The sequence below is a fragment of the Sander lucioperca genome, chromosome 13, assembly GCF_008315115.2.
Source record: "Sander lucioperca isolate FBNREF2018 chromosome 13, SLUC_FBN_1.2, whole genome shotgun sequence".
NCBI classification, from domain to species: Eukaryota; Metazoa; Chordata; class Actinopteri; order Perciformes; family Percidae; genus Sander; species Sander lucioperca.
The window spans coordinates 3,457,108-3,518,055 of record NC_050185.1 but is presented as its reverse complement, the minus strand read 5'-3'; the positions used below and the strand labels follow the sequence as shown (position 1 = coordinate 3,518,055).

General features: G+C 40.5%; 2 protein-coding genes and 1 long non-coding RNA gene across 6 annotated transcripts; 1 reads left to right on the top strand and 2 right to left on the bottom strand.

Annotated features, from left to right (window-relative positions):
- Nucleotides 1-300: 300 nt before the first annotated feature.
- slc8a2a (solute carrier family 8 member 2a) lies at nucleotides 301-36,533 on the bottom strand. 4 transcript variants are annotated; one of them, XM_031310967.2, is made up of 13 exons: nucleotides 36,339-36,533; nucleotides 13,771-14,176; nucleotides 13,285-13,422; nucleotides 12,225-12,452; nucleotides 11,859-12,137; nucleotides 10,596-11,030; nucleotides 9,610-9,971; nucleotides 8,535-8,638; nucleotides 7,650-7,667; nucleotides 5,522-5,634; nucleotides 3,368-3,467; nucleotides 1,352-1,624; nucleotides 301-1,144 (listed from the first exon to the last, which is right to left on the bottom strand). In XM_031310967.2, exons 2-13 carry the CDS (start codon nucleotides 14,110-14,112, stop codon nucleotides 768-770), a joined length of 2,769 nt encoding a protein of 922 aa, XP_031166827.1. In that variant the 5' UTR covers nucleotides 14,113-14,176; nucleotides 36,339-36,533; the 3' UTR covers nucleotides 301-767. The 4 variants fall into 4 exon arrangements, with proteins under 4 accessions (XP_031166827.1, XP_031166829.1, XP_035864910.1 ...); XM_031310969.2 differs by having other exon boundaries at nucleotides 1,352-1,450; XM_036009017.1 differs by lacking the exon at nucleotides 7,650-7,667 and having other exon boundaries at nucleotides 1,352-1,450.
- A 2,946-nt stretch (nucleotides 36,534-39,479) lies between these two features.
- Nucleotides 39,480-49,672, bottom strand: nccrp1 (P1, F-box associated domain containing). Its single transcript, XM_036009018.1, has 6 exons — nucleotides 49,399-49,672; nucleotides 47,389-47,469; nucleotides 46,850-46,946; nucleotides 46,216-46,311; nucleotides 44,449-44,587; nucleotides 39,480-39,850 (listed from the first exon to the last, which is right to left on the bottom strand). Exons 1-6 carry the CDS (start codon nucleotides 49,538-49,540, stop codon nucleotides 39,704-39,706), a joined length of 702 nt encoding a protein of 233 aa, XP_035864911.1. The 5' UTR covers nucleotides 49,541-49,672; the 3' UTR covers nucleotides 39,480-39,703.
- Nucleotides 49,673-56,447: 6,775 nt separating this feature from the next.
- LOC116058113 lies at nucleotides 56,448-56,658 on the top strand. Its single transcript, XR_004106957.1, has 2 exons — nucleotides 56,448-56,548; nucleotides 56,604-56,658. It is a non-coding gene; the product is annotated as an uncharacterized LOC116058113 (long non-coding RNA).
- The last annotated feature ends 4,290 nt before the right edge of the window (nucleotides 56,659-60,948 follow it).

Here is a 60,948-nt window from a genome sequence, read left to right as displayed (position 1 = left end):
TACGCGACGTGAACATCATCGAAAAGCTGCAAACCCCGCGATGAAGCCATGATGAAACCGCAGTTTTTGCAAGTTTCCGCAATTTCATTGCATAAATATCCCGCATATTACATTTTTTAAGAAAACGTGCCACATAATCAAGGATTTTTGCCCACAACAATCACAAAAAAACTCTGCATTTTTCTGGAAGGACTGTAATTATGGGGTAATGCTTACTAACAACAAACTTGGATGAAAGTTTCAACACAGCTTCTGTTTTTGCCTGGGACAAGCGGCCATGGTATAAGTGTGATGAAATATTCATTTAATTACAAGCTGAGGCAATCTAATCTGACCCAGCCTCTATCAGCTTGAGGAGAAATAAGACCAAACTTGAAATCCAGTTTATGAGCCATCAGGCATTAATCCAGTATCAATCAAAATCCAGTGACTTCACAGTGTACATGCTTTCCTGCTTTGCTCTCCTTTAACAAAAAACAGTCACTGCATGTTATTTAGTCCACTTAAGTGAAAAATATAATAATCAGTGCTGTCACAATAAATTGGGCTGACTGGAACTGTCCTGCAGTGGATGTAACGTACAGGTTTGCATGTGCGACGTCTGTAGTGTGTATACATTTTTTTTTTTATGAACCATGGCAGCAGTTGTGAAGTGATGATATGTCTTCCCAGTGGTAGTTACTGGAGCAGAACTGTACAGGTGAATGGTCCCAGGTTATGTGTGTTTGTTTGTTAGTGCAGTCGTTACTCTCCCCAGCTGTGCTCCCTCAGAAGCCCTGTATATGGCAATAGGCCTCCAAGCTGGAGAAGAGGATGTAGAGGAACCAGAGTCCACAGAGAAACAGTGAAGTGAGGACTCTGGGGATCCGCGGGCCACCCAGTTCGCCGCCTATGGACGGCCTCCGGCGTACCATCAGCACTCCCATGGCGATGAAGGCAAAAATGGTGAAGAGTGTGACGGAGAAGGCCAGCGAGCCGGGGTCAACACGGAACACCTTACCTTTGACTTGCCAATATACGGCAGCCACGGACCAGGCCACCCCAATGCCCAAAAACACATTAACTGCGTTGCTTCCTGTCACATTTCCCACACATGCATCCGCATACTGGTCCTGAGTGGCAGCCACTTTACTGGCAAAGGTATCTGTAAAAAAGTAAAAAAAGAAAAACAATAGTCAGTAGTTCAATAGTTCAATAGTTTAATCCAACACAAAATCCTTTCAGTACTTATAACCCTAAGACTACTGGATTACATGCACTGACTTAAACACTGACATTACTCTGTGCACCTCACAGTTAGAGATTCACTGCATATTGCAAAAACTTGAGACTCACTAGTAGGATCACTTACCAGGTAGTGAAGTCCCCAGTGCTACAAAGACCACCGCAGTGACAGTGTCTCTCAGGCCGACGGTGCAGCCAAAATGGGAAGCTAGGTCTCCAACAATGGCTGTTAAGAAACCAATGACAGAGATTGACACCATGAAGCACGCCCAGCCATTCCAGTACTCTGTGGGTGGGACGCAAGCAAACAGAATCTTCCAGAAAATGCACGTTATGTGCATAAAGTAGTCGAAGCAGTTCGGCATTCGCTGCTCCTGTCCCTCCTCCTCATCTCCATTACCTGTTTAAAGGAGACACAGTGAAGATAAATCAAAGCACACCCTCCTAGTCTCGCATTGCCAGCTCTATCTCCACAGCGCTGTGGAGTAAGGTCTGGCTACACCACACATACATTCTGGGATAGGAGATAAGAACACTCTGGGTTGTTTGCATTTCTTTAAACCAATCACAATCGTCTTGGGCGGCGCTAAGCTCTGGACGCAGTGACGGTGGCTCTGCTAAACAGTCTCAGGAAGGAACTTCTTTTGGTGGAACACTTGCACCCCGCAAAAGAAAATGCCACATACAATATTACATGAAGTTAACTGTTGACACAATACAGTAACGTGAGATATTTAAAGTGCTCATATTATGCTCATTTTCAGGTTCATAATTGTATTTAGAGGTTGGACCAGAATAGGTTTATGTGGTTTAATTTTCAGAAAACACCATATATTTGTTGTACTGCACATTGCTGCAGCTCCTCTTTTCACCCTGTGTGTTGAGCTCTCTGTTTTAGCTACAGAGTGAGACCTCTCACTTCTGTTCCATCTTTGTTGGGAGTCACACATGTGCAGTAAGTACTGCTAGCCAGTCAGAAGCAGAGTATGAGGGCGTGCCATGCTAGTAGCTAGGCGAGCATTGTAACATGTGTTCCAAAGTGACCACGTTTGTCTCTGAAGTAAAGGCTGGACTACAATAGAGCTGTTTGGAGCAGTTTGTGAACAGTGTTTTCTGTTGGAGATGGTAAGTCCCTTTGGGGTGGACTTTGGGCTTTTCCACTTTGTAAACCTATAACGTGCACAAAAAGATACAAAACACATTAAAGGAAAGGGGAAAGGCCAAAAAGCATAATATGAGCACTTTAAATTAGCTGATACATGGTTAAACCTCACTGGCTCTTACCAGTGTATCTCCGTGTGTACGTCCACAGCAATCCCACCAATCAGTCCCAAAATATCCCAGTTAGAGAGGAAATGCCTCAAACATATTCTTTGTAAATCTTTACAATCATTCACAGAAAGAACCAAGCAGGCCTGCCTTGTTGCACCATCCAAATGTTCTTCAAAACTTGACATTTTCAGCGTGTAGCTTGCTAGCTGGAAGTTTGTTGTTGTTTCCCGAAGCGAACGGAGTTTGAGAACGGCAACATACAGAGAGAGGAAGGTGAGGGACATCCAGCACGATGTCAGGCAATTATCCTGGAAATGTACTTCCGTTGATCTAGATCTAAACAACCTCCTAACACCTTCCTTTAAAGGAATAGTTCAACATTTTGGACGCAGCCAAGACTTAGTCCGGCACATAACCGAACATGAAAAAGAATGAGGGTATTTCCCAAAATGTTGAACTATTCTTTAAAATTGGCAAAGCAAATGCTTCTTGTGAATGTCAAGCTAACGTAGCTAGCTGAAATGTGGGAGAAATACGTAAGGTCATATTCCTTCTCTGCTCATTGTTAGTAACATCAGCCATAGTGTGAAAATGAGTTCTGTTCATGTCCGGTCTGACAGCTCACTTCAACATTTACAGACTGATGTGAAAGAACCACATGTCATCCCTGGCCAGCTAACTAAACAGAGGAAGCAAACCTATTCAATTATAAACATTTATTCAAACGTGAAACCCTTTAACTTAACATCTGAAATTGAGTAAATGTAAAACATAATCCACATGAATAAAAAATATAAGTACACAAAAAACAAACTATATATATATATATATATATATATATATATATAAAATGTAATATATAGCCACTGACCTGCACTGACTGTGACTGCTTCAATGAACTGCTCTCTCCACGAGTGAGTGCCGAGCACTACAGCCAGATTTGTGTGCTTCAGGAGTTTGTCCACTGTGTTCTGATACAACACATGAAATAAGTCAGTACTGAGGCAGAGGTAGTATACACTGAACAGATGGGTTTACATGTCTGTCCCTTCATACTTTCTGGATTGTTTTTCTAAACATCTCAAAAGGTTTAAACCTATCTTTACATTAGAAGAGATTTTTTTTGCGGGACTAACAGCATGTTGAAATAAAAAAGTTGGTTATGGTAAGCTTGTTTTTTTAATAGGCTGGTTGATGCAGACTGGGTCCAAAGCAAATGTGGCAAATATACGAACATGGCACATATTAATAGTATAATCCGCTGGCTTCACTGTTTGAATTTAATGTAGAATGAACTGAGCCAAAATGTCACACACAGCACACACAAATGAACACACATCTCAAATCAGAATGCATGCAATGCATGAGACAAGTTGAGAATGGAGAAAGGGTAGATATGAATATATAATGTTTTTGTAATGAGTAGAGTATAATGAGATTTTCATGAGGAAATGAGATGAGAAAAATCTAATCAGTACCATCACACACAGAATGCTGGCAGAAAGTGTACCTGGTCTAGTACTCCATTGGGAGTCTGATGAGTAAGAGGGTGTGAGGTGGTTAATGAACTAAAACACAATTACTTAAATAACACGTTTATGTCTGCAACAACCCCAACCCCTGAGGTGCTTATATTTGTTAAAGCTTTAAATTAAGAACGGATTGTTACTAAACTCATGTGTCACCCTGATGTCAATTTATGCCAGGAACACCGTGAAGAGTAGATTCGTGCCTGATCGCGCGCCTGACTGTTCATATCAGTTCTCCTCTCCACTCTACAAAACGGCTCTCTCTCTCCCAGTGTGTGTGTGTGTGTGTGTGATGTGTCACTCTGTCTGTCCGTCCATCGGTCTCTCTCCGTGTGCCTAATCGCATGTCTTGCTGTAGACACAGCTGAGAAGTCAATACATTGAATTTGAAATTTGTTTTATTTTTGTAACGTATCCGGCTTCACTGTGGCCTTCCTGTATGTGATTACCTGCCTGGCTTGATACATTCGGTTGCGGCTCGCGGACGAAATAGAGACGCCGAAACGAGCGCTGCAGCGCGCAGCCCCTCCGCGCCTGATCGCACAGACGGACAGATTGAATAACATGGGTGCCGAAATGAAAATAGCTCCGCTTCACCGTGCTACGTGGCTATTTGTGGCGCTTCACGGAGCTTCATGGTGTTTCTGGCGTTAGACAAACTGTAACTTCTGCCTGAAGCACATAGTAGCTTATTCCACAAAGATTTAGTCATGAAACACGCAGACGTAATTATACGTTAAAACTTGCCTTTAAAGCAACACTAAAGCACTTTTCCCGCTGCGGTCCCCCTACAGGTTGGAAGCGGAATTGCAGCCCTCCGGCGGTCCGCAGCCCTCCGGCGGTCCGCAGCCCTCCGGAGCTGATACGCAGAGCTTCTATTTTTGCAGGACGCCGGAGAGCTCCGCAGCAATTCAGCACACGGCAGATAGTGCGGGACAGGAAGTCGAGCACAGAAACAAAATAAAAATCCAGCATCCGCAGCGGGTCATATTTCCCTGCACTACACCTTGAAAACACAGCACAGAGTTGTTTCCCCTCTACTCCTCTGGATGGAAACAAACTGTTGTTGGTTTTGTGGTTCTATTCTACGTGAATTCGCGACATATTGACGTACAGCGTGACTACAGCTGTCAGTCATGGCCGCGGCCGTACCGCAACAAATCCGGACCTGGTGGGTATTGACGGACGGCGAAGCACGCAGCCGTTCCGCAGCGGAGCCGGTCCGCAGACGTTCCGCATCCAGTGGAAATCCGGAGTAATGAGACATTACAACAGCGGTAATGGACAATTCCACTTCCAATCTGTAGGGGGACCAAAGCGGAAAAAGTGCTTTGCGTATATTCACTCAAATTTTCCAAAACAAAAACAAACCAATGAGCTCTGGTTCATATTTTCTAATGGACTTAACCTAAAACATACTTGTGTGTCCATTGTATTAAGTGATCTATTTGCACAAAGACAGTAGGTGTAATGCCTTCTATCAGCCACTCACACACCTTAAACTCAGAGGACTCCTCTATGATGACTTCTAGCCTGCTGTGCTCTCCTAGAATGGGTTTGCCCATCTCAGCGATCCTCCTGGCCTCTTCCTCCTCAGGGGTGGGGTGGCCTGTTAGGGAGCATTTCATTATCATGTCTATGCATTTATATCTATTGTGTCATTCACAAAACACACAGAACTAAACATCGGCAAGCAAGGGTACAGGCCCAAACCTGATGCATAAAGATGAAAAAAACCACTCTACACTGTCAAACATTTTTAAAGGTGCTGTGAGCACATTGAGAGAGAATCTTGCCTACATGAGTTCATGTATTTCCTGTTGAGACAGGATGTGGGGTGGCCCTTTTTTTCACACCTCAAACCCCAATCTTCACCCTGATCATACCCATCTATAACTCAGAGCATATGAATGACACAGCTAGCACTGCCTGTGAGTTTCTGTTCGAGAAAAATAGACCCAGGCATAAGAGGAGGGATCATTCAAAGGTGTACACCAGTAGGACAGCAGTTAAAGAGAGGAGCATCAAGTCCCCGCCCCCAGTGCTGACAGTCGGCTCTGACCATAGAAACTGGGCCCTGTCCCACCAGTGCAAGCAGCTGGCTGCACGGTGACAGGCACAAGTACAGGAGCACGTTCAATCTCAAAACGGTGTGCAACGTTTTGCTACGGTTTCCGCGTTGAACAACATGTTTCCTCGGAACGGTGTGAAACGGTGACGTGTCTGTAAACTCGTGGTAATAAAAAGGCAGAGCGCCCAGCACACAACAGGGTGTTCAACACACCCCCGTTCCAGTTTTAAAAAATGCATTGCTACGTTTTGTCGGGGCTGAACGTGGCCCTGATTTGCTGTCTTCCAGGAAGTAGAAGTAATAATATACTGTTGTGTATCACAAAACAAAAGAAGAAGTTGCATAAATGGAGCTACAGATTTCAGAGTTTCTGACAATGAAAAGTAGTGGACTGATGGAAGACTGAAACCACGTTTATGCTCCTCTTTTAAACATAATGCACTAGGCCAGGGAGTGTAAAAGGAAAGCAAAGGCCAGGAGATCCACTAATCTCAAGGAAAAGGTTTTTACCTAATTCATTTAGATATTTGGCTGAAGCCGATAACCAAAGGTGTTTTTTTCCATTTATTTTGCCATTTTTTTCATCACTGCATAAGTTAAATAGTCAAAATGTGATTTTTTTCTTGCTTTCCACTGAAAAAATCAATTACAAAACTACAATTTAAAAATATGTATTTAACACTGAACATTTTTTAACATTGCAGCAGACATTGTACCGACAAAGCACAATATAACTTACAATAAATAAATTAGTAAAATAAAAATGTTTGGCCATCTTTGAGTCCCTCTTCTTGAATATACTATATTAGGCCTATAACTATGTGCTGAAACTGAAACTGAATGCTACTCTGTACGCCTACAACAAAAAGTGAATTGAAAAGAGTGCCAAAAAGTGGATGGACCCACAACAAATGAATAATCGTACTTGACATAAGCCTACTTCTTCAGGAAAAGTGGCAGGTTCTTCTTTATGAAAAGTAGCTTCTCTGCTTTCTCACATGAAAGTCGGTTCCTCATTACGAGAGTAGCGTAAGTTGGAGCTAGAATGGTGTGCGTTGCCTGGGTGATGTCAGTGAGTGTGTGGACATGGTGTGTGGAGCGAGGATTGAGAGTAGAGTAGGCTTCTCAAGGCACGGGGGCTTCATCTGTTCTTAATACTGCCGCATCCCGACCCCAGTCTGGGCCATGACATGAGATGCAGCATCTCTCGCTGCCGCTGCTTGTGCATGGAGCAGACGAGTACCTACGATCGGAATCGTTAAATATTGCCTTTTTTTGGACAGTTTTACAGTGCTTCCACACTGCCAACATGCTGCATTTATAAAGCGTGCGCGCCTCTCACTCTACGCTGGTTGCTATTTGATCGCGTCATCAAAAACGTAATTGTTTGGTAAAATGTATTCAGCCTTTATCACTTATTCGGCCAAAAAACGAAAGTACTTTATTTGCTATTTTCGGCCGAATAATTTCAGTTGCTGAACATTCCGTGCATCCCTAGAGGTGGTATATAAATCTGCTGCACATTGCACCTTTAAAAATCCACACACTCTTACCCTGGTTTAGCAGCAGTGCTGTGAAGAAAGACAGAAAATTATTCAAAACAATATACCAACACTATTGTCAGGGCTTAATACATTAGAGTGGCTTGAGAGAATCTAAAAAATGCAACAGAACAAAAAACTGTGTATACTTTGTTGATGATATAAATGACTGTGCATTACAAACTGCTTCTTTTGACCTCCACTAACAAACATATCCAGTTCCTGCACCGTTCTGCTGACACATTGACAGGGAACAGGCAACTAAAGGATACTGCATTTTACAGTTGGCTGTGGCGCCTGTTCCACAGTGAAACAGAGACAGCAGTGAATGGCAGTGTGTAATCTTCAGTTACTGGCTCTGACGCAGGTGCCCAGCATGTTGCTGCTGCTGTTGTTATGAAACTAGATCTTACTGCTATATTGCTGCCATCCACTGAGTGTACTATTTTATGCTAGTGTAAACGGACAATCCTTCTTTATCTATCACCTCATACAGCCTTACTTCTAGGGCTGCTTGATTATGGAAAAAATCCTGATCACGATTATTTTGGTCAATATTGAAATCATGATTATTTAACACGATTGCTCATCGACTTTTGGGAAAATGTTGCATTTATTCAACTTAAAATGAAAGTGAAACAGTTAAACAAATCAACAGTGAAAACATCTTGAACTGTGAAATTTCCCTTCATACTTTTCCTGTTGAACTTTTTTTTTCATTCCGAACACGAGACAAAATAAGTACCTGCATAACGTAACATGCATTTTTTTTTTGTTTTTCTCGATGACAATGAGCGATTACAATTTCACAGCCCTAACTACCTCATTACCATAACCATTAAAAGCCACATGTCACTTAGACATTAATGGTGACATTTCAAATGCTTACACACTTACCCGAGATTCCTCTCTTCAGCCATTTGGGGTCCTTTAGCACAATGAAGAAGTTTTCCTGCTTCTCGTACTCCTCCACATTTATAATGCGCACCTGTAAGGTCTGACTGGAGATGGAGACACACACACACACACACACACACACACACACACACACACACACACACACACACACACACACACAGTTTTATATCTACAACAAAGAATTACTGAATACACAATACCTCCACATCTTAAACATTTGTTCCATCTAAATCACATCGCAAATTGAAGTGACCTAAATAATTAATCGCAATGGACCTTTAAATAATTCATGCTTAAACAGTGTGCTTTTGCTCCTCAGTAGGACAAAGAAATAGCGCTACACTAAATGACTTGAAGCATAACAACAACACCCTGGTTAATCAATATCGGTGTGGTTAATTTGTGGAATATTTCGATTAATTCTTGACAACTTGGAAGAAGAGTATACATGTAAAAATGGCATAATGGTTGCAGCATGTCACAGCAGAGTCCTTCACTAAGTGTACAATTAGTCCATGTGCAAACACAGTTTATATAATCTGAAAAGTTAATGGGAAAAGGATCTGTCAGTTTAAATGGGGTGACTGGAGGTTCCCACACCTGATCGGGTTCGGGATAATCTTCAGGTGTCAAGTCGCCTCGTCATTCTGTCTAATTGGACTTTCTCCACCTGCTTATCTTTCAGTGAGGGTCAGACGCCTGTTTCCTAAACACTAATGGGCCAAAGTAGCATAAATAGTGTGAATACAGAGAAGGGAAGCCTTGAGTAGAAGTTTTGAGAGACTGACTAATATTGTTGGTTTTGGCCTTCATGGACTTATATAGAATATCGCCAGCCTTATCTTTAAAAAACGATTTGTTTGAGGGTTCTAGGTAAAAGTGCCATGTTTTAATGTATAGTATGTTGAAGAGTAGGAAGATGCGACCTCGTTAGTCGCAATGTCTGGCGCTGCCTCCTTCCCGGAAAAGAATAGATTGATGTTCAAATGGAAATACACCCATTAGACTCTGTGGCTCTCGCAGTCATTGCCTCTGGTTGCTGACTGGGCCTCACCTAGTCTTTTCATTGGTGAATTCCAGCTCCCCTCTGGCCTCCTCGTAGTCCACACCAGCCTTTGCACTTCCATCCTCAGTATGGTAGGGCACGGCGACGGTGCCCCTGGAGCCCGAGTTCCTCACCACTGTCACCGTCAGCGTGCCTGTGCTCTCACTCACCCGCAGCACACGCTGGCCAAAAGTGAAGATGCCAGCATGGTCATCGTCCAAGATAGTGATGGTGGCTACCAGTGGCTCCACTAGCCGACCCTTTGGGGGAGTTCCTGCCCCTTCATTTCCACCTTCTTCTAACCTCAGGTTCTGAAGACGCACAAAGAAGTGCTCGTCCTCCTCAAAGACGTCATCATCCAAGATGCCCACCTGGAGAGCACAGAGTATTGTAAGGTCACTCTCCTCATGCAAGCATAAAGCCATAACAGTGTGGATGCAGACACACGCTATTGACCTTTTTCACAGCAGACATTTTGACTTGTCATAGTAGGAAAAGCACAGCTGAAATTGATAACCTTAACGATGGCTCAATTCCATCTAGTGTCCCAGTAAGATATTTCAGTGAGTCAGCATGCACAATACCAGGACCTCTCCTAAGTGGAATGCAGCCATCAGTAATGGTTTTGAATACACCTGTGCTTTTCCTACTATGACATGTCAACATATATGCCGTGAAAAAGGTCTATAGAGACAGAGTGCCCTGCGTCACACTCTCAAAGCCACGGCCACCAGAGGGGCAACAACTCTCTGCTCTCCATTGACTTGTATTGTGTGAAGGTTTGCTCCTCGTCTATTCCGTCTGATAGCAAACAACAGAAAAATGCCTAAAAGCTGCTGTGTGGTGACTTAAATGCACTCTATCTCTGTACCACAACCATTGATATAAAACCCTGAAACATTAGTTGGAACATAACTTGAAACTACTATTTTAGAGTTTGTATTATATATATATATATATATATATGTATACAGTCCTCTTTTCCCCTTGCTCACCTTGATCTCTTTGTGGCTCTCCCCTGGCTTAAACACCAGGGTCCCCTTACTGAATTCATAGTCTGCCCCAGCATTGGCAGAGCCATTTTCTGTACAGTAGTCCACATAGAAAGTGTTCTGGCCTGTGCCCCCCTCGAGGATCACCCCGAGGCTCAGAGAGCCGCAGTTCTCTGTGCACTGGTACTGGGCACTTTCAAAACAAATGTGCGAGCATGTGGCCTTGTCAGTGTCCTGGCCTGCTGTGCGACGTGAGTGATCAGCAGCATGTTTCTTCAATATGTTGCCGGCACCGATCAGCATGCGTGTCGCCTGGACACGGTAGAAGGCACGGCTCTTCTTTTGGTGGACCAGGGAAGAGTAGTTGGCCATCTCAATCAGCTGGTCCAGGTCTTTATCTGGGTGTTTCTCCTTCAGGTCTTTCAGGATGCGGACCACCTATCCAAGAGAGGAAACCGGTTGTAAAATAACACACCATATTCATAAATATGTATAACAAAATGTTCCGTAAAAAATGCTCTTGAAAACACAAACTGCTCCAGTGCCAAGACGTTTTAAGTTGTGACTACACAGGCTGGGTGCGCAGTGTGGTCCTGCAGAGGGTTTGGTGGGATTCGGCGGCAGAATGAGAAGACATGGCTTAGTTTATAATGGCAAAAGTATTGGTCTTTCTTGGGATAAAACTTTTCTGAAGTGCGACTTGCAGACTAATGCAGGGATCTTTATAAAGAAAAACTTTGGATAGTCCTAATGCTCAGCCTCCTACCGATCAACTTCCTGCTGTTAAAGACTCCTGCTGTCTGCACTCCTGCCACTCAGACTCCTGCTGGGATTGAATCCTAATAGCTCCAGGAAACCTAATATTGCCCTTAAATTTCCATTAAGTAGCTTAAAAGTTAGTAAAACATCATCCACCAGTGGGCATGTTCCCCTGCTAGTAGCTTTCTTGCGTTCCTTCTGCCTTTGTTATTTTTTTAAATGCATTTTTATTGGATGGTGCAGATAGACAGGAAAGTGGGGACAGAGAGAGGATGACACACAGGGATGCACGCTCTACTGGGTGAGAATTTCCTCTTTCATGTTTGAGAAAATACACACGCAAATTTGAGTTGAACAACAACAATGATATAATTTAAAAGCTCTAAATACAAAATAGACGCCAAACCTGACATTAAAGGAAAAATAAGCTATGATTTCACACCATTTAATCTTCAGTCTTGCAATGTGTGCCTACAGCAGCATCTCTCCCTGAGCCACTTGTCTTACCTCGTCGTTGTTCTGGTCTAGTTCATTGCCTGTCTGCACGGAGACTGTCACACTGGAGGAGTTTCCAGGGCATGAGCTGGCGTCTGACAACTTTCCATCCATGATCACGTCAATGCCTTTGGCCTCGAGGTCACCTTCCATTTCGACCACGATGCCGTGCCTCTTGTCAGCACGGTAACGCTTGTGCATGTATTTGTAGAAGAGTAGGCGACGGTCAGCGATCCAAGCCAAGATCACACACACCGGGAAATAAAGCAGTGTCACTATGGCCTCCCACACCTGGCGATACAGGCAATATGAGCATTACATCATTTATTCACTTGATTTGTTAGAAACACATTTATATGCAGTCAGTGGGAAACACACCTCTACAATCCCAGGTGAGATGACAGCCAGTATGAGGTAGAGCCAAATGTAGGCAAAAATACTCCAGAAAGCCGTTATAAAAAACACTCTCAGGTGTTTGATGTGGCGAGACTCATCGTTTGGGATCACCCACACACACAGACCAATTATCACAAACATATTGTAGGCTGCGCTGCCCACTATGGTGCTGGGGCCCAGCTCCCCTGCATCAAAGTTGTGCCCACACACCTGTCGACATTTAAGGGACAAAAAAAAGACAAATGTTACACACAAAAATCAAAGACCTTTCATATTGCTAACTGGAACTGAATTTAAGACCCGTGGTAATAACCAAAATAACACAAATCTATTAGAATACGTTTGTACTTTTGAGTGGGGGATACTCAAATATGAAATATAAATGAATATATAACTAACTGAAATAAATCTATGTATAAATATGAAGTAAGTTTTGTTCACATTGGTGGTTGCCATGCCTTACAATTAACATCAAGTGGTGCCCAGAGTGTACCCTAATCTTTATTAAGTTACGGTGTTAATTCATTTATGTAAAAGTCCATTTATTCATGTAACATAAACAACTGCAAGTCATACTTTTTTGTGTCATTCTAAGCACTAGTGCAGTGCCCGTTTGGAGCACGTGCCTGTTCGGAACGGGCCGATTGCTTGGTTCCCAGTATTTTTTTGCATGTAAATTCTCATAAAAAACGTGTGACACAAAATGCAGTTATTAAACGCTTGGTTGCCAGTATTACTTGTTACACCTTTCCTGTTTCAGGCTCAGGGGAGACGCTCCCTCCAGGGCCAATACTCTTTCGGGGGTAACACCCTTAACTTTACTTTATAGTATCGTGCTTCCCAACCACGGTCTGGGAGCCTGAAACAGGAAAGGTGTACCAAGCAATACTGGGAACCAAGCGTTTTATAACTGCATTTTGTGTCACATGTTTGTGAGAATTTATACAATAAAGTTGTGGGAAAAAAAAGAATCAGCCCGTTCCAAACAGGCCAAACGGGCACTACACCAGTATGTTAGAAGGATGTGAAATGCCTTGTGTACCTCAATAACAGAGAGCAGGATCTCAGGCGCCGAGGAGCCCAGGGCCATGAGCGTGAGGTTGGACACAGTCTCATTCCAGACTCTTACTGTCGTTACTGTTGTTTCCCCGTTGGGTTTAGTGATGGTCACCTCTTTCTCCTGCAAGGACACAAGTTTGTGAAAATGTCAAAGATGCTGTTCCTTCTGAACCCATGCACACAAGTTCCAGTTATTGCAATCAATTTCAAATTTTACTTAGAGCATTTGATATCGACAACCTATTGGCTGCATTTAAGAGAGCATGCAACATGTGGAGAATTAGGAATATGTGGGGTATATGATATTTCTGAAAGGACACAGAGGATAAGCGATTCATTCTGTTTCATCAGTGTCTAATTTTTTCCCAGTCTTGAACAGAGAGAAACAAAACTGATTAAGAACTTAGACCAAAACTGTACTTAATCCTGGCTGCATTTGATTTCTTACAAATGTGAAGTTCAACAATACCTGAGAGGTGATGACTTCTATGGATGCCATGAAGCGATCTGCGATGATGGATATGCCCATGAAGATGTACATGAGACAGATGAAGTAGACAAGAGCCCTCCCTGTCTGCTCCCCCAGTGGAGGGTTGAGTGGCAACCAGACCGGCAGCAGGATACCGGGTCTACACACCACGACGCCCGGGCATGTCCGCTTGCCAGACCCTGTAGAGTTAGCGAGGGACTGAGGCTGCTCGGAGGCAGACGCTCGCTCCACAACCTGGGGCGTGATGGAGGTGCAGGGCTGGGCCAGGAGGAGGAAGGAGAGGAGGAGGAGTGGGGAAAGGTGAACTGGGGGGGCTCCCATGATATTCCTGAGTGAGATGGGGGCCTGGGGGTCACTGGGGGATGCGCTGGGTCAGAGGATGCTCCTGAGGGAACAGAGGAAGGCACATGGTTCTAAGAAAGAGATACAATGGGGTGTAACAGACTTACAGTACATGTTTGTTTACCTTGCTTTTGTCTAAAGAAAGAATAATTTAATTTTATACAGGGGTAAGGTTTCTAAAAGAAAACAAAAGCCAAAAGAAATCACCAAAATCTTTACAGTACAATTAGCTGTTTGATCAGTTGAGATACTGGTTGCAAACTGTCTGTCTGCCTGTCTGCCTGTCTGTCTGTGTGTCTGTCTATAGTCTGTCTGTCTGTCGGTCTGTCTGTCTGTCTGTAGTTTGTCTGTCTGTCTGTTGGTCTGTCTGTCGTTTGTCTGTCTGTCTGTCTGTACTTTGTCTGTCTGTCTGTCTGTAGTCTGTCTGTCTGTCTATGTGTCTGTCTGTCTGTCTGTAGTTTGTCTGTCTGTCTGTGTGTCTGTCTGTAGTCTGTCTGTCTGTAGTTTGTCTGTCTGTCTGTCTGTCGGTCTGTCTGTCTGTAGTTTGTCTGTCTGTCTGTAGTTTGTCTGTCTGTCTGTCTGTAGTTTGTCTGTCTGTCTATCTGTCTGTCTGTCTGTCTGCCAGCTGGACGGTCCACCACTTTGACCCAGACTGAAGAGAAAAAGTCCAATACCTAACTAACCTATTAATAGTTAGAAACATTTTTGAAAAAGATATAGTTCTATCGTTCTAGTAACTGTTCTCGGTGTGGACGGCCCTTTAGTCTTGCTAAATTCCACTTTGTTGTTGAATGTTATATGTAAAAATAGTTTCATGTGATAAAAAACACCTGTATGATTACATAAAACAACATTTACATGCATTACATACATAAAGACATTACATAACCTCACATGTAAGGGTTGCTTGTTTCTCATTTCTAATGAGAGCTACTGTAGAAGTGCCATTTACTTATAAGACCCATTTAAGTGAAGCTTTTTCAAGAACCAATGTGAGATCTAACCCTAACCCTAAAATGGGCCTATTTTTAAATTTGCGACACCTCAGCATTTCCTAATCAAAGCACCATCTCTTCAACCTGTAAAAGTGAAACCTGACCCTACTGCATAGTATCAGTTTTGTGAGTAATTTGAGTACAAATTGTGCATTACTAACACTTGCCAAAACATTCTTTTCCTTCCTGTATGATAATCCCATGTAATACCCAGCAGGTGATGATTAGCCACAAACTAATGCACACACCCATGCATATTGTTTCAGGGATGTCTGTTGGGGACTGTGTTTGCCAGGAAGCAGTTTTTTTTTACCATAGCCACCAACACAAAGGCATCTTAATAGCAATTAAAAGTAAACTGAGCCGACGTAATGGAGAAGAGTAAACAGTATATCAAAATGACCTCTGAGAAACTGAAGCCAGGTTAAGGCTCCTGTGGTTATCATTCTCTAGCACTAATAACTGAACCCTTATGGTGAGAATGTCAACATCTCTGTGTGAATCCTACTTGAAAGCAAATTTTAGGCAAACTTCTGAAAAGTCTCTTGAAAACCAGCTGAGCCAGATGGTCAGCTAATATCACAACATATGATAATAAATGGCATCTGGAGATGAAAAAGAGAAATGCATTCGATAAATATTCTAATGCAACAACTAATGCCCCTTTAAAGAATAAATTTCAATCATTCATTATTGATATAATACTATAAGTTATTATAATGGTCATAAATCGTTACTAGAGTAGCCTACTTCCTTGTTTATTGCTGCAATTAATAAAATGCAGAGGAGGAGAAAACAGCATCTGTCTTCACAAAAATTATCTGTTGTGTTTGATGGTAATTTATTTGTGCTTTAGAACGTAATCAATGTGAAACAATAGTAAAATAAGCTTTATTTATCTCTGTCTACTGTACAATGACAAATTCATTTGGTCTCAACTGCTGCCAGAAAACGCTTGGTTATGTTGTAACCTTGGTTCTCTGAGTGAAGAGACTCTCTCCCCACCGTACATATGGAATAAGTTATGTTGTAACCTTGGTTCTCTGAGTGAAGAGACTCTCTCCCCACCGTACATATGAAATAAGTTACGTTGTAACCTTGGTTCTCTGAGTGAAGAGACTCTCTCCCCACCGTACATATGGAATAAGTTATGTTGTAACCTTGGTTCTCTGAGTGAAGAGACTCTCTCCCCACCATACATATGGAATAAGTTACGTTGTAACCTTGGTTCATTGAGTGCTTTCAGTGCTTGTTTTTCATTTTGTGACTTTCGATTGAATAAACTATTTTCTACTATTTTCCCAGTCTTATTTCTTCATTGAAGTTTTCTGTAAAATAGTGTTAATATCTCGTCTCGTCTCGATCTCGTGAACACAATTTTGTGTCTCGTCTCGTGAGCTGGGTGTCTCGTCCCACTCCTAAACATGTTTTAGTAGAAACACAAAATCCAAGTATGGACTATATAAAAGGTCCCCTTTAATCTGCCACTGTCCTCATTGACACCCATCACTGGTCAGTTGCATGAGTAATCTTTGTGTGTGCTATTTATTTATTGGCCATTACAGGTCATCACTAATCCCTGAGTTGTGATGTACTAATGTCTTAATGACATTGTTCCCTGTTTTTTTTTTTTACATCATTTCATACTGTGATACAGAAAAAAATTGTAATCACTAACCACAGTCAAGAACAGTGTAACATATGACCTAAACAAAGCAAGTGTTGATGCTTAAATTTAAGGCCTGTCAATCAATTCAAATATGTAATCGCGATTAATAGTACGATTGTCCTAGTTAATAGCACATTTCTATCTGTTCTAAATGTACTTTAAAAGGGATTTTTTTTATCAAGTTTTTAAAGCTCTTATTAACAAAGGAGCGGACAAATATGTTTTCTTTATGCAAATGTTTGTTATTATTGCAACAATCCAAAACAATTACAAATACTGTCTAGAATAACCTCAATGGTATTGTATGCTCCAAAATAAATGCTGAAATAACATTGGCAAACTGAACACAACAGATGGGCATTTTGACCTGAATGCATCAGCCGTATGCTCGGCCAGCAAGTGGTATTTGAGACTGGACGTACTCGGGTGGTAACATCAACACAGCTACAGTACATGAAATAACTTTAGTCTTGTGGAGAGAGCCCTCTGGAAGGGCTTTGAAACTCACAGAACGTGTGTTCGCTAAGAAAATATTGGCGTTTAAAGGAATTTGTGTTAACTTGTTATTATCGCATTCATTTTGACAGCCCAATACATTTATAAAGTTGTGTAAAAATAAAATGTGTTCTTTTAGAGCATTTCTAATGCATGTTTTTGATTAAAGGAAGGCTTAATAATGTCAAAGTACAGACGTCGGCGGAGCAGACACGTGTTAAAGGGTAGCAGGCAGTTTACAGCCTGAGCTTGTCTGAGGATGTATGGGTGTGAGTACAGCAGGGTGGTAGAAAGCGTTCAGTCTCTCAGTGCTGCTCCTGGGCCCACCCCCTCCACTTTCCCTGCACAGGTGACACTGTACTATTGTGCAACGAGAGTTGAAACAGATACTGGGGTGCTGCATCTTTGATGCAGCCTGAGCTCTGCCAGCTCATTATGGAGTTGTGATTCAGAAACACAGCCCAGAGGGCCTGTCGCATCGCATTTCACTTTCCAAGGACTGCTATGGTTACCGCGACCTCAGACAGAGGGCCACCTTACACCAGGGGGTTAACTTCCTTAATGTTCATATTTTGGACGACAATAGTGCACAAGTAACAGAGCGGCGTGGCACAAGGCAGGGGGATTAGTAATAGAAATATAGATCTTCCTGTTAAATCAATTCTTATACGATATGATGGCCCCAGTGAAATATTATAATACTGCTGGGCTGTGACGAGAGTATTAGCTTTGTTTTTACCATAACAGCCAACACTTTCACATAAAACCAGCAATGGGTACTCATACCACCTAAGCATAAAGTGTGTTAACAAATACTTTAACATTTTCCTGGTTATACAACCTGGGCTACACAAAATACACTTTTCATAACACCCTGTCTTTCGAGTCTACGTACGCGTGTGCGGCATTCTTAAGATCCAAGAGCAGATTTGTTTAAGGGTTAGTGGTGCATTTTCCTCGCAGATAGGCCACTGAGGGCAATTTATGAGTGCTAGATAATCAAGGAGCCAGTGCTGGAAGAGCTGGATGCATTATTGATTGATGCATTCATCTAAATATATCTTCCTTTCATGTCATCTACAAACGGCATTCAGAAGAGAAGAAAAGGGAGTCCTTCTTAGTCTTTCAATTTAAGAGAGATAAGTAAATAGCGAGATAAATGGGCAGATTACTGCCACTCCCTGCCCTTACCTAAATGGATCAGAGCTTTTCTCTGCGTTGACACTGATTCAAGTCAACCTTATTTGGTTTTGCTCCAGGAACAATGTTACTGGGCACATAACTGTCTAACTGTTAGGGTTAGGGGGAAAGAAACTCTATTCTTACAAGCCTTTCTTATGCCTGGGAAAAGGGGCCGGTGGTCTCCTTGTCTCCTTAGCACACAGGAACAGTGAGCTGGGTGACAGCTCATCTCCCCTTACTGCCCAACACGTTCACTATCTGTCACCACCATCGATAAGTGATTGCCTGGGGTTATCTTACACTGATAGGAGTGACAGCAAAAAAGGGAGTTAGCACCTTTAACAGTGTCATATTTCCTGTACCTGTCAGGTGTGGGGTGCAGAGCACTCAGGTGTGAGGGTGACGCAGAGAGGATTTATCCAAGCATCAACGGGAAAATAATAAAGGTACTCTTATTGAAACTTGACAAATGCTGCTCCACATGTTTAACTACCAAGAATACTTGATATATAATACGGATTCACTTAGTGATTTATCTTCTTCACCACTGGTAATCTAGTCTCTTTTCAGCCGGATGTCCGTCACCTTCTGCTGTCTTTGTGTTGGCGTTCTAACCTCCGGTGGATTTCTGAGGACTATGGTTAACTGCTCCTCAGATCTCTGCAGGGTAAATCCAGACAGCTAGCTAGACTATCTGTCCAATTGGAGTTTTCTTTCTTTGAACGTACACGTTCCACCAAAACAAGTTCCTTCCCGAGGCTGTTTTGCAGAGGCACCGTGGCTCCGTCCTCTCCCATCCTGGAATGCTGTATAGACTAGCCAGACCTTCCTCCGCGGCGCTGTGGAGGAGAATCTGGCAATGCGAGACTACTCGTAATCCCACTTCAGAGCCAGTGAACCAGTGGCTAATATGGCTTTGAGCCTAACTGTCAGACTCTGTCAGATTTTTTGAAGATATTTAGGCATTTCTGCTTTATTCGATAGTGTTAGCTATAAAATGAGTGTAATCTGGACACACAGTTAAGTCATCTTGTCTAGTTTTAGTGAAATATGTAAAAAAAAAAAATTAAAAAAAAAGAACATTTCTTTTTGGTTTTTTGCAAAAAAGAAATAAAGAATCAGTCGATGAATTTGGTCCAATTGGACAGTGCATTCAGAAACAGGGACCTAACACATGTCTGTGTAACACACACACACACACACACACACACACACACACACACACACACACACAGCCGTTCTCCATCACCAATCCATTACAGACAGGAAGAAACTGCCTCAACCGAGCAGCTTCAACATTACCACTGACAAAGATCATCTTTCAAGAAACATTCCATGTATTAATTTCACAGACAACCAATCAAAGCCTGTTTGTATTTATTCTTGAACAGTCACTTAGTAAAGCCCCATGCTGAAATGTAGAGCGTATTGCATTACTGTAGCTCTCTGCAAACAACAAGGTTAATGGATACATCACTTGAGTCAGTGACCACTGCCATCCACAGACTTGTCAAAGCCTTTTCTGCTGGCTGCTACCACAAGAAAATACCTAATGTATCCTAAAGAATCAAGGCGTCTCATTCATGGGTTAAATGACTTCAGATGCAATAACCCAAAGTCAGCAATATATATAAAACATATAAATGACCAAAAAATACAAAGGGAACCTTGTAACGAGACATTAGATCATTTTAAACAATGTGCCAGATGTCTGTGTACACATCCAGCTGACACAGAGCAACACTAGCATTCATTGAGTTGTATTTCGGGCCATCTCCAATTTCACTCTCCTTTAAGCTCTGTTTATGGTCTTCATTAACTGCCAAGGGAAACAACTTTATCTGCCTGTAGTTTGGTGCTGGACAGGTAGTGTCCACTGGGTTTATGGGAACTTTTTCACTGAAAACAGCTGCCTGCAGGTTGTGGAGAGCAGCTGTCAAACCAAAACAAAGAGCTAAAAAAAAATACTAATACACTGATAATTCTCTCTGTGGGTTCATCATTTGAACCATTTAAAATACTGATTATAGTAGCTTTAAATAATTCTGCTAGGGAGACATTTGGGGCTAACCAGGCATTACCCTAGCCTTTATTTCCTTTAAACTGCTAATTCCTCTGGGACAAGAAAATACTCTTTCTGTCAAGGAAATAATAATACAAAACTAGGGCTGTCAAAATGACATTCATTTCGATTAATTAATCAGAGAAAAAATAACGCAGATTAATCCATTCCATATTGAACTTTGACCCAGAGCCGTTCTAGCCACCATTTGACTGTAAAATGACGAGAATGTGCTGCCTGGATCATTAATTGGAACATTTACTTATAAAAATCTTCTTCCTGAATAGGGTTGGATACCGAAATCCGGTGCTAATACGGCACAGGTGCCTTCACGACCTGTATCTACCAGACCGAATAGCAACGCGGATTTCAGATCCTCATTTCGGCACCACTGATATGTCTGCGCTGCTCTCTGATGGTCTGAAACAGACGTTACAGGCAACACAAACATCGCTGCACGTGACACTAGTTAACACTATACTCAACGGCAGCTAACGTTAGCCTACCGCTAGCTAGTAGCTGGATTAAACACAGTTACAATGCTCACAGCTAACGCTAAACAGTGTAAAGTGTGACTGTATTTTACTGTAGAGGATTCCGACACCGGGATGTAACAATCTGCAGCTGCCGTTGTCGGAAAAACACAGACAATGCGTTCAATAAAACTGGTAACCTACAGCCTCGTGGTGCATTCAAGTTGTTGTTAAAGGCCCTTTTCCCATTTGGTGGTTGTTTTTCTCATTCAACAGCTATTTACTAGTGAAATAAGTCATTGTTATAGTTATTACATTATTATTAAATCATTTAATTTTGACCATATGGCCTTAGCAATAAACAAGCCGTTCTTTAATGTCGCCGACTGTTGTTTAGTACCCTTCTTTTTTTTTTTAACTTTCTTAAAAAGTATCGGTTAAGGCACCGGGCAAAAATTATGTATGCGATTAATTTACATAAGTTAGGTAATTAATTAGATTAATTTTTGTAATCGATTGACAGCCCTATACAAAACATGATATTTTCAAGCAGCATATCTTAGTCCTTATTACAAAAATTTATGTGTCTGCTGTATTTTCATTTACAATACTGAATGTGCAATCAAGACGGATTGATGATGAGTCTGGCCAACTAGTTATATTCTACTGGTTTTATCAAACTAGTTTAGCTTAAGTTCCTTTTGTGCAATCAGGGCAAATATAGATCCTGAGAGGAGGTTTTATATCTTTATTAAAAGCTGTTTTGTGGCACAAAAGAGTTGCACCAAATGATTGATCTGCTGCTTCATCAGAAAAGTTAGGGAATGTAGGGGAGAGTCATTTTTGTGGTGCTAAATTGTTAGTGCTACTTAATGGTGGGTTTGCACTGCACTTCTCACAGATTATCTGTCCTTCACGGAGTAGGCAGTTCTTTCATGGGTTTTCTGATGATAAAGTCTAGGTTTCGGAAGTGATGCCCTGTCTTTGACTATTTATCTATGTTGGTTATTGTTGTTCATGTTAACTAGTTCTTCTGTTTCTATCAGTTTGTTCTGAAACTGTTTGTTCCCCCTTTGTTTCTGTGTATCTTAAGTGTTCGATGTTGGCGCATAGCTAAGATGCTACTAGTTGTTTTGGTAGTGTTTGGATGGTCAGATCGAAAGGCTCTTCCATACAGTATATTTGAGAAAATTAACTCAAGCAATTTTCCCTACAGGTGATTCAGTCTTTGATTTGAGCAATACAGAATAAAACACATCCAATTACAGCATAATGATGCATAGTTTTCCCTGTCATTTTAAGGTTTAAGGCTGATTTATGCTTCTGCGTCAAATCGACGGCGTACCCCCTCAGACCCCTCTGCGTCGCTGCGAACCCCCCTCTGAGCCCTTCGCCATAGCTCGACTAGTGCTAGTTCACTGACATCAGCTTTGCAAATAAACTCAGACATATTTTGGTTACAGTGACGGGGTTATCAGTTTGTAAAGTGTCTATATGTCAGTAACGTTTTGAAATTAGCACTTCGCCAGCAAGCAGTACTTTGTGGGCAGTTGTGCTAAAGTTAGCTTGCTAACATAACATAAACTGGCTGGCAGACTCCGAAAGGGTCACGACATCCGTATGAGCGACGGTGTAGCTACGGTGTGGAGTTGACGCAGAAGCATACAACAGCCTTTAGGTGCAGCACCTAAGCCGGATTAACGTAACTAAAAGACTTTTCTCAGATCTAATGATTGGAGTCAGACTTCTTTAGCGAGTTTTGTCTTTAAGCCTTTTGAGGGTTATTTATTTATCACCTGCTCTAGCTTGTCCAATGTTTTAGACACAGATATGGAAATAATAATGGTCAAATTGATGTGAAAAAGAGACGCAAAACTACCACAAAGGGACACAAACCGACTACAAAGAGATGCCAAATGACCACAGAGACCCAAAACAACCCCAAAGAAAACAGAAATGACCAAAAAGAGACACAACATGACTACAGAGACACAAAATCTATGGGCAAATAGCATTTTTTTTCTATGAAAAACGTAAAATTTTCTTGAGGAAGGACGCCTAAACCCCCCGCCAAGTACGCGTACCTAAGTCTTCCACAAAGCTAAGGGAAAACACTGTGATGTCAGTTACACATAAATCAAGGCAGTTAGATCTAGTCTCTGTTTCCGACTTTCTCTCAGTTTGCACTTAAAGCAAAGAAAGGAAAGAGATCCATCCCTTTAATAAGTAACACAGGCTTTGGCTTACTGCTATGGGCCTATCAATGTATCCGATGTATCCGAGTGTAAGATAATCCACCGGCCTACACAGACACACAGACAGATACAGATAGATACAGACTGGGCCAAACTACTAATGTGGCATTAAAGGCCTCTTGTGGAGGTTTACATTGTAAACAAACATGGTTTAGTGTACATTCAACATTTCTTACTTTTACCACCAAACGCTGCATTGTGTCATTGTCACACAGACAAACTCAAAATGGTTCCTCGGGGGTGCACTGTAACCAATCTTGACTTCATTTTTTGGTTGTGTGTCAACCAGACGTCTTTTTAAATGATGTAATTAGGGCTGCAACTAACGGTTATTTGCATTGTCGATTAATCTGATTATTTTCTCAATTAATCGATTGGTTGATTGTTCTATAAAATGTCAGAAAATTGTGAAATTAATCAGTCAATCAGTGTTTCCCAAAAGCCCAAGATGACGTCCTCAGATGTCTTGTTTTGTCCACAACTCAAAGATAGTCCATTTACTGTCACAGAGGAGAGAAGAAACCAGAACAATATTCACATTTAACAAGCTGGAATTGGTTTTTTTTCCATAAGAAATGTCTCAAACCCAATAATCGATTATCAGAATAGTTGGCGATTAATTTAGTAGTTGACAACTAATCGATTGATCAATACATCTTTGCAGCTCTAGAAGTAATACAACATTCTGAAGAGTTTTACACATGCATGCCCTAAATCTGGGTCCTATAAAGAGATCCAATGCAAAGCAGACTAGGGTTTGTTAAAGAGTTATCCCGTTAACCGCTGAGTCGTTTTCCACTCTGCAAATGTTTAAACAAGTTTAAAACATGTCTCACACACACACACACACACACACACACATACACACACACACACACACACACAGGTTATGTTAGTCACTGGATACAGGACTGAATGTAAAAATGCACTTAAATGTTGACAGAGTGAGGAGTCAGATCACACCTTCGTCCCCCTTGATCCACACAGGAATTTTCATGACTATGTTATTACAACATCAAAACAACAGAAACAAGTTGGATTATTACCATTTGTCATTGATCAGTGTAACTACAACATTTTCGTTGACTTCAGATAGAGTAACCCCATGTTTGGTGAGCATAGAAAAGTAAGATGGAATGTCTGAATCTAATTACTGCTAGTTTGTGAACATCCTGTTCCCTTCACACCTTTCTGTGGCTTTCCTAGAACGATTCCTTGCTCTACCCAGGTTGGTTTATCATAGCTAAAATTCCCTATCTCATTCACGGTACTGTTATACTGTAGTCCTTTTTCAGAAATTGGATACATAACATTGCTGGCTTCATCTATCTTTTGGTCTTTTACTTTAATGTTAACTCATTCAGACATGAGGGCAAATTTACAGGGAGAACTGCAAGCTTGTGTGATATTTATATTAGAGAGAGACACCGGATAAGCGGACGAAGATGGATGGATGGATGATTATTACTGTATGATGATTATGATAGCAAAGACAAAGGGTTTTAAAATTGACAGGATGTCAAGTTTGGACTCTGGTTTGCTCTCATGCTGTATGTTTGCTAGATATTCATCTATGCAGTGGGCATGAACAAACATAATATGCAACCAACCTACTTACTGTATAGTTTAAATTGCCATTGGATTAATGTAAAAGAGGTGCCTGTCTGAATAGGGCTTTAGTCACGTGGATGATGACAACCACATCTTTACAGCAGTAAAAGCTGACACTAGGTTTATAAAAGCAGATGTGACTATTTAGTTTATTGCAGTTTATTGTGCAATTTATAATAAAGGCACCTTGATTCGCTCACTTTCAATTTAGCAATGCTTTAGAGACAAGTGCAAACTACTTAGCATTTTGTAGATATTCGGTTCCAACGCTGACCGGCAGTAATGGAAACAGGACACCCGGGTGGATACGCTAATTTTCGGCCCTTTTCTGGCGCTCTGCTGTGATGCGCTTTGGCTCCGTCAGTGACTTCTGTCATTTCAGGCACAAGTCCGTCTCCGCCCAAGCAGCACTCGAACATCAAATTAGTCGCCACCGAGTTTGACAGAGGGACTGAATACGCGAATGAGAAAGTAACCACTGTAACATTTTCACTTGCCTCCTTGCTGCTTTCTACTGTTTTAGTTTGGTTTAGTTAGTTTATTAGCAAAGATATCAAGTAAGTAAGACTGTACAGCAGAGTTTGCAGTGTCGGAAAGCTGTAGCAGGAAAAGTTAGCACTTTCCAGCGTGTCTGTGGCGTTGAATGTGACACACAGAAGAAAAAAAAACAGACAGGCATACTCGTGTACCAGCAATGGCAAAGGAGCCAGTCAGCCATTTTCAGCACTAGTGTACATTCTTCTCGTCTTTGAGCACGGTGTTTGCAATTACCATCATTGCACCTTTCAGTACATTTCCATCCAAAAAGTGTTTCTTGTTCTTTGTCAAAGCTTCATTTGCTTTATGGGACTTTTTCACTGGCCTTGTGAAAAAAGACTGCCGTTTGCCTAAAGCTGCCTTTAACTGACGGGCTTTTTCTGGCCGTAATGCACTGCCAGGTGGGTAGCTAGCATGGAAGCTCTTGTGACATGTACTAAAGTGATCCTTGACATTATGCTGCTTCGCCGTCGCCACAGCCGCACCGCAAATCAGACATACACTCTTCTCTTTGACTGCTGTGAAAAATAACTGTTCCTCCCACTCGTCCTGAAAATGGCACGTTTTCTTTCGCTTTTCTGAACTCTTCTTTATAAACCGCTTTTGCTCATGTTGTGTCCACTAGCACTCCTCAGGAAAGAGTGTGGGCGCATGCGTCTCGCGCTATAACGTGAACGTGTGCTAACATGAACTTTAAACCCAGTCGAGGTCAGAGTTTATACAAGACTATATTGTTTGTTTTTAAAGTGCCCATATTAAGTTATTTTGTGTCTCTGGTATACATACAAACTTTGAAAAAAAACATCCATGCTGTTTTGAGTGAGATACGGTTTCTGAATGTGTCCTGCCTTCAGTCTCCGGGTGAGCTGGTCAAAATCTGCACGGCTTTCTCCGTCACTAGCCGAAACGAGGGGGCACCCTCGTTTAGAAGAAGTCTCCCGGCTAATCCTGCCTTGTACAGGCCGAAGTTCCGAAGCTCCGAAGCTCTTGTAGTCCTTACCTAGCTACTGAGCATGTGCGACTGACAACAAAGATGTTACAGAAGAGGTCTCACTCTGTAGCTAAAACAGAGACCTGAGCACAGGGTGAAAAGAGGAGCTGCAGCAATGTGCAGCATAACAAAAATATGGTGTTTTTTGAAAATTAAACCATGTAAACCTATTCTGATACAATCTCAAATTACAATTATGAACCTGAAAATGAGCATAATATGGCCACTTTAAAATGTTATATGCAATGTTAAAAGAACACGCCACTGTTTTTTAAATAGGGTTATTCACCGTCTCCCCTAGATGTAGATAGGTGGGCAAACGCATTTTTGTCTGTGTAGTGTATGTATTGTCTTAGTCCGGCAGCGCTGCCGCTAGTTTAGCTTAGCGTAGTGAATGGAATCCTTTGTTGCCGGATAGCATGTCGTGAGTAAAAGTGAGCCAACAAAAAAAAACCCAACTAATTACTTCTTGTGGCCTGCGTATTCACGAGTACAAATAGCAATGCAGATATTGACTAGGAGATTTCCTAGGCAGATATTGACTTGGGACTATATTGGGGCGAAGCACAGCCGAAGCACTGCTACTTGGGCGCGTTCCTTTAACATTGTTAAACTCAATTTCTAGATTAATTCAAGTGTTATAGATTATTGGTGACTCGTGCTATTTTTAGAACATGCTCTGCGGGCAACTCATTTGGTCCCTGCGTGCGACCAGGTGCTCGCGGCCACCGTGTTGGCTACCTCAGGTTTAGCCCCTTTTTTTAAAAAACCAATACATACATGCAAATCTTGGTGGTAAAAAGGGTATCAGAGTGGGTCAGTGTATATTTTGGTCATTCGATTTTCATTTCACAAACAGGTATTAAAAAACAAAAAACGAATGGTTATTTGATTTTCGTTTTAAAATACAAAATTTAAAATTGAAATACAAGGCTTTTTTTCCTTTTCATGGTCAAAAGGGGATGGGAGAAATTTAAAATGCTATGCTTTGATTTTCATTTTCTATTTCATATAACAAAAAATAAAATCACTTGAAAATAGAAACGAAAAAAAGCCTGTTTTTTCATATTCAGAGACCGGATGTTATCTGGATGTTGTCATTTCCAGTGCAACAGCGCCAGTGTACCAGTCTTGCTTTCAGCCCAGGCTAAAATTACTTTGGAAATCTATACTCTTGGTAATGCTTGGAGGGACTTTTATTTCATAATGTCACATTTATTTATTACCCTCTCTCCCTGCCTACCTCTGACTCTGTCTCTACTCACCACAGACAACTTCGCCCCAAGAGAGTCAAACCAGCTGAGGAAATTGACTTTCAGTTCACGGCTGTAACGTTACTGTTACATTAACGTTACCGTTACAGCACCAAAGTCTGATCCCAGCAAACTTTCTGTTGCTGCCGTTAAGCTTGCTGATCTGGCAGAAAGTCACCGGCAGTTCGGGATCAGATCATGGGAATCAGACCTCCGGTGCTGGGTCTAATGGACCTTTTTCACAGCAGACATTTTGACTTGTCACAGTAGGAAAAGCACAGCTGAAATTGATAACCTTAACGATGGCTCAATTCCATCAAGTGTCCCAGTGAGCTATTTCAGTGAGTCAGCATGAACAATACCAGGGCCTCTCCTAAGTGGAATGCAGCCATTAATGGTTTTGAATACACCTGTGCTTTTCCTACTATGACATGTCAACATGTCTGCTGTGAAAAAGGTCTATGTTATAATGTTCACTGCTGCCGCTGCAGCTGCAGCTAGCTAGCAGCTGGCCACCAGCCCCGTGACCTGGGACCCCGGTTTGCTCCCCGGTGCTGACTGACTCTGGTCCGTCTGCAGAGCTGGCGTTACCCGCTCTAGTTAAGCTGGGAATCAGACGAATCTGCCGCGCTCGTGTTTAATAACGTGCAAATAGACAGAAATAAATAAAAGTCTCCTGAAATAAATAAAAGTAAAATATGTGTATTTAGGCTATTGAACTATAATGACTAATGCATATGTTGATATGTATTGCCTCATTGATGTATTTCATCATTGCCATATTTATGTAGCCTATATTTATGTAAAGAGGTGTAAAAAAAATGGATGATCAGTCGCTCAGGAAGTTAGGCTATGGGTTCCCTCAACTGCAGCCTGGGTTAAAGCAAAACTGGTAGGCTACACCGGTGCTACTCATGGATGTATTAAGAGAACGTGCTACTGCCTTGGAAATGCAACATCCGGTCTCAGAATATGAAAAAACTGGCATTTTTTCATTTCTGTTTTCTAGTGATTACATTTTTTGTTATATGAAATAGAAAATGAAAATCGAAGCATGTTTTAAATTTTCACATTCCCTTTTGACCATGAAAAGGGAAAAAACGCCTTGTATTTCAATTTTAAATTTTGTATTTTAAAATGCAAATCAAATAACCATTTGTTTTTTTGTTTTTTAATACCTGTTAATGAAATGAAAATCGAATGACCGAAACATACACTGACCAGAGTGCTTTACCATGTCTCTGCGCTGTGTGAAGTCACTCTGTGCATACATTAACTACACTGGCTCAATCAGTACCCCAGTGGACCTAATTGCTTTTTGAGAAGACCATGCAGACGAAAGATAACCCCAGTCATGCACAGTCTCTGCTCCGTCTGTGTCCACTGGGTTCGAAATTACCATCAATCTGGACAGCAGCAGTGCAAGCTCGGCTGCGCACAAGGCTTAGTTTACAGCACGGTGGGCACGCTGCCACGCTGTTCACTTCCTCAGGTATGGTGATCTACTTTCAGTCACCACAGTTCAACTATTTCTCTCACTGCTTTATGTACTACGACAATAATCTTAAAAGAATTTTACTTTAGAAATCTGACATCTATCTTGTGGGAAACTGTCTTCTTGCCCTGTGGCCAACCCGTGATGTCAAAAACTGAAAATATGTGACTGTGACAGTACACAGAATCATTCTCTGTGCATGGAAGAGCACTCTCCTAATAACTGTTAGCACTGTCAGAGTTTGAAGATCACATACAACAAAATAATCAGAAAAAAAATAAAATCAAAATCATCCCATTCCAAAACAGTCTCTCAATTTTGTTTTTTAGCTCTAACTTTTGAAGACTATTACCGATTGGCTCTACTCACTGGGGCTTTGATAGAGATTTACATGTTTGAAAGTCATCCCAGACTGTTCTGATCTGTAATAGGTCTTTGTATACACATTTTATAGCCCACTAAATGGCTCATACCCTAACATGCAATCTCATTTTTGGACACTGCCATATAACTGCTCAATGATTTGGCCATGATGACCTAGACCCCACAGATCTTTTATTATGTACTATATTAGGGGTTTGTTCTTCATTGTACTAAGCTTATAATGGCCTGTTCTGGTTGTTTGTTACTGAAGTCAAAGTTGCAGTAGCCATGGTGTTGTTACATTATATTGTTTTATAATATGTTTCTAATATTCTTCCCCTCTCATGTTTGGAAATGGGGTGGACTAAACACCTAGTATAGTTCAACAACATATAGTTCAATGAATAACTCCTATTAATACCTTGATACCTACTATTATCATTTTTGTAACTTAGGTAGAATGTAGCTGTTACAGGTGTACCTAATAGCATGGCAGCTGAGTGTGTGTGTGTGTGTATAACATTCTCATTGTTTTTAATAGCTTTTGTTTTCATGCAAATACGTATTATATTGTTTAGATAATTTATATTGCATAATATGTGGCATCTCACTACACATTGTACTTTAATAATGATGTGACAAATACACTTGTTTTATTTGATTTATTACTACAATATGGCATAATATTATATCATATGACCATGCTTCTACTGTATATTAGGGATGTCACGAGAACCGATACTACCGATACCTTCCGGTTCTAAAATTACAAAACACCGACGATGCCCATTTTTTTGAAGCACCGTAGGCACCGTTAGCGACGACGCCAGTGTTAGCAGCATTGGTGCTGCGCCTCTTCCGGAACTGATGGGGGCAGTATAACGCTTCAGAGTGTTCCAGTCGATACATTCAGAAGAAGGAGGTCACGAAGAAGTGGCCGAAGTCACGTCTTTCTACTTCTGGTACATACAAGAGACAACTCTACCCAACCTAAAAAACGGCATGTTCACTGCAAACTCACGGTCCTCTCTTTCCGATTTAGCTACAACCCCCCCTCTCTTGGCTTCAAATAACTCACCGTTGTCGGCTACGGCCGCTGAACAGGCTACACGTTGTAAACAGCCGTGGCCTGCTTGCCTGCTCCTCCGGTAACGTTAGCCGTTAGCAGGGTTAGCATGGCGGCGTTAGCCACGGTTAGCCAGGACCAGTCGGGATCACTTTACTGGCTGTGTCTCAGTTGTTTTTGCGAGTAACCAACTCGGGTACTCTAGCTATATAATTCAATGTGAGTACACTAATGTTGAAATGACATAAAATGCTCGTCCCTTGTAGCCATGATAAATTAGCCTGAAGGTAATGCTTAGCTACCTGTTCAGGAGGAAATTAGCCAACTTGGCGTCCTTTTGGACTCTAAGCTACCAATATTTACCCAGGGTTTGTAACGTCTCTGGTCACGCAACTGTTAGAAACACTGTTGTTGTTTTTGCACAGTACCTTTTGAAAAGATGCCTGGAAGTCTGGAATGTGTCTGGGGACACTAGTTGTTGCACTATGACCATTCATTGCACTTTATGTTATTCTATGCTCTATTGCACATGTTTTGTATGTATTGTTATGACATTTTGATATTTTTCAAATATTTTAATAAAGAAGTCCATGTTTCAAGTTATAGTACATGGAATCTTACAAAATCTTTTTTTTATCGTGGTATCGAAATCGGCATCGAGAATCGTGTTTTTTTTTTTACTGGTATTGGCACCGACTACTGAATTTTTGGTATCGTGACACCCCTACTGTATAGCCAAGGGGGATTTCAGGTTAAGCATGAATTACATACTGTGAGATTTCAGAGGAGGCCCCTTGAGATATGGGGGGTAGTCAGAGAGTTCAACATCCCTCTTCTCTAATCACTTTGACTCTGAGATAAATAATCCATTTGGTATCTCTAAGCCATTCTCAGCTCTCATTTCTCCCCCTCGAGTCATTCGGCCTCTGCTATAAACGTTACACTTCCTTTTCTCCAGATTTCTCCTGCACGTGTGCCTCAGGCCGGCGCGCTGTAAAAGAAAGAGGCAGGTGGACAGAGAGAGGCCGCATGGGGCCGGAGGTAAGGTGGACAGAAAGGGGTTCGGTAGACAAACAGCTGACAGCCAGCAGACAGCAGCTCCGGAGGTTTCCATTACCTGAGACACCCTGCCCAGCCACTGGCAGCCCTCTCACCTTAGAAGGAACAGCACTTTCAACTTCAGTATGAACCCAGACAGGGCAATATTCCGGTTACTGTCAGAAACATCAATAAAGGGCCGTCCACACACCAAGAACAATAACTATAACCAGAACTATAACGATGTAGGGGTGCAACGAATCACCAAACTCACGGTTCGGATCACGGTTTGGAGCCACGGATCGGATCAATTTTCGGATCAGCACAAAAACAGCGACACCGCTGCCTTCTCCAGGCTACAGCGGACGCACAGAGCGCCAGAGAGCCGGGGATGAGAGCGGACGTGTCAGATCTGTGCAGAGCCCCGGACCAAAAACACCGACAGCAATATAATAATAACATCCAAAACACAAGATTCACTCTCAGTGGTTACTGTGATATGAGAAATACTTAAGTAAAAAAAAAAATTAAAATACACAGAGCTAAAGGATCGTAGCCCCACCAAGGGGACAACTCACGACACGCCACTGACCACCTGTGTGAAACAAATCTCTCCGCCGCGTGTCTCTCCGCTGTGTCATGTTCTAAACTCCGATGGAATCTGATTGGCTGTCGGTGTTCCTATCGTTCATCAAATCGCTCTGAAAGTGATCCCAACGACATCGTTCGCCACTGTTATTGTCGTCATAGTTGTGATGTGGACTTCGCCATCCACTTGAGTTAGAACCATTTTTAAAACTATATATTTATAGTTATCGTTATAGTTATGGTTCTTGGTGTGGACGGCCCTTAACACACTGAAAACCCATACTGCTGGCTGTGACCAGTTATATGACAATGTGATGGTGTCGACTACACAAACACTGCTGCTTGCACATTGACTATCACTACTGGACCTCCGTGAGCAATCACTAATCTATGTAACTCATAAGGAGAACACCTCTACTTATTACCCAGTCTAAAGGTAACATATTGCTTATAATGTACATGGTTGAGCAATCGAAATTAAAACAGAAAATGAAAACAAGGAAAAGTCAATGAATCACAAACTTATATTTCCGTTTGAAACCATTTGTGGTGCCTTTTAGTCCTCACCACAGCCGCTTCAATTCAGGGCAACAATATAGTTTAGACCAACAAAATGTTAACAAAATGTGCAGAGGCAGCCAGCAGGCCTGAACACACAATAGGAGTCAATGAAAACAAAACAGACCCCCACAACAGGCACTAACTCTCCTCTCCTCTCCCATTCGCTCACACACACACACACACACACACTCACAGAGGCTGGTAAATACTATCCATTACAGCATGTACACTGCTGTAACCTCAAGCTACTACATTATTTCTCTGATCCTAATGTATGTGGCAGGAGCTTTTGGCCTCATTATAGTATCATTGCATCAATAACTAAATGAGGTACAGTAATCTAATTCACTCAGGGTCAAAGAGACCCATCCACAGGTTTTCACTTCCCAAAATCAAGTGGACAACAAGTCAAATATACAGTTTGACTGATTGATCGTAGAGGAGATGTGAGGTGTTGCATAGCCCTTTGTCCTGTGGCACCTGCGATGGCACGCATCCTGTATCTTTTCCTGTATACAATGCATTGGTTTACTTGAGCCGTCACATACGGGGGGGGGGAGGATAAGTGTCAGTGAGCTTTAGTGGTTTGTATTGAGAGTCTAAACCCCAACACATATTGTCTTCCAGGTTTGACGAAAGACAAGAAGGTCCTAAGACAAAATCTGCATACTGACAGACGACTTGTAAACCAGGCTGCAACTTAACTTATTTTATAAGCAACGCTTATTTTATTATGGATAAATCTGCAGATTATTTTCTTGATTAATCGTTCTGTCTATAAAATTAGAGTTGTGAAAAATTCCTATCCCAATTTCGTCCCTGGCCGCAAGGACACGTTTACAACAACGTCCACAGTCTAACATCTGAAGACATCCAATTTACAATGATTTGAGAACAAAGAGGAGAAAAGAGAAAACACTCACATTCATGAAGCTGGTAACAGGCAAATGTTTTTTGTTTTTTGCCTGAAAAGTGAAAACGAATCAATTATAAAAAAAAGAAATAGTTGCTGATTATTCAATCAGTCCACTAATCATTTCAGCTCTATGTGTAACTCTACTCATAGCCAACAAAATAAGTTTCGTATTAATATAACAAAAACTATCTTTTAAATGTGCTGTCATTACGTGGCCGGGTTGGAACAGTGGGTAGAGCAGGCGCACATATACTGAGAGGTTTATGCCTCGACGCAGAGGTCCAGGGTTCGAATCTGACCTGTGACGATTTCCTGCATGTCTTCCCCCTCTCTCTCCTAGCTGTCCTATCAAAATAAAGGCGGAAAAACCCAAAAAATTATCTTTAAATTTTCTGTAATATCACACAGTCTATTGCTTTTGCCATTATTATGTTGAATTATAGGGATGGAACGATGCATCGTGAATCGGTTACAAATCGATAGAAATGTGTAAAGATTACAACCGGTTGAAAAATGAATCGCAACGCAATTTTTAAACGGCCTAGGGCGTAAACACGCTGTACGTTTTCACTTGTTTGACTTCAGACGTCACTACGTCTTCTTAGTTTATTTATTTAAAGAGATTTGTTTCTATTTATTTCCTTATTATGATGTGTGGGTTTGTTTTTTAAGATAAGATACAATTTCAGTTGCACTTCTGATGAGAGGACACAGCTGTTGTTTTGCATCATTTTCAGTCATTTGTCTGCAGCTCATTCTGTTGAGAACATCATATCGAATCGTGAGTTGAGTGCATCGTTACATCCCTAATGAATTATCTGAAATGTATGTTAATAAGCTGTTGTGTGGTGCTGAAATCACCCAACGTTAGTTTATTTGTATCCATTCGTAAACACTGCATATATGCATATTAAGTATAACATAGCAAGAGAGCAGCCACAAAAGGCACGCATGAGTGAAAGAGAATGCAAGATCGAAAAAGAGCCTTTTCGGATGCTTATCTGAAAAGTGATATAAGCGATATCATCTGGGTAATCAAATATAATGGATTGGCACTGGGGGGTGTAGCTGCAGTCAACGCCTGCTGTCTCACACATCAGCAACTCTCAACACGCCTGTGGGCAGCCAGCACTTGTGGACACAAGAGATGGCCGAGTGGGACACTGTATGTGGCAGACAAACTGCTAAATGAATTATGCTTTTATAAATGTCGGCTCTGAAGTTCAGCCCTTATCAGAAAATGTCAGGGAGAAAGCAAAGTGATCTTTCCGAGTCAAAATCAATGGGCCCTTCTAAGTGTCCAGCAGGAACACACAAACATCAATACACACTTGACTTCAAAGTGGCAATCCAATTTTAATTTAATTTATTAAATGTATTTCTTCAACCAGAAGAAACTGGCCAAAAAATGCTGCTGTTAAACAAAACGAGCAAGCAGGGCGTTGTTCAGTAAGTTGGGGTTACTTCCTCAACAAAAGGTTTCATTACATGTCGATATAAATAACCATTGACCAATACAGCCTGCAGTGGTGATCCTCATGAGATATTTAATAGTTGTGGAGGTACATTATGGTTTTGTATTATTGCACTAATGTCCCGTTTTTTTTTCTTTTTTTCCTTTGTTTGTGAATCCAGTTGTTTCTTGTGCCAACATTTTTGACAATTTGAAAGTATTTGACAAGTTAAAGTATATTGGAAAAACCTTTAATAATCATTTTAAAAAAAGTTTGTTAAAAAAAATTGTTGTGGAAGTAACGTCACACATGCAAACAAATGGGGAAGATTTGGGCCCAAATTGTTTTACCATGTAGCTAATATTTCAGCCAGCCAGTGAACGAAGTTACGTTAGGCTCCTACTAGCTGTACTTTTTTTTGTATTTCTAATGTAGATTCCTACTAGTAGGCTACGGTTTAACTGGTCCCCAGCAATAACAAAAAATGGTTTCTACTAGGGCTGCACGATTAATCGCAATTGTATCGAAATCGCAATTTGAACTAGTGCAATATCCAAATCGCAAGGGGGGGCAATATTTGTTAATGGCAAAATATGTTTGGTACAGATCCTCGCAAAAATAATCACACTATAATCATTTAAATTTCTTTCAATGTTAATAATTTTCAATGAAAATTAGAATGTTAAAAAAACGACCATTCCCTCCAATATCGTGAATCATATCGCGATCGCAATATCAGTCAAAATAATCGCAATTAGATATTTTCCTAATATCATGCAGCCCTAGTTTCTAATCACTGATATTTCCATTCTTAAAGATTAGCTTAGCCACTCTTATTTTGTATTTTTGTCACTTGTTTTACTGACCTCATAAGTTAGCTACCTCTTATATTACGGTATGCATTTCTGTGCTGAATAAGAAATGTACGATAGGATTTATTGAGACACTAACTAGCTATCTTATGAGTTTGAGAGGGCTAGCCAAATTTAACTCTGTCTTGGTGGGGAAAACTTTAAATAACCCGCTGCTCTAGTCTAGTCATTTAAGTCAGTATTTCGTAGGATATACTGTAGCTAAAGGGGTCGTGTACCTATTTAATATCACTATCGTTATGTTATCAATCAAAACTACAGATGGGTCAGGGCGTAACCTTTAGCAGTGTCCCCGCACCTGTTCCTCTACCCTTCCCTTCGGCTCTTACCTTCGGGTTTATGGCACAGCTCCACCAAAGGCTGGCATTGCTTCTGAAAGTCTGGAAACACACGCCCGGTAAAACTATCCCCGTCTTCACACACAGCTCAACTCACAGACTGAACTTTCCCGTTAACTCACATTGCCGTTTAACTAACGGTGGTGATGCTGCGAGCACACGCGGAGGATAACATGCTGCATTCATGGTCTCCTCCGAAGTTCCTGGTTCGGACATTGTGAAGTTCTAAAAGCGACTTATTGAGGCTGATTTAAGTATTTGTGCTCGGAAAATATAACAGAAATGTGTATTCGGTGGCCATTGAGTACTCAGTGAAATTAAGCGTCAAACTGCCAGTGTTTGTTTCAGTAGAAAGATGCTGCATGAATGGCGTATGTTGTATTTTATTACATAATCTTCTCTTCCGAGTTGTTTTCGGGAGTACCTGAACGCGGCACACGCAAGGGAAAGTGCGCAGCTGCAAAGCTGATAGATTGCCTCGTCCGCTCGCTGTCAAATCTGCGTTTAGCTGCTCAGTTATTTCTCCCTTATTACTGGACCAATGCTGCATATTTGCAAGCATTGCTATACTTGCTTTTTTGGGCCGTATTTCGACTGACGATAGGTTACAGACAGTGAGAGCACTCAAACAAAGTGAGCGCTCTCACTGTAAAGTCACTGTAATCAAATACACCCGAGGAAGGCCAAATTGTCGGCCGAAATTTGCACACTTCAACTGTTGTGCGGACTTCACTCACTTTCTTTGAACATATTCTTTTTGTCCTGCACCAGCAACTGGATGTGCATAACATTGTCTTTTTCGTTACAATGAGCACTGACATTTTTTTTTTCCTGAATGTGGGAAATTACATTTATAAGTAGCATATTCATCCACTGGGTTTATTACAACTCAGTTCAGTGTGTAGGCTACGTTTTTTTTAAAGACAGCCACACGTTGTAAATGTGCCATTTTCTCATAAGACGCCCTTTATATACTAGGTTTCCTGTTTGCTGGGATGGCTTTATTAATGGTTAAGACTGAATCCTTGAATGCTAGATGTAGAGTATGTTAGTAAGAACATACTTTATTTGGAGTTTCCCAAGTTATGAATGTTGGTAGTCCATTAATATTCTAAAAAATAATGCAGCCAAAGGGAGTTTTCACAATCTGGAAAACCCAATCAATGGCTTATAACCGATCTATAAAGCATTAAGTAAATTATTTAATCAAGCATTAATAAAGCCATTAGTTACAACTCCCAGCCCCTTTATAAAGGGTGTCTCATAAGAAAGTGGTGTCATATAACACATTAGCCATCTAGCCTACTGACCCAGAGAATATAGGCTATTAGAAAAGAAATAATACATGGAAGAACCTTACATAGACTACACAATTCTAATCCAGTTTCGCAGTCAAATAAGATTAGTTTATGAAATGGATTTTCACTAAAACTACCTCTTATATTATTGTTTTTCTATTTATTTATTTTCTTCTTTTGTTTGCTTGATTTGGCCCATTCACCTTCCTCTGTACATATTCTGATTTGATGCAACTACGTTATATATATGTTATATTCCAGGATTGAATTTAAAATCCTTCTCCTGATCTACAGAGCTCTAAATGGTCTAGCACCATCATATCTAGCTCTACTAACTCTTAGTACCTTAATGTCCCACTAGAGCACTACGCTTGCAAAATTCAGAGTTACTTGTGGTTCCTAGAGTCTCTAAAAGTAGGATGAGAGCCAGAGCCTTCAGCTATCAGGCTCCTCTCCTGTGGAACCAGCTCCCAGTCTGGGTTCGGGGGGCAGACACTGTCACCACATTTAAGAATAAACTGAAAACCCTCCTCTTTGATAAAGCTTATAGTTAGGGAGTGAGGAGATCCAGAAATGCTTGTTACTAACCTAGCTCTGGGGAGTTTACTCCCCGGAGTCCTTATGTTTCTTTTTCCCAGCATATTTCGTTGGATTAGGATAGCATCATGGCACCAAGATCTTGGTTGCAGCTGTCGCTGTGGTCCTGCTTCAGTTTACCCTGCTACGCTCCACGGTGCCCTGCTGCGTCCTGCTGAACCTGCTACATCCAGCCATGCTCTGCTGTGCCCTGCTATGACATGAACTACTACGACTACCATTTTCTAGTCACTGTTCCATTATCTTTATTGTGACTATTATTGCCACTGTTCATCACATCCCCAACCGGCACTGTCAGACACCGCCTACCAAGAGCCTGGGTCTTTAATTACTTAATTGTTTTTTACTAGAATTGTTGGGACTTTATAAATTATAGAGTGTGGTCTAGACCTACTCTATCTGTAAAGTGTCTCGAGATAACTCTTGTTATGATTTGATACTATAAATAAAATTGAATTGAATATGTTGTACACTACCGGTCAAAAGTTTGGGCTCACTTAGAACTTTCCATTCCTCTCCATTATAGACAGAATACCAGCTGAGATCAGTTGCATTGTTTCTTTAACCAGGACAGCAGTTTTCAGATTACATTATGTTCTTACATAATTGCAAAAGGGTTCTCGACTGTTGTAGAAAGAAGTGGCTGATCTTTAATGCAATAATCTACATTGCCCATTATCAGCAGCCATTCATCCAATGTTTCAAAGGCACATTCTGTTTACTAATCTGATGTCATTTTAAAAGGCTACCTGAGAAAACATTGGAGAACCCTTTAGCAATTATGTAAGTACATAATGTAATCTGAAAACTGCTGCCCTGGTTAAAAAAACAATGCAACTGATCTCAGCTGGTATTCTGTCTGTAATGGACATTTCTAAGTGAACCCAAACCTTTGACCGGTAGTGTATATATTATTTATACACAGTCTAAATGAAAAATAAACTACCTCCTAATAATATTATTATTTTACTATTTCTCGGTCATTCAGGACAGGATCATTCCCTACAGTACCATAAAATGCCAATCTGTTAAGAACCCACCATTTACATTAGACAAAATATACAGAAATCTCTAAATAAGAGTGCATAGTATTTGAAGTTTACTATAGGTCTGTTTCATGCAGATTGTTGTTTTGAGACACAGGTTTCACTGCTAGTAAGAAAATTACATGTGAAATAAGTAAATTGTGTTTTATTAGTGCAAAAAACAGTGTATAGTTTCTTAAAGAACAACTAAATTCCTTCCCCCCCTTTATTTTGAAAAAACCTTAAAAGTAAATGTCAAATTAAAACACATCTCTCAACATCTACCCCAACAATCAGCATACAAAGGAAATCAAATGACTGATGATTGCACACTTTGTAATGGTTTTATTTGTATTAAAATCAAACCTATATCAACTATTCTAAAAGCAAATGTGTTGATCTGGTTAGTTACATTGCAGTATCAGTAGGATTCAGCCTAGGAGCTGGTTCTGGTTGGTCTGACCATCACTGAGCTGCCGGTGAACAGCGTGGGGAAGAACTCGTTCAGGAAACTGTTCTTCAGTCGGTGCAGGAAGTGGACATATCTCACCCCAGGTCCATAGCCAGAGAACACATGTGACACCTGCAGGCCAGCAGAGAGACATACAATGAAAACCTCCAGTACATGCAGATTACTATGGAGGATATATTTATTCATAATCCAAATTGAAAGTCCAAAGAAAAAACGAAGCGAGATCAAATTAAAAATATTATTTTATTACGCTACTAGGAAAAATCATGCCATAATTGAATTTAAAAAAGAAAAAGGAAACTGAAAAAGCAAAGTTGAAATGTAAAATGATTTATCTTTTGAATTTTCAATTTAACATTTGGCTTTTCAATTTCGATTTAACATTTGGCTTTTCAAATTCGATTTAACATTTGGCTTTTCAATTTAACATTTGACTTTTCCCATTTCGATTTAACATTTGGCTTTTCCACTGACAGATGTCAAAAGTGGAGGCGTGGCCCAAAGGCTGGTGGGAGGGTCTGAAATGTACATGTTCATGTAGTTACTGTAATTGGGCCCGTGTTAGTGAGGACTAGATTAGGACTGTATTTAAAACAGATTCTGGTTTCCAACTTAGCCCCAGGTGTGTCTGTTTAAAACACGGACAGAGACAACTTCCCTCTTTTGATGTTTTATTTAATTAAGCAACAGTACAAACATGGGCGTGGGTAGCTCTGCTACGGCTGTGTGTTTGTGTGTGGTTAGATCTCGAGGACACACACACAATGTCAACCGGGTAGTCATCCTCCGAACTGCGACCGTCTCCTTTTTCTTTCTCTTACTTTTTTCTCCGGGTGGCACGCGTGGTGTGAGGCACGTGTCCGCGCTATTCTCCGACATACACTCACGCCTTTTGTCCAGCCCGTGTACTTTTTCGTTCATTTGAGTTCCGATTTTGAAACAATGTCCAAATTTGAGAAATGTGTCATTTTAAACCTTGTTAATATTGATGACAATGTGTTCAAGCGGAAAACGAGCCATATTTCAGGAAATAAACTTGTCCATGATTCTATTAAGAGACTTCCAGTTGACAGCGAGGTCTGTGAGCATCACTGGCCGGCCGGCAGGGAGGTGATCCCGGCCGCCGCCAGCTGGCTGTCACGTCAGACTGAAGCTTCTGACAACATCGGAGAAAATGTGCAATTGGCCATCAATTTTTGTAAAACTGCCCATATTCAAACTCTACATAGTTAATTTCTCGCATAAAAAAGTCTCAGAAGTGAATTTAGTGGTGAAATAGCAGACGGAAATTGTAAAAAAGCAATTGATTACATAATCTAGATCGGGAGTTTGCCGTAGTAGTGCTGCTACTACAACAACTGGAAACTTTTTACAATTTTCTTCTGCTGTTTCACCACTAAATTCACTTCTGAGATTTTTTTTTTATGCGAAAAATTAACTGTGTAGTGTTTGAATATGGGCAGTTTTACAAAAATTGATGGCCAATGATGTTGACTCAAGAAGCTCCAGTCTGACGTGACAGCCAGCCGGCCAGGATCGCTTGCTCGCCGGCCGGTCAGTGATGCTCACACACCCCGCTGTCAGCTGGAAGTCTCTCAATAAAATCACGGATGGTTTATTTCCTGAAATATGGCTCGTTTTCCATTTGAACACATTGTCATCAATATTAATAAGGTTTAAAATCGGAAATCAAATGAACGAAAAAGTATGCAGGCCCAATTACAGTAACTACATGAAAACGTAACTGTTGTTGCATGAAATGTCGTTTGTGTTTAGCCTACAGCATCAGTTTCTATTATCTAATGTGAAACAAGAGGCCAAGCCAGCCTGGTAACGAAGCTGCAGCCAGATGCTCCTCAACAGTGCTTCCCAGCAGTCAGCTCCCCCTGCTGTCCATAAGGTGCCTCTGCACCCCTTTCGTTTTAGACCCTCCCACTAGCCTTTGGGCCACGCCTCCACTTTTGACATCTGTCAGTGGAAAAGCCAAATGTTAAATCGAAAAGCCAAATGTTAAATCAAAATGGGAAAAGCCAAATGTTAAATCAAAATGTCAAATGTTAAATCAAAATGGGAAAAGCCAAATGTTAAATTGAAAAGCCAAATGTTAAATCGAATTTGAAAAGCCAAATGTTAAATCGAAATTGAAAAGCCAAATGTTAAATCGAATTTGAAAAGTGTGACTGTATTTCCCTGTAGAGGATTCCAACACCAGGACCTAACAGTCTGCAGCTGCTGTTGTCGGAAAACAACACAGACGGTGCGTTCACTTGAAACTCGCCAGCCTTGTGGTGCATTTTAAGTTATTGTAAAATACCCTTTTCCCATCCGGTGCTTGTTTTTGTCGTTTACCAGGAATTTACTGGTGAAATAAGTCATTGTTATAAGTTATTGTTATTACATTATTAATAAATCATTTAATTTTGACCATATGGCCTTAGCAATAAACAAGCCATTATTAAATGTCGCCAACTGTCGTTCTGTGCTCCTTTTTTATATTATATACATTTTATATATATATATATATATTATATATTATATTATATATAATATATATATTTTATTTATATATATTATATATATTTTTATATATATTATATATATTTTATATATATATATATTTATATATATATATATTTTATATATATATATATATATATTTATATTATATATTATATATTATATTATATTATATATAATATATATATATATTATTTATATATATTATATATATTTTTATATATATTATATATATTTTATATATATATATATTTCAGTTCAGGCACCGGTTCAGGCACCGGCACCATTTTAAAAGTGTCGTTTTAGCACCGGTATCGGAAAAAACCCAAACGATACCCAACCCCGAGTATGAGGGTGTGCCATGCTAGCAGCTAGGTGAGCATTATAACGTGTGTTACAAAGTGACCATGTTTGTCTCTGAAGTAAAGGCTGGACTACAATAGAGCTGTTTGGAGCAGTTTGTGAACAGTGTTTTCTGTTGGAGATGGTAAGTCCCTTTGGGGTGGACTTTTGGCTTTTTCACTTTGTAAACCTATAACGTGCACAAAAAAGATATATAACACAATAAAGGAAAAAAAGCCAAAAAGCATAATATGAGCACTTTAAGTTCTAGAAATGGGCAGGGCTTTACACGTCATATTCAGTGAACAGCTAACATCACATACTCCAGTCCAGCTGTCCACCAGCAGAACTAATGTTTTGTATCTACTTGAATGTGTCATTGTGCAGGAGGGAGCGATAAATGAAGCTAATTTCATGATTGTTTCGCAGTGATTACCTTCTAAAGCACAAATAAATAACTGTCAAACACTTCTCAGATGATTTTGTGCAAATTGATTTCTCCTCCTCTGCATATTTAATACAGCAGCTGGACAAGGAAGTAGTAGAACAGCCCTCTGGCAATCCCTGCGGCCCAAAAATAATTTTCCCCATAGGTCACCATTGTAAAAGAGACATTGCCAAGACACCTTGAACTGCAAAGAAGGTCAGTTATGACTCTTTTTTATTGTGGATTTCTAATCCATGGACTTTTAATATTTGTAAAAAAACGTCCCTCTAGACGAGAAAAAGCGATTTAAAAACGTGTGACATCACTAGGGCTGGGTCTCGCCACTGATTTCCAAATTGATTCCATTCCGATTCACAAGGTCCCAATTAGCTTACATTTCCGATTCAATGTCGATTTGGGATATTTCAGTTGCAAAACCAATTTTGATTGGATATGAAAGAGATTCTGCAATTGTACAAGGTTCCCTCTAACCTGCTGCATTCTTAAAAGTATCAATGTTTACATTAAGAACTGACCCCAAATAAGTTACATTAATGTCCTTTTTATTTAACATGAACACACAATAAAGTGCAGCTCTACAGACTCTATAGTCAGTGAGTTTTGAGTGACATTTCATTCAGATATCTTGAGGTGAGAGGTCGAGGGACCCCTTTGAAAATGGCCATGCCAGTTTTTCCCCTTGCCAAAATGGAGCCTAACTTTGGAGCGTTATTTAAATCCCTTCCCGACAAGCTAGCATTGCATAGTTTAGGATTCCTTAGGGCTTTTAGTTTCATATGTTAGAGAGATCCATTCTGGACTTTATGAATCAATATTGGATCATTCAAATGAACGTCGATTTAAAGGGACACTCTAGTACCTCACCTGGTTGAGCGAGCACCCCATGTACCAAGGCTCAGTCCTTACCGCAGCAGCATGAGGTTCGATACTAACCCTCGCCCCTCCCTCCCCATTGCTGTCTACAGCTTTCCTATTAATTAAAAGGCAAAAAGCCTAAAAAATTATCTTTAAAAAAAAAAAGAAGAAAAAAATCAATTTAACTCGGAAAATCAATTTTTTAAACCCAGCCCTAAACGTCACCACAATGTGAAGTCTATGGGCTGAGCGGGAACTCGAGGGCGGGGCCAGCAGGAGAAACACTACTGCGCATATTCATCGGGCCACACATAATTTGTAATTTTAATAATTGCCTGTGCACACGCTGAGGAAGGGTGATGCCCGAAACGTATATTGTGTGGCAAAAAACTATCAAATTGGAGTGCTGTCTTAGTAGATTATTCACTTTTAGGACCCTGAAGCCAGCCTTCAAAGAATTCTAAGTATCTACGTGAGTTGAGCGCGTCCAGTCCTATTTTTTATCGAGTTAATATAATCCATCCATGGAGGGGACGGAGTCACTCACCTCCTTCCAGGTGTGGGAGTAGGCACTGCGGTCCTCGGTGGGACTGACCGTGTGCTCTGAGAGCACTGTGCTTTTGTCTGCACCCAGTAACTTCACATTCAGCTGGTAGATGGAATCATGCAGCTGGCTCTCCTCATACCTGACAGAATGACACATTATGAAACATTTATGGTGAACCCAGAAACCATAATAAAATGCAGTTTGGACATTGAATGCTACCAAACAGAAGAAATGAATAAGTGTAAAACAACTTCTTTTTACAGGTCTGCAACTTCCAATTTATTTCCTACTAACTTCCAAGATGTTTTCTTTGGTATTTATATGATGGAAAATAGAGGCAGCGTTCAATTGGTACACTTCACATTGTTTAATTCCAGAGATTATTTTAGTTAGCTGAACATGCAGAATTGTACGATTTTGTGTACAATCAAGCACACAATTCAAATCAACATATATGTATAATTAAGTTTCCAATAATACGTTAATAAGGCAAGGTTAACAAGGTAATTCACTCATCATTATTGGGTTGAAATTAGAGCCTTTCTTTGAAGGAAATTCCTATTTTCCTTAGAATTAGTACAGTACCAACAGGATTCGAATTGAGATTTCATCTTTGTGGGGGTCTCTTTAAAAAAAAAAAAAAAAAAAAAAAGATTTTGAGCATTAAACATTTCATTTCCTGCATTTAGGTGAATTTTTATGCACCTATTCCTACAACCTTTTTCTGAATCAATGTATGCTGGAAATATCTTTATGTTAAGGGAAACATAGATTACAATCCAAATATAAAAACATAATGGAATATATTACAAAAGGTCAGGCATTCTGTATTGCTATTTATTCTCCTGTAGATTGACTGTCCTAATTATATCTGAGTCAGCACACATGTAGCCTCTAGAGGCATAATTTACTCCTCCCTCCTCTTTTGCGTCTTTTTGGGGAAGTAACCTCCTTAAATGTGCATATGACAATTATTCACCTCAATGATACATGAATTCATTTAAATGAATTCATAAAGCCCTGGACTGTAATATTTCAGATGTTTGAGCAAGATTTCTGCTCATGTTCAAAACTTTGTGCACATTCAAAATATAACTCATCTGTGCTCTCTGAGATTTGGAGGAGTCGTGAATAAAAAGAAGTTATAATAGGCTAATACAATAATAAAGTCACTATACTTCTGAAAATAATCTACCTGCATCATAGTCTGCTGTGCATTACGTGATTGTTCTGCTGATACGGTAGATCTCAGACCTTCTGACAGACTCAAGCCCCGTTTGGGTCTCTGGTCTCTGAATGAGAGAAAGTTTAGGGAAGTGGCTGTACACTGCTCTACATCGGGGGTAGGAAACCGAAACTACTGCCGAAATACACGGAGCACAAACGGGACATATCTGCCGCAGCATGGCCACAGCAGAGCATGGCCGAAAAAGAGGGACATCCGGTGGAATTTTCAGCAGCACCAGAGCAATCCCGGAAGTGGAACGTCGTGGATATAGACTAATTAGTTAAATGGTTTCTTTATGGGCGTTTTTTCCTTATCTGAAGCAAGGGTCGAAAAGGACAGAGGGTGTCGTATGCTGTACAGATTTTAAAGCCCCCTGAGGCAACGTTGTGATTTATAACATTGGGCTATATGAATAATTGACAGTCTGTGAAACACCTATTGTTTACAGTGTCATCTCCATGTGTACCAACCAAGCTGATAAGACCACACAGTGATATGTAATCACACATGGGTGAGGTAGGCGGGCTCATTAACCTCACCAGTCTTGGATGACTATTTCAGGCTGAAAATCATCCAGCAGCTCCTCCCACAGTCCCTCTGCCTTCAGGTCCACAACCTGCTCCATGGAGAACCAGCTGAGGACCAGAGAGCACACACCAGTCACATTCACCACATCTGCTCATTATTTGCGATACACAGGTTTTTCTCATATATGAGCCAGTTTTATCTATTGTAGGTAGAGCTGTAACAATTCCAAATTTTACTGTACGATTAATTGTCTCAGAAATAATTGCAATTAACAATATAATTGTGTCTTTCAGTCAAATTTAAAATTATTTATTTATGTATTATTTTTTTCAAACAAATAAAGTGTTGAATGAATCGCAGGAAACATCTTTTGGTTATATATCACCGTAATGTGCACCCAGATTATGTAATATCACAAGTATACATGCCTTCATGAGCATAAAACATTGTATTCTTTGATTAAATTAACATAAAATTGACAATTACCATCAACAGTTGGACACCTTAGGACTAATGATAGCAATTAATTGTGATTAAACAAAGTAACGGCGATTATGTAAAAAAATGATGTACTAATTGTTACAGGCCTAATCGTAGGTGAAGTATATATGCTCACTAATATCCAGCTGCATGGTAAACACACACCTGTATTGAGGCAGTGCACAGATCACAGCACCTTCTGGGATGCCACTTCTATCATAGGGGAGGACTTCCGTGCTCGTGGTCCAGCCACTGAAGTCACCTAGGAATAAAAAAAATAAAAATAAAAATAAAAAAAAAACGTTTACCTGGTCCAAAACTTAACAAAACTTCATTAATTTCCTTTGTTGTCATTTGCAGCCAAACATGCTGATTAGTGATGCACGATATGAGGAAAACATGCACAATGCGATAACGTTGTTGAATATGGTGATAACGATATTACTAATAAATATACAGATATTAAAGTGTGCTCAGTTCTGCATTTCTGCTGCTTTCAGTATTCTGCTAAAATACAAAAAGAATGACAGGTACATTATAAAGTGTAGTTCTACTGATATTTTCAACACAAAAAAATCTCTGAGTGTCTTTCGCGATATGTGGTAGCCTTTCGCGATGTGTTTATTGCGCCAGTTGATATGGCGATGACGATAACAAATTGATATATTGTGCAGCCTCTGATGCTGATCACCCCTGTCACTCACCCTCAGGTTGAAAGCGTGGAGGACCACGTGTTGGCACTTCAGGCAGGTCAGGCTCAGGTGGGGGGGTGTCCTTACTCAATCCTGTGTGGGAAATAAGACAAAGGAGCAACTGTGAATGGCACCACGCCTACTGAAGCCACTGTAATCCCACTGTAGGCATCACAAAGCCAAAGAATTTATCTTTCTGACAGGGTAACTGGGTGTGACCTCGGTGTGAAAACACACATTTTAAGGATTAGTCAGCAGCTCAGAAAGCACACGTCTGCGTAAACTTCCAGTGTTTGACGTCATCGCAGAATCAGACTTTTCAATTTGCATTCTTTTTTTTTATCCAAGCGAACACAGTGATCACTTGAGTTTAGAAAAATTCCAGTTTTTGATGAGATGGACAGATGGTTCCACTTATTCATTTTAATTATATTTTGGTTTAATGTAATGTAAATGTAGGTATAGGTACTGTACAGCCAAACAAATCTATTAATGCTTCCAGGCAACAACCAACTACTGCTCTTCATACTATTCATCCTGCACATACACTTACTCTTACTACTCTTATAATGTTAACACACTGCACATAGCTGTACATACTGTACATATCTGTATATATGGTTCATACAGAATATCCATATTTATTCTGTTTTTCTTATTATATATTCTGCTAATACACTGCACATATCTTTACATGTTGTTCATATTACAATACACAATTACAATATATTTCTTGTACTGCCTATGCACCAGCTGTCTATACTTTGTATATCACATTGCACTTTTCTGCTTTTTTGTACTTCTGGTTGGACGCAAACTGCATTTCGTTGTCTTTGTACTTGTACTCTGCACAATGACAATAAAGTTGAATCTAATCTAATCTAATCTAATCTAATACTAGCTCTCTTGTCACTCTAACAATGATTTTCCTCATAACAAAGTGGATTGGACCAATATCTTCTTTAATAATAAATACATCTAGGCTAAACAAAATAAAGCGTTACCAATCCCTTGAGGTTCTTATAATTGATGCACATGCCTCTTAAAGCCTTATATCATCACATCCTGAGTCACTTTATTCCTATTTCACTTCTCAGGTAGACATTTATATATCCCTGAAATATCTTCCACGGAGCCTAAAAACCATTGCTCCTTTTTGGATGCTTCTGACACCACACACACACACTTCTTCCATTTGCCTCCAGTGTACTGGGTCTCAGTGGAGATCTCAAAACCAAAATCAACTATGTCTTGTGATTTGGATCAATTGGTCCTCTAAACTGAATTAACTCACCTTTTGAATTGAGGAATAGAGATAACCAAACTTTATGGCACATTATGCAACTTCATTGTATAAATAAGAGTTAATTGATGTTTTCCTGTAATTTTATGACACAATTTGGGTTGCCACTGTGCCTATCTCTGTGGATATATTGTACTACTATTGGTAATACCACAGACAGACCGTTGGCTGATGTTCCCCTTTAGTGGGTATCTAAGCAGTGAGCACTATGGTTTATTTCAGCAGATAAGGCATTAAGGAAATCATTGAGTCTACAATGATAAGTGCACACACACCACTGTTTAGACCCTACAGAAGAAATACTGAAAATCAAAACCAAACCAAGAAGAGAGTGAGTCATTACTACATTACTACATTATTAGTCAGAATGATAAAGATTTAGAAAAACAATGACATGAGGAAGTCTGCGCCCTATTGGCTTAAATGTTTCTGAAGATGAACTACAACTGCACTAATGATAAGTTATACATATTAAAGTCTTGGTACAAATTAAACACTGAAACCAATTCAGGATGAGCTTAGGAATTATAACGGAACTTTGAAGCTTTCTGAAATGACTTTGAAACAAACATATTCAAGTTACTGTAATAGGCTACCATGTACCATATATAGGCTACATAACCAGGTATGACAACTCTGATCCCTTCTGTGGAACACAAACTCTGTGGCTCAGTAGTGAACAGGAGAACGGCACGTGAGTCATGTTTGTGTTGTGGTACCGTGAGGCGCAGGGTTCCTCAGCAAGTTCCTCCCGAACGGCTTGGCGTCACACACGGACTTCCAGTCCAGGTTGTCGGGCATCGGTGCGCCCTGCAGGCCCCACTCAGCCTCACATCTCTTCTTCCATTCAGCGGCAGACATGGCGGGGTCGAATGCTGTGGAATAGTCTGATACATCCAGGAAGTCTGTGCGAGGATCTTTATTAACAGCCTGTAGTTTTCGCCACACCCCAGTGTTGCAATGGAAGCAACGCAATGCACGCTGCTCCCTGGCCTCTTAAAGTCACAGTAGCCTACCTTAATAGTGTAATGTAACCTTGATATGCTGTCTATGAATGTAACATATCAACGTAACTTATCAACAGTGGTGGTTTTAGACCATTTCAAATGGAGGGGCCAGGCTGGGGCCACATGCAATTTTAGGTTTTACTAAATAGATTAAGCACAAGTGTTACATACCACCAACCCTCCATTGGTTTGGTTTTACAAAAGACTAACGAAACACATATACCAATAAACACAAGAATACTCATTCAGTGTTAACCTACATTTTATTTATCACTGCACATGAACAATGTCCCCTATTTGGTGATAAAGATAGGGTTCAAAATGTATGAAAATATTTGCAACAGTAAGGGAGGCCAGAGGGGGGGTCGAGGCTTAATATTACGGGGGCACTGGCCACCCTTGGACCCCCCCACCGAGAACAGCCACTGCTTATCAATAATAATAAAAGGTCCTGGAGATAGGACGGGTGTCTAATGAAAGTGATTATTTAGCCACAAAATGGACAAAATCATAGTAAAAGCTTATTAGACGAGCCAAAAACATAACTGAATACATCAATATATTATAATGTTACAAAAAAAAATGTGATTGGTGATAGGCCTACTTAAGTATAAAGCTTTATATTTGTTTTTACACAAACAAAATTTGACCATTTTAATTATTTATCTAAGATTTTTATGGGCTTTTCCACCTTTAATAATAGGACAGCTCAGACATGAAAGGGGAGAGAGAGGGGGGGAAGACACGCAGGAAAACTGTCACAGGTCAGACTCAAACCCTGGACCTTCTGCATCGAGGAATAACTCAATATGTGCACCTGCTCTACCAACTGTGCTAACCAGCCACTCAATGTATCATTTTATTTTTTATCTAAGGCAAAAAAAACAAAAAAACTTTATATTCGGGTCTGATAATCTTTCACAGTTTGGATAGTTTAGAATCTAAACTAACTAAATTCCCACACAGCATGCAGTCTGGGCTCTCAGCCAGCCCCCAACGATTGAGGTTCACTAGTATTGGTAGGACATATATGTGGAGCACAGGAGGAATTTGATCCTCTTCTCCTCCATGCCCCACATATCCCTCCACCCCAATGGTCTTCCTTGGACACCACCCCATGTCCACCTCCCCTGGTTTTTCATGCTTGCCTTTCCTCCTCCTCCACCATATGGAGCTCTTCCTGGACTAGGCTGCGGGCAACCTTTGGCATTAGCGTCCCTCCACCTAGCTCTGGTTATGACTCCTAGGCCCAGCCTGCCTTGGTTGACCGTCCCCATGATGTCTTTGTGGCGTAACCTTTTTTAAAAAAAATCCAGGTAAGAATTGAGAATCCATTTGAGAACAATTTCACATTTGCAACGATGACCTGTCACATTCACACAGTTCCACATTCATACCTGGAAGCTGCCCAGTACAACCACAGTCTGATCTGCTGGCCACTGAGCAGCTCCACTGGAGCGGTTGGAGGTTAAGGGCCTTGCTCAAGGGCACCTCAGTGGTACTTCAGTGGTAGTAATGAGGAAGAGACTTTCACTTTCCCCACCCAGATTTTATCCTGCCGGTCTGCCGCTAAATGTGCAACTGTACATTTATGTCTATGTTATGTTCAGCAGTGCAAATGTACTGCTTGTGTGCTATGTGCTGAGGTGTTTTTTCCTGTTCCCACACTGTTCTTATCTTTATGAGGATAGTCTGAGAGTTGCTTTTTTTCCCCTCTCCTCTCCTTCATGTCATGCTGTATCTGTCCCTGCTATGTTATATTATGTATGATTATTATTATTATTCAGTCAACTAATAAGCAAAATACCAGTGCAACAGTGCAAATATACTGTTTGCGTGCTTTAAATGTGCTCCTGCGAGAGTTGTGTTGAATGTTTTGGATGTAAAAGCGCTTTGAGCTGCACTCTGTGTATGAAAGGCGCTATACAAATAAAGCTATGTTATGTTATGTTATGTTAAACTCTTCCACAACAGATGTTAATGGCAGCAGTAGTTTGCTTTCTGTACTTATTATATTTCTGCATTAAAAATTAACTAAATTAAAAATACAAAACTTTTATCAGCAAAATGTACTTATCAAAAGTACTAATTATGCAGAAGGGCCATTTTCAATATTGTTATATCATTATATATAATTTAACCTGTAACTGATGCAATAACATTTAAGCAATATTTCAGTGCCATATCTGGCCAAGGTTCATCTAATTTATAAACTTTTTAACACATTTCATTTACTTTGGGGTAGAACTCTATGACAGTGTATCATATTTCATAATCTAAAGATATATTTTTTATGTAAAACAATCTGTAGTAATAATGATCAAATATATGGTTGTAGAGAATAAAGTTTATATCATCCTCTGATGTGGAGTGGAAGTATTAAGTGGCATGAAATGGTACAAGTAGCCTATCCCTCAAAATTGTACTTAAGTATATAATACAATACTTAAGTAAATGTACTTAGCTACTTTTCATCAATAGAAATCAATATTAGGATCCTACTATTTTTTATAGGCCATTAATACCATACGGCTAGTGTATGCACAATCACAAGTCAAAGTTTTAAACAGAAATGCATCTAATCAAACTGCATGTGAAATAAGTGCTAATTATTAAATTGCTGCATTATAATAATATGGATAACATGACATGTGGAAGGTAATAGTAATTACTGCTGTATGTCTGTTCATCTCTTACCTCCTACAGTTTGACTTGCATTTAAATAAAATAAAAAAGCTGTGGTAGATAAAAATTGTGCATGAGTCAAACACAAAAAAGGTCAAATGTATCAGATTGAGAAATACAAGTTGGCTAAATTCAATTGAAATGTATCTCACTTATTGTAAGAACTAGTTGAGTCAGCATTATGACTTATAATGATTATTAGTGCAGGTGAACAGTGTCATGCAGTTTAAAAAGGGCTCGCCCAACAACACCCATCAACTCCCAGTCACAAAGCTTCAAGATTATCTTGAACACAACTGGATCTGGTTTTTGTAACAACACAAACAACTTCTAGTCCGTCTAAGCACCTGAAAAAGAACCACACTTGGTTATTTTTCAAGGCAAGACCAGCTTTACATACATACATCACCTTGCAGTAATCTATACAGCACAACATTCAAGAGTCTGATGCTGACAGAGCATCTGCCCGGATGGGTAAAAACAATCCATCGCATCAAACTGTGGTTTGGGCCATGCAAAGAGTTCAAAAAAGGTTATTGAGAAGTGGTCTGTATAGAACAGAGGAACACTAGCCAAGCCAACATAGACTTCATAATGTTACCAACATTTTCTCCTCAGACCCAGGCTCTTGGTGGGCAGCCATCTGCTGCTGCCAGGTGGGACACAGAGACGGATACAGATATACAGATAAAGAGAATTAAGATTCATAATAATTATACCAGTTGGTATGATGAACGGTGGCAATTATAGTAACAACAAAGAAAATGGAACTATGACTAGAAATAATAGTTGTAGCAGTTCAGGGCGTAGTTGCGGGGCGTAGTAGGGCATAGCAGTGTGTTTACATATGGGGGTTCCCATGTACCGTCTTCCCCTGCCACCCTGCCAAGATCTCTCGCTACCCCTTGCCACCTCATGTAAAATTTTCTAGATCCGCCACTGGCGCTCGGGCCTTAATGAATAAGGCCTATTATTATTTTAATTTCCAGTTAGTTTCTTGATCTCGCGTTTCTGAAATGTTTTGCGGATGTGCTGTTAAGTGGACAATTTCACATAGCCTACTTTTTGAGGACTTTTTGAAATTTTGACTATATCCAAGTGTTCTTATTACAGTATAGATTTAATACTTCATTGCTATGGAAATAAGCCTGTTGTTCAAATGAACCTGATTATGCCCGCTTGGGCGCTTGAGTAAATAAATAAATTAAATATGTGGCAGCCTTTGTGTGCAGTAAACTTTCTTTTCTTTAAACTTTTCTTTTAACAAGCCTGTACTGATGCGATGACCAGTTATAGTTTTAGTGCTAGTAGATCTATTAAGAGGTGCGGATTAATTCAGGTAGGACTGTGTGTAGACATATTTTATTATGTGTATTATGAGGTGGTCCGTGAACATTTTTGATTACAAATAGTGGTCCACACACACAAAAAGTTTGAAAACCCCTGGTTTAGATGAAAGTGACCACAAAACAGAGACTGTATTAAAGCAGGAGAAGAATGATCTGTGAGATGGAACGTGATTGGGCAAACAAAGTATTTTGATTGATTTCTTGTCATAATCTGAAGCCAGAAAATGAAATGCATATATTAATTGGCACATTACTCTTTTTTGAAAATATCTTTTATGTAATTTTTTACAGTCTCATTTAAATTTAAGTGAAAGTAATCAATGTGTAAATTGTATTTACTTGCATCAATGAATGAAGTCAAATCAACCGCTGTAAAAATGGTCTAAGTATTTCAGTTGTAGACTCCACAGAACACACCTTTGAACAATCAGTCACGTATATACTTCAGAGATATCAGTCAGTAGTGGCAGCCTGTCTGCCAGCCCCAAGCACTTTGGCCCTATATGATCTCTCCATGGTTACTAGATTGTTGTAGAGACTACAGCCCTGACCTTTGCACTGTGATGCATGTACTGTACGTTTACTAGGCAGGGATGGATTGAAGTGCACTGATATGGATCGAAATGTAAGCTTTATGTATTGAAATGTAAATATTTGACATGTACAAACCCAACCTGCTTGGCTATATATATTTACTAGGCTACTGTATGTTTGTACTTCAGCTGGTTACCTGGTAACCATATACAGATATTACAGGCAGAGTTGGTATGTATTTTAAATGTACACTTTTTTATATATTGTTAAAATTGGTCTTTACACCCTGACAGCAATAAATAACTTATGGGCTCTGAAAAAGGAGCAAAAAAGATCTGTCATCAGTAGCTGCTGTAATTAGAGATGGTCCGATACCAATTTTTGCTTCCCGATACCTGGACTTACGTACCGGCCGAAACCGGGTACCAATCCGATACCAGTGTGTTAAAAAATACATATATTTTATTATGTTTTAACAGCTGCATACTACTCTCGATGTATGGATGTGATATGATTTCTATCTTGGTTGTACGGTCTGGCTCAGGTTAAACTCTTTGTGAAACATGAACAAACAAACAATGAACGCCATCTTTTATTATCTAGTTTGACTGTGAGTCATTCCGGAAAAAGAACATAAATAAATGTCTTTAAAGTAGATTTTCTTCGGGGATAAATTAGGTGGTATCGGATCGGTGCATAAACTCCAGTACTTTCTGATACCGATACCAGCATTTAAGGCGGTATCCGAGGCTTTTCTGATACTGGTATTGTAACATCTCTATCTGTAATCGCCAGTAAAAACGCCCACCAATCAGTGCCTCGCAGTCCGCTTGGAATGAACCAATAAAATGCCACCTTGCCCCGCTGTTGTGAAATGTTTGTTAAAGCACTTGAATAAGGAATTAATATTGTTTAGTGTAAAACAGTCTAAAGGAAATGGTAAATTGTAGTGGGATTAAAACTCACTATTTACATTATTTGTTTAACAGTAATTTAGTTTTACTTCAGACCGTCACAGGAAGTGCTTTTATTTTGAAGTGGCCTACACGGAAGTTGTCTGTTGTGTACTCTTGCTAGTTTTTTTTAGAGATGCACTTGAGATGCTAGATAAAAGGTGTGTCCGCCAGGCCTAAGTTGTTCTTTCTTGTTTGTAAAACTGCAGCATAGTGAACAATAAATGTTCACAGTAAACGACAAGCGTTTCCAGTCGTCATTCGAAGCCATTCCACTACACCCGCTGAGCGTACTCTCAAACGTTCAGTATACTCGCCATTCGCGACCTGTCGCGCGACAGTGTGACGTCATGGGAGCGCCGTAACTATTTATACTCACGCATGGTGGTCGCAAACAGTGATGGTGGTCTGACCACTTTTTTCAGTAACGAGTAATCTAACGCGTTACTATTTCCAAACCAGTAATCAGATTAAAGTTACTTATCCAAGTCACTGTGCGTTACTATTTTTGTCATTTTCCTTAGTAAAAATATATATTGTTTTTACTTTCTTCTTGCATCTCGGGGAGTGAAGTCACGTATGCGACGACAAGTCACGTTTTCAGCATGTGGACAGGTCATGTGTACCACGCAGCGACACAAACGTAAACAACAATGGAGGGAGGAGAGAGATGCGCATTTTCTAGCTGGAAATACAGTCACTATTTTGAGCTTGTGTCAGCTAAAGATGGCAATATTAAGGTTCGTTGTACACTCTGTGCTGGTGGCGACAAAGTGCTATCTAGCTACAAAAACACTACGTCAAATTTGGAGTCGCAGCACTGCAGTCAAACTTACAGAGCAAGTCCCACCAGGTGGTGCGAAGCAGAGAGCAGGAGGTCCCCCACCACCCAAACAACAAAAGCTGGACTTTGGTGCAAAACCAGTAAGTGGGGGAGAGTTGAAGAAGTTGGTTGGGCAGTATGTTGTAGAGGAAATGCTGCCCTTAACACGATTGACTCGCCTTCGTTTCGTGCGATAATAAACAAGCTTCCTACTACTCACAGTAAACCGGCTGTCATTTTTATGTTGAGGCTGTGGGGGTGTTGTCAGCAGCTGCTGAATGTAACTAATAAAGTAACTTGTAATCTAACTTAGTTACTTTTAAAATCAAGTAATCTGTAAAGTAACTAAATTACTTTTAAAATCAAGTAATCTGTAAAGTAACTAAGTTACTTTTTCAAAGTAACTGTGGCAACACTGGTCGCAACACTAGTTGCAGTCTTCTCCTGAACAGAGGTGTCACAACTGAGGAAAGGCTGCCGACTTTGCTATTTCTACGGACTAGAAGAAGAAGAAAAAGGTAAACAATGGCAGAACTGGCAGCAGCATTGACGTCAATGTCAACAGTGGCTAAGATGATATTGGAGTCAATGGATGAGGAAAAACAGCTGCTTTTGAGCCTGCTTGCAAAGAAACAAAGAAAAAGAAGGTGGAATGTTCATCCTTTGAATAACGCCAGACATAAATATGGTGAGTTCAATATCCTCGTGAAACAAATGAGGATGATAGACGAAGAGAAGCACTTTGAATATTTCAGAATGTCTGCACAACGACTGGATGATCTACTTCGTCGGATCAAGCCTTCCAAGAACTCATCCCAATAAGTTTACAAGAGAGACTTGCAGTCACTCTGAGAGTCCTGGCATCCAGTTGCCCTCGAACTCGTCTATGCTTCCTGTTTCCACTTTGTCGTGAAATAGAGTGGTGCATGATCTCTGGTCAGCACTTTGAATCCTGGCGCACCAGCGAGATCTACGTCATTTTGACATCACATTGATGCGTGACAGGTCAGGAACTGCGACTGTAAACAGGCCTTAACCCCCGCCCGTGTATGAGCCTGAGCTCAGTGCGTGTCGTCACCGGCAGAGTTACTGCAGGTCTACTGGAGAATGGAGGAGAAAACTCAGCAAAAGTTGCCACTGCCGCCATGGTTGCAGTCTTTCTTTTGGACAGGTAAGTTTTCAGGAAATGTCTCATGCAAGTCTGTGTGTGGGCAGAGCCCCGAGGGCAGGGAGAAGAGTTAGACGGAGCCCCAAGAGCAGGGGAAGGGGTTAGACGGAGCCCTGAGGGCAGCGGGAGGGGTTAGACGGAGCCCCAAGGGCAAGGGGAGGGGTTAGATGAAGCCCCGAGGGCAGGGGGACGGGTAAGACGGAGCCCAGAGCACAGGGGGAGGGGCTAAGGCTCTGACATACCAACCCGACGGCTGACCGTTGGCAGAAAAGGCATTCGGACTGATCAGTCAGCTCCTCGAGGTCCAAAAAGTGCCTAAGAACACACTGAAGCGACGCTGACTTGAGCGTGTAATACGTCTCCATAACAGCAGGCGGCGCTAAGCTGTATTGTCGCCCAAAAACTGAAAACCGGCAGCTGATTGGACGAACGCGTCACGTGGGTCTGGCTGCTCCCGGATTTTACAACCGGCATAATGGCGGCTTGTTCAGAATACGATCTTATATTTTACGAAGATAGTTCACCGAAAAGTGTTTCTGAAAACATTTTAAGAGAGAAATAGGCCGTGCAGTTGCTGAATCTGTCTTCATTTCAGATTGACAAAGGTCAGTTTAAAAGATTTTTGTCAGATTTTGAGATCCGTTCGTCACTCATCCCGCTCGTCATTTCTGGGTTAGCGCTCCACCAATCAGATTGGTCATTGAGTCCGACTGCCTGCTTTCCCAACATGTCAAATCGGCCCAAATGAAGGCCGATGGCTCCTCCTACGGACGACGGCATGGAACACACCAAACAGACTCGAGTCACTGACCTCGCCAGGCTGTCCAATGGCCGATGGCCGTTGGTGTGTCAGGGCCATTAGACGGAGCCCAGAGGGCAGGGGGAGGGGTTAGACAGAGCCTCAAGGGCAGGGGGAGGGGTTAAACGGAGCCCAGAGTGCAGGGGCAGGGGTTAGACAGAGTCCAGAGTGCAGGGGGAGGGGTTAGACAGAGCCCCGATTTTGATTCCTGCCAGGGAAGATTCTTTCAACTCTTCTTTTTTCTGTCCGTTTAAAAGGTCAGAGGTCAAGATAAGCAAGAGATAGTTTTACATTTACATACCTCAGTCAGTCAGTCAGTTTTATATTGTTTTACATTATATAGGCTACACATAAAAATTCATATTTTAGCCAGATTTGAGTAATATGGGATTACACAGGATGGATTCATCTCAAATGCTTGTATTTCTTTTTACATATAACAAATGGCCTTCTTTTGCTAAATATGTACGTTTTAGACATCAGATCAGAGATCAGCTGTCTTTCTGAGGATAGTACATACTGTATCGTGCCAGTATTGTATGTTTGTGATCTGAATCGATTTGATTGTTGAGTTGGAAACAGGGTGTCTCATAAATAACCACATCTACAGCAACCTTTTAGTTGACAGTGAAGGGCAGCAACAGCATACAAATACAAATACTTTACAAATGTCTCCACCTTGTGGATTTTAGCAGCAGGTTTAACAGTGCACAGTAAACTTAACTTGAACTGCCTACATACAGTACAATGTACATACTATTATGCACTAAGAGTGAAATACTTCACTTCTCGTGTGCTCTTGATTTGCCCTTGACATTTTGTTCAGGTACAGTGTTACTTGCAGTAATTGAATTTAAGTCAACTGCATGGATATTCTAATATGCAATTTTGTTGGCTAGTGGCAGTCTCTGCATGCGTGATGAGTGATGCAGCAGTCTGTATCTGTGTACTTTATGGATGTGTGTATGTATGTATGCACTATTCTTTAATTATAAAGAATATTACTAATTCTTTAAACAGCAGATATTGTTTGTTTGTCCAAGTCGGATTTCCTTCAGGACAATAAAATCTATCTTATCTTATTTTTTCTTATAGGGGGATCCAAGAGGGCATTTTCGCTGCAGTTTTTTTTTTTTTTTTTGCGGAACATGGGGGGAATTGGGTGCGATTTTCCCCCCAACTGCCAATGAATGAGGCCCAGAGCCAGTGGGGGTTGTGGTTGGCAGAGAGCCAGAGAAGCAACAGGGGGCAGCAGACACTGGGCCTGAAGAGTGAACAGCTGCAGAGCAACACACCGTATGGTAGTCTGGTTCCAAATTCACACATACTCTAAGTACAACCCAGTGGGGGTGTAATACATTAAACGTACAATATGTAACTTTCTGCCGCTAGGGGTCTCTCAACCAAAACAATGGATGTAAACACAGACGTTTCATGACTAGGGAAGTTGCGTGTAATTATGGGAGTTTTTATAGCTAAACGCTATCGTTGATTACAACTGTATATGATTACAATGCATCTGTTCACGGACGGGTTTACCCATTCAAGTTTATTCACGTTACGTTTAGTAATGTTTATTCATGTCATGCTAATAAAATAGCTGCAGTTTCCCCATCATAATTACGTTTTTCTTGATTCAATCTGCATTGGTAGCTAGCTGACCAGTTAGCTAGTGAACCAGCAAGCTAACATTAGTGGCTAACGTTAGCAGGTTTTAGCTGCTGGCTAATGATTAGCCAGCAGCTAAAATCACACTATGACAGTATATTTCACATGCCAATGTCACCTTTTGGATTTTTCCGGGCGGACGGGGTTTGTTGTAACCATAGACTGTATATATTATTATGTATAATTATTATTGATATTATACAGTCTATGGTTGTAACACTAGCTAGCTACTCAACGAGGCTGAGAGATGGGTGTGGGTGGGGATTGTAGGGGGACTCTCCAGGGGCCTGTTTCACAAAACCAAGATAAGGGATTAAGCCGGGATTTATCAGTTATCCTGGATGATTTAAGCCTTGACTCGGTTTCACGAAAGTGGAGGCACATAAATCACCATGGAGATTTATTCTGTGCAGCTAGCCTGCTCCCGACCAGGCTAACATTCAGGATTTATTTAATCCTGGAGCCTTTTCTGATCACCCAGCAGTGGTTTTACCCTATTGTTATCAGCCTGGATTAAAATACAACAAGTGCATATTAGTGTTCATTTAAGTACTGTTATTATTTAAAGTTGGGACCATAATTTTTTTTAATAATTATTCATGTGACAGTCATTGTTACTGTTATATTGCTGTATGAAGACTGCTGTTCATATTGTTGTTAGAAGTTTGATGAATATATTATGACAGTTGTTGAGATAATTAGAAAAGGCTGATAAAATTTCAAATGTGTTTTAAATGAAGTCTGTTACTAAGGGCAATACATAAAATGCTGTACATTTCTATAGTTGACCAATGCACCTTGAATTATTTTAGTTGATAAATTTATTTTAATTCTTTAACAATAAGGATCATGTTTGTTCCACTTCCATGTGCATGGTATCTGGCATTCTTAGCACACAAATTGTGTTGTCCAGTAAACTGGGACTATAATTTGGGAGGATTGTACAATTTAAAGAACATGGTTGGTTTTTGATGTTATGTTTTGCTGGGGGGGGAATAACTGATGAATATACTCTGTTCCATTCATGTTTACAGTGTGCATGGAATTTATCACTTAATTATCTTTATAGTTTCTAGATTTTAGAGTCCAATTTCTTCAGTGTCTTTATTTTCTATGTCCACAAGGGAGCAAGGCATATAATATGTAGAGAAGGAAACTCGTCCTCTATAAAAAAAATATAAAAACGCGAGAAAAAGCGTGGCAGATAATAGCGGACCGACTGAATGATAGTCTAAAAATATACATTTATGAACTACTGCTCTTAACTGAAACCATTCAAGAGT

What these genes read in the sequence shown, in the direction of transcription:
- slc8a2a (XM_031310967.2), bottom strand. Translation starts at nt 14,112, where the DNA reads ATGGGAGCCCCCCCAGTTCACCTTTCCCCACTCCTCCTCCTCTCCTTC. An exon ending in TAGAAGTCATCACCTCTCAG is followed by an intron (nt 13,423 to 13,770) that starts GTATTGTTGAAC and finishes GTGTCCTTGCAG; the next exon opens with GAGAAAGAGGTGACCATCAC. An exon ending in AGCAGTCACAGTCAGTGCAG is followed by an intron (nt 1,625 to 3,367) that starts GTCAGTGGCTAT and finishes TCCTTTAAACAG; the next exon opens with GTAATGGAGATGAGGAGGAG.
- nccrp1 (XM_036009018.1), bottom strand. Translation starts at nt 49,540, where the DNA reads ATGTCTGCCGCTGAATGGAAGAAGAGATGTGAGGCTGAGTGGGGCCTG. An exon ending in TGTGCACTGCCTCAATACAG is followed by an intron (nt 46,312 to 46,849) that starts GTGTGTGTTTAC and finishes TCTGGTCCTCAG; the next exon opens with CTGGTTCTCCATGGAGCAGG. An exon ending in ACTCCCACACCTGGAAGGAG is followed by an intron (nt 39,851 to 44,448) that starts GTGAGTGACTCC and finishes GCTGGCCTGCAG; the next exon opens with GTGTCACATGTGTTCTCTGG.